Source organism: Xenopus laevis, chromosome 5L (genome assembly GCF_017654675.1).
Source record: "Xenopus laevis strain J_2021 chromosome 5L, Xenopus_laevis_v10.1, whole genome shotgun sequence".
Taxonomy (NCBI): Eukaryota; Metazoa; Chordata; class Amphibia; order Anura; family Pipidae; genus Xenopus; species Xenopus laevis.
In genome coordinates this window covers 103,577,660-103,649,748 of record NC_054379.1, presented here as the reverse complement: position 1 = coordinate 103,649,748, position 72,089 = coordinate 103,577,660, and the positions used below count along the sequence as shown (strand labels likewise).

The window sequence follows — 72,089 nt, the reverse complement described above, 5'->3', positions numbered from 1 at the left end:
TGAAAACATAATTTTGCCTCTTTATAGGTCCATGGTAAGGCCTCACCTTGAGTATGCAGTGTAGTTTTGGCCTCCAGTCCTTCAGAAGTATATAAATAAGCTGGAGAGAGTTCAGAGATGTGCAACTAGATAAGTAATAGGAATGAAAGTTTTAAACTATTAAGAAAGACTATTGAGGTTGGGGGTGTTTTTCTTTCTGGAGAAAAGACATTTGCGAGGGAACATGATTGCTCTTTACAAGTACATAAGAGGACATTATAAACAGATAGCAGATCTCTTTTCTCAGAAAAGATAAGAGATTAAGAGGCCCCCCTTAAGACTTGAGGAACAAAACTTTCATTTAAACAAACAAATATGTTCTATACAGTGAGGACAGTGAGGTTGGGGAATGTCCTGCCAGGTGATATTGGAATAGCAGATTTTATTAATGCATTTTAAGTGTGGCTTGAATTATTTTTTAACAAGCATAATATCCAATTGCTATTGTGATCTTAAGATCCACACTTAGTTTAGTAAATGTATCGGTAAATATAGTTTATGTATATGCGTGTGTAGGGACCCGAAGGGTTCATTTCCCCTTCGGTCGGAGCCTCATGGCTGAGAGTGGGGTTTCCTAGAGTTTGCAGGGGCAGAGCTCTTGAATTGGCACACATCCATTTTGATTTGGATCTTGATTTGGATGCAGGATGGAGTGATCGTTGACTGGGATGCTGCAGTGGCAGACCTCAGGCTATGGAGACACACCATATACACCATATGGCAGCTATGCCCTGTGTGGGCTCAGGGATAACTGAACCCTGATGCTCTGGAAGATTGATGCCAGACACTGGATTTTAAAGGCTCGTGCTATAGACAGTACTGGGAGCTACAGGTCAGCAAATGGATTAAGCAAGTGATGTGCTCAACTGGCAGAGTCTACAGCCTATAAAGATTTCATCGCTGTGGATGCCTGTCAGCTCTGTGTGAGGCTACCCATCTGTGTGACTTCTTTGGGGTGAGTGTTACCTGAGGTAAGGGGTAGGAAAGGATGAGGATCCAGCGATCTCCTGTTTGGAGAAACAGGCTGTTTGTGTGCCTGCCATGTGGGAGCAAATACTTTCCATCGGTAAAGTATGTGGGCAGGTAGCGCTACTGGCACTCTTTTGGGGACAAGGGATTGAGACTCTTGGGCTGCCAAAATGGAGTAGTGCGGGACTTTTCCTGGCAGGGAAATACCAGGACTGGACTGCTACAGGTTCTTAGGGTAGTGGGCATTTTTATAAATTAAAATTTAAAGTTTTACTTCCCCTTTAAATTTGCATAAAAGTTATATTTGTTATATAATAAAGTGTGTGATTGATTTGTTGTCCTAATGGGGCCACCGCAGGTGTATTCCCGGATCCCATTAGGTGGTGGCACTGCCAGAGAAGCAGTACCTTTCACCTCGCAAAAGGGGACTCAGGACTGGAGTTGGTAAGCAGGTACGACCTTGGCACCAGGGGGGGGGGGTTGGCCAAGTGGGCGTTACAAGTGTATAGATAGGTCTATTTATGTATGCAATACAAATGCACTAGGGTTCAGAACCTTGATAGGCTTTAGTCTTCTGTTCAACCCAAATTAACTATACATGTAAAAATGTAAAAGGCATAAACCTTGCTGGGGTGCAGTAACCCATAGTAATCAAAACATATTTGCAGATTGGTTAGATTGGTTAATAGACAAACTTTGTACCTTTTGGTATATAACCCCCTAATACTCTTGTGAGTTCACACATTCACACATACAGGGGTCAGTTCCATCAAAGCAAAACAACCTATAAGTATATTTTTTAGACTATAAGTGGAAAACCACAAAGGAGGCAGAATACATGACCCCTAAATTGTGCCTGATCAGAACTGAAAAGATACCCATATGTCCCACTCACTATCCAGGACTACTTTTCTTTGTTCTAATCCCCACCACCATTACTTGCTATAACATGTGTCTGTGTATAATGGCACTGGGTGTTCACATGACTCCTTAGTAGGGGCAGGACACAGCACTTAGTAAGGATATCAAGAAAAAAAGTAAGCAAGTGAGTTATAGGAAAACTAGAAAGGCATGTGAGCAATCTGCAAATCATATTTGGGCTCTTCATAAAATGTTCTGCTGCCCTATGCACATCCTGTACAAAAATGTCCCAACAAAAATTCTCACATGGACTTTACTCTTCTTTCAAGCAAAATAAATAAATCTCCTTTCCCGTTCTCCTCTTCCCCCTTTTTTTTACATGATTTGATAATGGTACAAACCTGCAGCCAGTTTAAAGTGGTGTGACACTGTACAGAGTAATTATTCAAGTTCTATAAACAACACAATGTGTCACATACTGAGTCATCCTGCTCCACTTACTCAAGGAAATCAAGCAGATACAATAGATACAACAAACAGATCTTCAGCAAAGAATAATAAAATATGCAGATAAACAGTATTTAATTTTTTTCAAGTGTGCATTTTTACAATCACATTTCATCTATTCAATTTTTGATGGCAAGATTACATTTACATCCCCTCAAATTGGCACACCTAGCATAGTCTCTCCAATGCTGGAGCAGAGAAGCAATGTACAGATGTAATGCCGTATTGATTGAAACCTGGTACCTGCAATCAACCGCTATTTAGCCAAAACTGTAAATTAAAATGGGGTCTTTAAACTTCTTTGTGGGTTGAATTGTAAAATATATATCACAGCTGTTGTTAACTGACTGCAACTCACAGTTTTCTGTTGTATTGTTAGCACTTTCACCTGTTTATTAGTAAGGAGTAACTGTGAACATGAAGTAGGAATCACAGCAGTAATAAAGCCCATACATATTCAAGCTGTTCACTCATACATGTTTTCCATCTTAAGAAATGTTACTTGTAGAGTATAAATGCAAAATCAGGTGTTACGAAAATGTATGTCTATATAAACTTGGTCACCAATATAATAAAGCAGCCATTACATATTTTGTATTCATATAAACAGCAAGTTAGAAACAAATTCTAATCATCAGAATTATGTTCATGGCCCGTGTGATACCAGCACTACAAATTTTTGTATTCATAATAATGCACAGATTGTCTGACCCTGAGCTGTCTCCTGGTGACCTGCTTACTTGTTATATTTGCCAAAGAGTTATGTAGATATGTTATTGAAAAATAAGGAATTATATTTATTTTTTATATTTTTACTTACTCAATAGGAGTGAAACAAAGCATCTTAAAAAGACATAATTTAAATGTATAATAACCACCATATTATTCTTTATACAACAAATGCTGTGTTCCAGGGCCAAACATCTCTTTTTTTTATAATGGAAGAGGAAATGCTTGGGAAAATCTGCTTACTATTTCAAAAGGCATATTAGCATGGAGACTTGAATAGGAAATATACAATAGCCTTATCCATGATCAAAGTATCTGCTTAGACATGCTGAGAAACATCACAGAACTTTGATTTACTGTATATATAATGCTTGATAGATGAAAAGAATGATAGAACAATTCTGGCAAGGTCCAAATATAAACATATAAAAAGATAATGTCCCCTCCCACTGCACTGAATTTGTTTAATAACATAATATATCGTATATGTTATAGAATGGCCTAATCTAAGCAATGGTTTTCACACTTTATTTTGTATAGCTTTAAAATAATTTTCCTTCTTGTTTCCAAAGTACCAAATTATAAAAGAACCAACCTTATACTGTATGAAGACAACAGCAGAGGGGGCCCGTATTCTTTAGAAATAAGCATGGGGCCTGTATTTTGAATAGAGTATACTGAACCCCCCCCCCCCGGGATAGTGTTAATCTACCAGTAATGGGTATAATTTCATACTAAGTATGCTGCATGAAAGAATAGAATAAAAGGATTTGGTTTATTTGTAAAGGTGTTCAAAAAAACTTGCTCAGTATCTTCTTTTAATGCTTTTACATGACAAATAATCCTCAAACGTCATTTATAATTAGTAATTTAACACATTAAAGTACGTCATTGCTTAGTAGCGATATTTGCCGCTTGGATAACGGTTACATAAATAATGTTACCATAATAACACCTTACTCTAGAATTCAAGTTTAGGCTTAATGGTGGCAGTATGCATTTCTAATTATCAGATACATCTATACAATATTTTTTACGGTTTAATGAACTGTAAATAAAGCACAGCATATCTAGCAGTATTAGCATGAACAGAACTGTACTGTATTATTTCAAAAGAATTCTTCAGCACAGCAAAACCGCATGAATGTTAAATCCATATTCAGAGATAAAAATAGAACAGCTCAGAAACAGCTAACATCACTGGTGGCTTTGGGCATAAACAAATGATGTGATTCCTGAGGTCCCAAGGCACTCCCAGAACTTCCTTGCGTTCTTGTTTTTTTTAATGCAATAATCTAAATTACTCAAAGTAGAAATTGGCACCAATGTTCAAAGTAAGCCCAACAAACAGTTCATGTATTGGAAATCTAATCCTTTTACATTTTTAACATGAGCGGAAAAACCTCTACATAATCCCTTAGGGATCAGGTCAAACACAGGTGTCCATAATGTAAAATGATAAGTAGGCTAATATAATTGTACATTTACTTAATACAGGTATGGGACCTATTTTCCAGGATGCTCAGGATGTGGGGATTTCCAGACAATGGATTTTTCTTGTCTACTAAAAATGAATTGTTTTGCCTGCAGTAAGGATTAATTGTACCTTCGTTGGGATCAAGTACATGGTAATGTTTTATTATCGCAGAGAAAAAGGAAAACATTTAAAAAATGCTTTGAATTAATTGAATTAAAATGGAGTATGGGAGATGGCCTTCCCATAATTCAGAGCTTTCTGGATAATGAGTCCTATACCTGTACCTTCATTTTCATTCTATACGCAACATTCATAGGCTGTATTTAGATGGGTCCTTAGTCTTTGTAACTATTTTACAAAGCCAAAAATTAAAAGCTACCCAAGGACAACAAGCAGAGATTCTGGACATACTTTGTGCATGCTAATATGTTTTTCCTGTAAATGGCTAAAAATCCCAAAAAGCTCTGTGTTACCAGGGCAGACAATATTACACTTAAAACAAATCTACAATAATATATCAAATGCAGGTTTCATACAATTTTACAGTCACTGAAGGGTTAGTATTTTTAGCCAGGTCATGGAATATAACATACATTGAATAGTCATACATTAAGCAATCACTTACCTGTGTTTCTGTCTGGTAAAATGCAGCAGTGTTTCTGAAGAATCCCAGGCAAAACCTGTGTAAAATAATCAGGATACAAAAGAAATTGTCATATGGCTTGTGTTCATGTAGTCCTTTTATTAAAAATATTGCTAATAATATAATTTCCGCTTCCTTTGAGTATTTACAGTGGCTATTAAGTGTGCAAATATTATTTACAAATTGAATGTATTATTAAGTAAAATTAATATTATATTACTAAGAATGAAGGACAATAAGCGCCATGTATAGGGTTAGATTTGAATGTCTGTTGAAAAATTAACACAATTTTTTGCCTAACCAAATGTATCACTGTGGGTTTATCACTATCCCAGGAAAGTTTGCTTGAGTTTGTCCCAAAGCAACCAACCATAAGCACTGTATATGTACAATAATATATAGCTATTGCAAAAGAAATAGATAGCAGATTGAGGTGTCTAGGGCTTATAGAAAGGATGGCAGAATGCGATGGAGGAATTAAGGAATATTGGTTCATAAAATGGAGAACCAGAATGGCAAACAGAAAGACTGGGTTGGCATTGTTCAGGAGACCAACACCTCATGGCGGCTTGTACAATCAAGTAATGCAGTAAAGCAGAAAACAAACCTTAAGAAACAGAAACAAGCAGGGTCTCCAAGGACAATACTTGACAATCCCTTGGTAACATAAATGTTAACCAGGACAAATGATTTCATGAATGACTGCCTTTAAATAATTGAAAAGGAATGTCTTAATTATCAACCTGGACCTGTGCAACTGATGCTATATCTATGTTATAGATTAGAGCTCAAACCAAAATGTTTATAACCTTCCTCATATACTATATTCCCATGCAAATGTATTCTGAATATTGGTTAATTGCTGCAGTATGTTAATATTTGTTAGTGGCTTGGCATGAAGGCTGACTGATCACTGTATAACAGGACACAATGACCTGAAATAACATTTTGGCCAGCACAGACATCAGTGTGGCTTTGCTGCAACTTGCAATTAAATGGCCAAAAAGAATGGGGTGAGAGAGGAGCAGACTTAAACTCATAATTAGACTGCTATCACCCTTTATCCAAGCAATGTATTTTGGGTTTAAAGCATTAAAAATGGCACAGGAAGCCCAGGACACAATACTGTTTCCTTTATTTTGGCAGTCACCAGTAAAACATAACTGTTTTAAATCATCCAATAATTACACTAATGCATAAAAGTACTTTATTTTCTTGCTTGCTTTTCAAAGAGCATGCAGTTTCCTATTTGCAAAGCTACAAGTCAACAGCACTAAAATAATGTATGAGAGTTTGAACTCCATGGTAACCAAGAATATCCCCCGCTGTGCAATACAACCCAATTCAGCTTACAACATACAATCTCCTAACTTCTTCTCCTATAAAGTGGTTATAGGAAAATGCTAACCTTATTTTTACCCAATAACTCTGATTATACTGTGAATTCATTTTATACTTATCTGTTATTGTATGCAAAAAGACTTCTTCCTCAACATATTGCATTTACAAGAGTGGGAGCTGCCATGACGCTGCTTTATCATTGTGATTTTAAAAATAACCCCAAAAACTGAAAGTGTATCAAAGTGATTAAAATATAATGTACTGTTGCTCTGCACTGGTAAAAGCTGTGTGTTTGCTTCAGATAGACTACTATAGTTTATATAAACATGCTGCTGTGTAGCCATTGTAGCAGCCATTAAAGCTGGAAAAAAAGAGAAAAAGCACAGGTTACATAGCATGAAACAGATAAAACACCATTGTATTGGACAGATCTTATTTGTTATGTAACCTGTGCCTGTTCTCCGTTATTCCAGCTTTGAATGGCTGCCCCCATGGCTACACAGCAGCTTATTCATATAAACTATAGTATTTTTTATTAAGAAAACATAAAGCTTGGGTTACTTGAGGTGGGTGAATGAGGAGTAAGGGTACTAGCAAGCGAGAAACATTACCCATCCCAGTCATGGAAAGGTTGTTATTTTTTTTGTCCTTTTGCTAGTTGTTACTACACTGACCATAACATCAACATCTTGAGGAAAAGAGGTCGGTTGAAATTACTCTCTGAGTTTGAGTTTGGAGTAGCATGGCAAAATAGTTGGTTGACCAAACCCTCTCAGCCAGACATTTACGGCTGAAGGGGGGTCTCCACAGTGTGGATGGGCTGCTACGGAAGCAGCATGGCAAAGTGATTGGTTGGCCTTTCCTTCTGAGCTGGGCATGTACAGCTGGAGGGAGATCTTTACAAAGTGGATGGGCTGCTATGGAAGCAGTATCACAAAGTGGTTGGTTGACTTTACCATCTGAGCTGGGCCCTCTGGGATGAGCATGTACAGCTGGAGTGGGGTCTCTACAGAGTGGACTGCTAAGGAAGCAGCATGGGAAAGCAGTTCGTTGACTTTACCCTCTGAGCCAGGCATGTACAGCTGGAGAGGGTCTCTACGTAGTGGACAGGCTCACCCACAAACCCATTATTTTTAAAAGAAAAGTACGTTTGGTATCCAGGATGGAATCAAATTGCCTTTGAAAGTCTATCTAAGCATCATAGTCTACCACATGCATGACAGGCAACCTAGTGGTAAGTTTGCCCTGCTTTACCCTGTCTAACATATATACATCCACAGGAGGTTGGCTGGCTTTACACATGGGCATTTTTTTAAATGTATTTCAATAAAGGAGTGCATTTATTTATGTTTTTGCATTGTCGAGAGCCCTCCACTGTGCTTCTGCTCCCATCTGTGGCAAATCCAAGGTGGCGCGTGGGTTTGGGCACTGGCGTGTTGAAGTCACAACACCCCATTTTGGCGCCAAGTTCAAAATAAAGGGATGCCAAGGACGACGGTTCAATGCCCGATTATAGGATTTCTTTTAAGCATCCATGGGTGTTCCTATATTTGGGTTTATTGTATTCCTGGACTTTTGACCCTGCCTGAACCTTGACTTTGCTATTTATCTGCCTGCCTATTGAACTACTGCATGGATTTGACTATGCTTATTCGTGATCCCTTGTCTGTTACCGCAAACTTGGACTTTTACCCGAAGCTTCATCCTTGGTCCGGACTTCCCCCGCTGTGAGCCGATAGGCCCCTGACATCTATACATATGATATTAAAAAACATTTATATCATAGGACTAATGGCCAATTTTATTCCATCTTGTAGTACAGTATGTTTTATACAAAGAAAATGGTTTGTATATTTAGCAAATATTTAAGTTTTCATTCCTTTTCTATTTTTTATTAACTAATAATAATAATAGTAAAAAATTATAGTGGGGATGAGCCCAACTGAAGGTTTTGCAGTAACCTTGCCAGAGTATTGCACAGGAAATTTTAGAAGAGGAACAAAGGAGGTTCTCTCCTGTGACTGCACAGTGGGTTGATACAGACGCTACTACTGCTTGTGCTAGGTGACAGTCTGATTTCCCATCATCGACACACTGCAGATTCAGGACTGGCAGCAGGCTTCTGAACTTCTCTCATGCTAGGAGATGCAGCTCCTGCTGGTAGCAGAGTTTGGGGCCATCCTCTCTGTAGTAGGAGGCAGCCTAATACTCAGTGGTGGATATAATGACATAGCGCTGATCTCAAGTCTTTAGTGAGGAACGGCAGAGCACAGTAGCGGTATCATATGGAATTCTGGCTTTGAATGTTACCTTGGGTTAGGCTGGCAAGGTCCTATTTATTTAATAAAATGTGAATAAATGCTGTGGCCAATTTAGCCCATTTCTGGCTCCTGGTGTTTCATTATAGTATGTAACAATGGGGTTCAGTGGAATGGCTGACGGGTCAGTTGAGAAGTCCCCTTGTCACTTGAGTTCCCAATGCTTTTAGCAGGAACAAAGTACAGGCCCCCATAGTGGAACATGACCTCAGAAGCTGTGTGTACAAAAACTTTCTTATGCACCACACAGTGCTATATAGATTGTTTTAAGGAACCCATAAGGAAGGGGCAATCCTGGAAGCCTGGTATCTTATGAACTGTGTTAAGGTTGTTTTGAGGTTTTGCAGGAACTGTCAAATTCTAAGGAAAAAGAGGGTGACAATCAAAGACTGCTGCAGGTTGGTTCACAGGCTGTACTGTGACCTCAATATCCGCAAGAACATTGTTGAAGAAGACTATTAAAACACCCTCTCCTTCTCCCCATCCTTCTTCTTGTGTCTTTATGAGGAAAAGAAAGCTGTAGGCCAGTGAACTACACTATCCCTTCCCCACTTACCTCTCCCCACCCACTCTACAGTTGCCACTTTCCCCACTTCTAGGTACAGGCAGGGGTGAGCGGTGATGTCACTTGGGGTGATGGATGGTGGCATCATGGGGGCGGAGCCGTACTGTCACAGGGACAATGTGGTAATTGGCCAATCACTACATTAATCTTGGAAAATCCTGCAGTTTGGAAAACCAAGCAGGCAGTTTGGCAGAAAGGTGGCAACCCTATCTCCATAGTTTTATTATTGTCTAGATACTATATATTGAAAAGAGCTCAGTCAGTAAAGAGTTTTATAAAGACTTTTTTTGATATATATTTTAATAATATTAATAATAATATATAATAACGTATATGTTATATTTGGAATTGCCACTGTGGCATCCTGCTATAAGTTCAGGGGCTTTTCAATCAGTAATTTACACACCTGTAAGCGTAGTGTAGCTAGTCCAACTGTCTCTCAGGTGCTCCGTCCATGCACCTACATATACCAATGTAAATTCAAATAGGAGGACAAAAGGACAATATGCAGGATGACTGCTAATGTGCAATTTATTGCTTATCCACACGACATGTTTCGGGCGTCACAGGCCCTTTTTCAAGTGTTCAAGTTCAGGGGCTATTATATGATATTACCACTGTGCCATTCTGCTATGAATTCTGGGAGTATTTATACGTGGTATTGCCACTATACCATACTGCTATGAGTTCTAGGGGAATTTATATATGAAATTGCCACTGTGTCTTCATGCTATGAGTTCTGGGGTTATTGTCACACGTATCCGCGCTGGTGCACATGCGCCTATATGCACATGCCTATTCGGCTGCCTATGGCGTCTTGCCGGCCTGGCCCCGCACTGCTGCCTAGGATCTCATTTAGTCTTAATCTGGCTCTGGAGAGTACAGAGAACAGTACAGAGAAGATATATCTACTCATACTACTTACATTGAGACTTACATTGAGGCTGACCTTCTAGGACAGACTTTCTCAAACTGTGGTGACTGGCTCTTGGGAAACAACTAGGAAGGGAGTTGATATTCAAGCTGATTTGGTCTTGTAGATATTCTTAGTACAGGTATAGGAGCTATCATCCAGAAAGCTTGAGACCTGGGGTTTTCCAGATAAGGTATAAGGTAATTTGGATCCCCATAACATCACAGAGAAAAAGGAAATCATTTTTAACATTTAGAATTATTTGGTAAGGTGGACTCTATGGGAGATGGTCTTCACATAATTTGGAGCTTTCTATGTAATGGCTTTCCAGATAAAATCCTGTATTAAAGTGATACTGCTTTATTAGGCAATATTATAATAGATGTAAAAAAGAGTTTAATTTCTGGTGTCAGTATCTCTTTAATGTAGGGCTGCTGTGTTTACTGAATATATATCATTTATGTAGCATTGTTATTATCTAATGGAACAGAAGCAACATTTGTGTATAATCAAGGGGTGTCTGAAGTCAGAAATGTTTAAATCATCCGCTGTGGAAGGTAAGGGACTTTTGCCTCATTCAGCTACTAATACAAATGATCAATGTCTTAAAACAGAAAACTAAAGTGCCTGAACACAAGAACAACTTTGCCCAAAAAACCCTTCATGTAAGGATCTTAGCTGAAGCTTGGCTATAACACCAATGCTTATTCACTTTTACTGTTCTTCTTTCTGTTATAGTTTCTGTTGTTCTGTTTTTTCTATATTGTTTCTTTGATGGTGTTGTGCTACTGAACAAGATTAGAAGTAGACGGTTCAGAAGTACAGTATGAAACAAGGTTAGTTGCTTCCAAGTAAAAGTACAGACATAAAGAGCGGTAGATGAAAAGAGCTGATGGCAACAGTGTAAACATTGGCTTAAGACTTTACTGATTCTACAAATGCTTTGTAACATACATCTGTAAATATCCAGACGTCTGTTTATGAATTAAATATTTGCATCTGTTACAATACAAACAGTATAAAATGTTTATTGGAAACAATACAACTAATCGAATTCCTACGTCTACTTCCAGTTCTCTGTTTTTACTGATAAAGCAACCATTTAGACACAATGGTGATACATTCCTCTCAAGTTGCTGCATTTAAACATCACATAAAGGGCACTGAAATGAATTAATATAGGGTGCCTTAAAGGAACAAAACTATTTGGAACACTGCTGAAATCCGACAGAAAAGAGCAGTGGCAGAAATGCTCCTCTATGCTTCCCATAGTAGTCTGCTTTAAATGCAGTTCCTGAAGCACATGTAGGATGCATATGCCTTTCCTGTAGTATCTAGTAGAAGTAAATCTAGAGCAACTTGAACTGCTGATTAATCATTAAAGACATTTCACTACTCATCAAAGCAGCTTCTTCAGTTAAACTGGTATGGGAAATCCTCTGCATATAAACTCTTCCAATAGTCCAATCACAATTAGGGTTGCCACCTGGCCGGTATTTTACCAGCATGGCCGGTAAAAACAACAACTACTCAGTACTCTCTTTAAATAAACTGGTAGAAAAATTTCCGTTTACCCACACCCACTTATATCTAAGTCTACAGATCATTCACTTTTCAAACGCAACAATAACACTCCTAACGAATCCTGACAAAAATAACTTGTTCAATCAACTCTGGAAGAACAAAAATAAGAAACTCACAACTTCACACATTTATCAAACCATCAAACCACTTCTAGTCATAGATAACGATGATAAACTTAATTTTAAGTGGATTCAGGAGATACCTAATACTACAGAATCAGACATCTTGAAACAACACACTAAAATTATGACATTACTTCCGGCGAGCAGGTTTCAGGAAATGTCATTGCAAATTCTCCACAACTCGTATCTTACCCCACTCAGAAGATTTAAGATGGGTAACCTCTCCTCGGATGTGTGTTTAAAATGCCACGCTCCTGGAACAAATTTAATCCATACCATGTGGTCTTGTCCTCTAATGCAATCTTTTTGGGAAGAAGTCGTTTCATATGGTGCACGGATGATAGGGAAACCCCTCCAATTACATATAACATGGGCTCTGTTCAGTACTCTTGATTCATATCCACAAATCTCGAAAACTGAAAAACATCTCATGGGCAGATTGGCAGCAGCTGCCAGGAAAACGATACTGCAACAATGGCTACACACTGACTCCCCACCAATGACATTGGTGAAACAAAAGCTGCACCATATTTTCCATATGGACTGGTTGGAAACTATAACCAGAAAGGAACACAACACATCAAAATTCTTTAACACCTGGTCTACCTACATAGCACACCTCCCACAACAAATCAAATGCCTCACAATCTATACCTTAAGACATACGTCTTGGTATGACATGGAACTTCTCAAGGATCATCCTTTGGTCGTGGAATCATCCCAATATCTAGCAACATTACAACAAGAGCTATCAAGCCCCGATACCGCGCCTCCCAGAAGCCATCTAACCAACAGACTACTAACCTCCTATCAGGACTAATCCCCACAGATCCTACCCCCCAATGCTATAAGCCATGACTGAGCTGAATGTTTCTAATGTTATTAAAATGTTATTGAAATGCTACGTATTCGAAATCACAATTACTATACTCTCCGCTTTATGGAACCATGTATAAAAATCCGTTGTGACTGTACCTTGTCATTTACAATAAAAAACAAGTTATAAAAAAAAAAAAAAAAAATGATGGTTGATCTCAATGTTATTAATAGGGAAAAAAGATAAATACATAGGTCGGTATTTTTTTCCAGAAAAGGTGGTAACCCTAATCACAATGGAGCAGTGTAACTAACCAATGAGGTGACAAGTGAAAGCCACAGCAATTGTGAATTGACGCTCAATTAACTTGCAACATTTTTTCACTATGACTTTTTCAAGAGAAACGATTGATAAATATGGGTTCAATTCGTGAAAGGGAGTTTGGTCAACTTTGTTTAATACATTTTTTTTTTTTATTATTTGGTTTAACTGAATGGCAGGGCTGACTTTTTTTTTTTTTAAGACACTTAACGGGTCTTTTACTATTTCCAATGCAGGGTGTGAAATGTAAAAACATGGACAATAAATCCTTTTTTTTCCACTTAGCACTTAGACTTTACTCAAGAACTGCCACAGGTCTCAACACCTGCTTTTACTTGCTCGGGTGCTATTCTCATGTCTACCACTATATGGGAGCATGAGTTGGGTCATATTGAAGTACAATGAGAAGGACATTAACTTGAGGATAGAAATGAGCTGGAGTGGGTGCAGAGATGTGCAACTAAACCGGTTAAAGGGATGAAAGATTTAAACTATGAGGAAGACTATCAAGTTATGGGTTGTTTCATTGTAGAAAAGGCACCAATGAGGGGACATGATTACTCTTTATAAATACCTCGGCGGAGATTCAGGCATTGGAGTTCCACGCATCTTCTGGGTCTTCGGTAAGCAGAGACGGAGACCAACGAAGCAGCACATGCGCAGTTGGAGCAATTTATCGGTTTGCGACAACTGCGCATGCACCAAAATGGCCGGAAATTGCCAAAGTGCCAGAAGAAGACACGAAGACCTGGAAGATGGCTGCCGTGAACTCTTATGCCTTAATCTGCACCGAGGGGTAAGAAAAAAATTAGGGGCAATTCCCCTGGGGCGGGGCAGTTAGGCTGGTGGAAGGGGGGTCTACGTGGGGTGGGGAGGTACGGTTTTTTTTTGCTAAAGGGTTGAATTCTCCTTTAAGAGTGACTTGGATGAGTTACAGTTATCTCAAAGTTACAGTAAGTATAGTTTGTTGTATATACGCAATTGATTAATTGTATGGCTTTGCGTATACAGTATTTATGTATGTACACTATAGGTTGAACTTTTTTCAGCCTAGGTAAGTATGCTAGAATTCTGGGGGAACACTCAGGACCAATTCTAAGGCAGAAGTCTCCTGAGGTGGCTCCTGCAATGTCGTCCCCTGCACTTAATTTTCCTTTGCTTGAAGCGATCTAGGGAGGGCCACATTGCTAGTGCAGATAGCATAATTGCCCTAGAAAAGCTGAATTTCTTGTTTAAAAACTGGAGATTTTGCTCTTAAAGTTACCAACCGTGGTAACATGCTCAGCACTGGCACCTGAGGCCTCATTGGTTCAGTGCCCCTGGAAACACTGAATTTTGGGAAAAGAACTGCAATGATTGTTTGCACTGCTTAGTAGATGTTCATAGTGAGTTTAATTGTTTAAATGATTCCAGCGTGAATCCGTTTGGTAATGTTTCCTTACCTTATTTCAAAGCAGTAAAGAGACTGTAACAAACAAATTTAGAAAGCAGATTGCAATGGAAACACTTGAACACTGAATGTTCAATGACCTAGATTATTTGCTATTATAAAGCAAAACATTCCCAGCGTATTATGTATGTTATAGTTAGTGCTTGTTTTTATAGTCTTTCAGTTACTATTTGTCAGGGAGGTGAGAAATGTGTCTGCAGAATTTTGCTATTTAGGTTTATTCAACATCCATATTATCACCTTTTTATACTTTCTCTAGATCTATCCATCTCAGAGAGAGAGAGGGAGAATTTCTCAGATGTGTGACTATACTGCAGAGCAAGACAAAGCAGAATGCCCTATAGTCAGTCTACTGGTGTTGTGATGATATGGGCCTAGTCATAACCAATTCAGAATGCCACTATGCACATGTTAGTGCTATTATATTGATACATAGTCAGTGTCAGTGGAAGAGAAAAGGAATTTGTGCATCATGAGAAAATCTTTACAGAATACCTGAATATGCTAAAGAAACAAAAAATCCCAGTGCTAAGTCTTGCTAACTGTGCTGAAAGGGGGGGAGGCTGTCCTTATTTATAGGCAACTAAAATGCTGCAATAACTGAATACCTGAAACTTGTCATTAGTATGCTAGATTCTGTACAGTTCTGAACAGCAGCATCACCACTTTCCTTCTGGCTCAGCTCATATACCCCTTCCCTGTGACAACCAGATAACTGGTGTACTGTTAAGGCAATCTGAGTACAATCGCTTTGTGTATGAATATAAAATAAAAACCTTCTATGCCTCTACATTATTACATCATTTTCCTGCTCCTACATTGAATAAGTATTTGCAGAATAATTTATATTATCTACTTTAAGGGGGTATTTACTAAACCTCAAATTTTTATGGTCAGGCTTTTTGAGGAAAAAACTTAAATGTTTAGTGGAAAAAAACTTTTGAAGATTTATGATATGCCAATGCTGCAAAACGCCAGAATACGAAAATATGCCATCTCAGACCTGTAAAGGTCATGTATAAGTAAATGGGAGATGCCCCTATCCCCATTTGAAGATATTGTTGTTAGCGCTGGGCTTAGCCTGATAATCTAAAAATACGGGGTTTTCAGGCAAAAACCCGAAAACATCATACGATTTGAGTTTTCACTCGACTTTCTTAAGTTTTTTACCTATCTGATGTATTTGAGTTATTTTAGTAATAAATAAGGCAAAATCGGGGGTTGGGAGTTTGGTCGAGCTTTTTTAATTGAAACAATGAGATAAAGTTTTAGTAAATTACCCCCTGAAAGAAGACTTATTTTATTATCCTTTTTCCAGGTATATGTCTTCATGGGTGTTTTCCCATGACAGAGAGGAAGTCATATATATTACATATATATATATATATAATAACACTTACACATATATTGTAGCATATCTGTTTAATAATAAAAAATAAATGGTTCATAGTGCTTTCAAAATTGTTCCCACCAGTATGGCAAGAGGTTTTGTTCACAGATTAATAATAACAGTTTGACTGCCAGTAACCTTACATTTGTCAATCATTTCTTGAAAATATCTACTGTATTGCCTTGTTCCCAGTTAGTAGGAACAACCATTCCCACACCTGGACAGGAATACCTGGATACCAAAGTTTACTCTGGGAAGATCAGTTGCACCCTAGACATGAGCCTATTCTGCATACCCCTATTTCTGGCCCTGTTCTTTAATTCCATGGTGATTAATACGTGTAATGAATACCAGAACTACAATGCATATTTTAGAAGGGGTCACATTATGAAGAGGCAGGATTCTGATCTTTACCCATGAGCACATGACAAAAGTGTGTATAGTTGTGCCAAGCACAACACACAATTATGCTGATACAGAAAAAAGATACATAAAAAGTAGTTAAGCTAAGAATACAACTTCAGGACATTGGTTTTATTTATGAGTCAAAATAATTATGGGTTCATGTGCACAGTTGCATTAATAAAAGGGTAGGTGTCTCTCAGCACTCACAGTGCCTCAGTAGAATAGGTGTCAGCTCAAACTAACATACTGTATTCATTGTAATCCTGCCACATTTCTTCCAACATTTATTGACTAAAGAAAATATGAGCTTACTGCATTTGTTTTTCTCTTGATACTTGCACTTGACTATATTATGTCTTGCTGAGAGAGATTAGTAAAATGATTGTGTTACTGTTCAATGGGGATATTGCATTTTTCACAGCAATAAAACAATCTACTATTTACTTACAATGGATACCATAGTCACTTAGTGATTGTGAAGCTGTAAGGCATATTAACATCTATTTAACTCGTTTTTATTATTGTCATTGCTGGAAGATTTAAATCATTTACTTCTTAAATATGGTAATGTTTTATATAGAGAGAGAACTCATTATATAATGTTGAACAATTCCATTGCTGTTACACTTGCACTATAAAGTATTTAAAGCCCTGTCTAAGTAATTCAAGTAAATATGAAAGTGCATGTAATTTTAAAAAACAGGTTTTTTTGTTACAAAGTTATGATCATAAAGTTGATAAGCCACCATACCACGTCACGGTAAACCCCACACGGTGGTCCCTAACTTGTTTACCTCTAATCATAGTATAAAAGGTATTTTACCTCTCTGCTTAATAGCATTACTTTGTATGAACATCTCCTGTGCCTTGGTTTCAAACTATGAGCTAAATCCTCCCCCGCCGACTGCTGATGCGGCTTTTAAGAGGGAGAGACTGCCCTTTTATACTATGATTAGAGGTAAACAAGTTAGGGATCACCGTGTGGGGTTTACCTTGACGTGGTATGGTGGCTTATTAATTTTATGATCATAACTTTGTAACAAAAAAGCCCTGTTTTTAAAATTACATGCACTTGCATATTTACTTGAGTTACTTAGACTGGGCTTTAAATATTTTGAAATTTGCCTTAGGTGTGCACCCACAACCCCCCCTTTTTTGTATATGTCATACCCAGTCCGAAGATGCCATGATTAATGATGGGTAAATTTATTCGCCAGACGCAAAGTCGCGGCAAATTTCTGTGTTTCGGAATTTTTATTGACCCTGGCGACAATTCCGACACAGGCGACAATTAATAGGCGCCCATTGACTTCAATAAATGGCAGAATAATATCGCCGGTGTCAAAAACTATTTTGGCTAAAGAAACAAGAGATATTTGCCCATCACTAGCCATGATTTTCTTTTATGACCAGTTTTTACATCCTCTGATTGAGTTTTTCCTCATTTTACACTGGTTTTTACACTAATATATATACTGTATAATGCATAATACTTTCCCTGATTTTACACCATTTTTTTCTAGTCCGCTGAAAAATGGAGGTTCTACTGATGTTGTATGAACACAACCCTCCCCTGCCACATTTGGTATTGCTAGGCAAACACATGTACAGTAAGCATGGTTAAGAAAGCCCAGGTGACTCTGGAAGGAAACGATTGGAAGGGGCAAAAAAGGGATAAAACTGCAAAGGCAGTGCTCAAGCAACTCAAGATAAAGCTGGATGTAGTAGAGTATAAGTGATTGCCATTTTGGGCACACAAAAGCATTTACTTTTGTAATAAGGTGTACATTGTACAGGTATGGGACCTGTTATCCAGAATGCTCGAGAGCTGGGGGTTTTCAGATAAGTGGTCTTTGAAAAAAAATAAACATTAAGGGGCCAATTCATTAACTTCGAGTGAAGGAATAGAAGAAAAAAAACTTTGAATTTTGAGGTGTTTTTTTGGCTACTTCGACCATCGAATGGGCTACTTCGACCTTCGGCTACAACTTCGAATCGAAGTATTCGAACTAAAAATCGTTTGACTATTCGACCATTCGATAGTCAAAGTACTGTCTCTTTAAGAAAAAACTTCGACCCCCTAGTTCGCCACCTAAAAGCTACCGAACCCCATAGGCTTGCCTAACTTTTTTTGGTCGAAGGATAATCCTTCGATCGTTGCATTAAAATCCTTCGAATCGTTCGATTCAAAGGATTTAATCGTTCAATCGAACGATTATTCCTTCGATCGAAGTATTTACGCAAAATCCTTCAACTTCGATATTCGAAGTCGAAGGATTTTCATTCCCCAGTCGAATGTCAAGGGTTAATTAACCTTCAATATTCGACCCTTGATGAATTTGCCCCTAAATAAACCCAGTAATATTGTTTTGCTTTCAGTAATGATTAATTATATCTCAGTTGGGATCAAATACAAAGTACAGGTATGGGATCCATTTTCTGGAAACCCATTATACAGAAAGCTCCGAATTACAGAATGGTTGTCTCCCATAGACTCCATTATAATCAACTAATCCAAATTTTGCTTTTTCTTTGTGATAATAAAACAGTAGCTTGTACTTGATCCCAACTAAGATATGATTTATCCTTATTGGAAGCAGAATCAACCTATTGGGTTTATTTAATGTTTACATTATTTTCTAGTAGACTTAAGGTATGAAGATCCAAATTATGCAAGGATCCCTTATCCGGAAAACCCCAAATCCCGATCATTCTGGATAACGGGTCCCATACCTGTACTGTTTTATTATTAAAGAGAAAAAGCAAAACATTTAAAAAAAATGAATTATTTGTTTAAAATGGAGTCTGTGGGAGACGGCCTTCCTGCAATTTGGAGCTTTCTGGATAACGGATTTCCAGATAATGGGTTTCAGGATAACTGATCCCAAACCTGTACTTTTTAAATAATTCGGTAATGTAGAAATAAGCAATTCATTTGGTTACCAGATGCCATCTGTTTGGATGGGCTCATGCGGCAAGATGTGTCTCTGCCCTCAGCACTTGCATTTTGATGCAAATCTTTGTAAGGTGCATGTAGCATTTTCAGGGTAAAGGTTGTGGTACTTTGAATATCGGGCTGCCATGCAAAATGGAACTTTAGTGGTGCATATAAAAGAAAAACACCAATTTTTGGGGTTATTGTTTTAAAAATATGAGTAATTGGAGCACTTAGAAGATTTATTTGTGGACAGTGTTTTCCCTGCTTTGATGTACTGGTCACCAGCTCATGTTCTACTGGCAGTTCATAGCCTAACTTTTGGGTACCTGTCCTGTGCTAAATGACTGTCAGTGCAGTAACCAATACCAACCAAATGTTTGACTTACATTTTGTCTATGACAGATAAGGGCTGACTAGTTGCTATGGGATCCATCAAATATCACTTGTAAAAAAAGAAAGATATAAAAATGCCAGCATTGACCAGGCTCCATTGATCATATATGTGTAGGGCCCTATAGGGATACAGGCCCTATAGAGTTAATCTTTTCACCATTTCCTTGGGTTATTGGGTAGAATCCCTGTTACAAAATAACCTTTACAGTGATAGGCTGAGAGATTTGATGACACTGCTCTGACACACTCCTATATAGTGTGTGCAGGGAGTGGCCTCTTCCTCTTTTGCCTCTGGATGTGATTCCAGCTGGATGTGCTCAGGGGGACTGAGTGCAATAGGCCCAGAAGAAGGCATGTGTCCAAGTCGGGGACCAGGAAACCCCGTGAATGAGGAACAGATACACAAGGGCAGACTTGTCATGGTCTCTAGGAGAGAAAGGCAGATAGGATAGAGAGAAAGAGCAGCTGAAGCTCCAACAAGGATTTGCAGAAAGGGAGTAGCTTCCCAGAGGCTCTGTGTGTTGCCTCCAGTCAGGGACCTCAGTGAAGAGGGACTGTAGGGTAGAAGCTGCTTTCCTGACAACTTCCAGGAGGGAAAGGTTGTACTGCATCTGCCTGTGTACTCTCTGTGTGAGCCTGCCTTTGTTCTGTGTGAACTCTCAATATGCTGTTTTCCTCAAGCTCCTGCGTGAGTACTGAAACCTGTGGTCATTTGCCTCGTGCATAGTAAATAAACCGTTCCTGATTGTTAAGAACCTCCTGGCGCCCAAGTTGTTTTTGTGTGCACAGTAGCCTGGGGGGGATGTAGTTGCACTACACCATAGAGGGAACACTTCCACTTAGCGAAGGCCCTGCCCTGGGTGTAAGTCGCGTGTAACCCATGCTCTAGTGTTCTAGATGGTGAATTAACCCCAAGTGGCCCAAATAGGTGTTACATATGTATAACAATCATCATCCAAAAAAATAATAATATAAAAATGTAAAGCTGTAACAGACAATGTGATGGCAGGGCATGGAAAGCTGCTTAGCAAAATCAACGGAACAGTACCTGAGTAGTCCCCATTACGCCTGAGCCTGATACTGGATGCTGACATTCGCAGGCCCCAATGAAGGGAGACGTGTGACTACAATCCAGCTTCAGATGATGACAGTGCCTAAGACGAGCAGTAGACAGAAATGGCAAAATGTAATACAAATGTACAATTCCTGCTGCCAAAAACTATAATCTATAAACACCACGTGTAACAATGCAAACACGCAAGCAAAGCAGCGAAAACACATAACAAAGACCTACATACAGAGGTACAATATTTCACTTTTAAATATCCTTTATTAAACAGCAGTTAAAATCCAAATGTTAAAGACTAATTTAAAAGAAAGTCTTATGTTTGGCTAAATAAGTATGTGAACATTATCATTTTAAGCAAATAATTCTAATTTTTAAGAATGATTTCTCTGTAATAATAAAGCTGTGCCTTGTATTTAATGTTAATCGAGCTGCATGAATCCATATCGATGGCTAAAGAGTCCTATTTGGTTTATTTAATATTTAAATGATTTTTATAAGACTCAAGAGCTGAACACTGGCTTGTATTTTCATCGAAAGTTACCAAACAATTTTACATTTTTCACATATTTCATATTACCAAATGGTATTCATGTAAGACAGGGGTCCCCAGCTAGGAATGGAACATTATAACATACTAAAAGTTAACTTAAAGGTGAATAACCTCTTTAAGTTATCATGCCCTGCATTCATGGATATGTGTGCAGACTTTAAAGGAGAAACAAACCCTCTACCAAAAAAAAAATCCTACCCCCCACCCCACATAGACCCTCTGCCCCCCAGCCTAGCTGCCCCCCCTTGGGAAATGCCTCTAACTTTTTACTTACCCCTCGGAGCAGAGTCACAGCATCAGAGGACACCACAGCCATCTTCCGGGTCTTCTTCCGGCACTTTGGCAATTTTCGTCCATTTTGGCACATGCGCAGTTGTCGCAAACCAGTAAGTTGCTCCAACTGCGCATGCAGCGCTGCGGTGAACTACGATGCTGTGACTCTGCTCCAAAGGGTAAGTAAAAAGTTAGGGGAATTTCCCCAGGGGGGCAGCTAGGCGGGGGGAAGGAGCGGGTCTTGGGGTGGGGGGTAGGGTTTTTTTTTTGGTAAAGGGGTTGTTTCTCCTTTAACAGCTATCCTTACAGAGTGTTAATTTCTACCCTGTGACTCCTTATTCTGTATGCAGCTGATCTTAGAGCCTGGTACTCAAACCACTGGCACTAACATTAGTAATATCAAACTCCATTACACCCACGGTAACTTCATTGTGATAAACATTCAAAAAAAATATATATTACCCCAATCAGATTAGGTGGGAAAAGCACAAAACTAGCCACATCTTTAAAATCAATTATATTCAGCTGAAGAGTCAGCACAGAAAGGTAACGTTTTTCTCATCCATTTCATGAGATGAAAAATGATGATGATGATTTAAAGGGGATATATTGTATCACGAAGACCTCTAACAATAGAAAGAATCTGCCTTTAAAAGCTACTTTTTTTTACTTTGCCAGCTGTTCCGCTTCATGCTGGCTGCTTTCCTAGACTGTGTAGGCGAGCAGGAAATTGTCAGCACTTTGTGCTGTAGCATGGCAGCTAATAATCAGTAGCTAGGCGGACCTGGCAGGGAACTGCAGTTACCTTTCCCTGTGTGAAGACAGACCTCTAATTGGCTACCCACATTTTACTTTGCTTCTGGCAAAGGACAGTTAGGACATGCCAACCACTCATTTGTGATAAAGAAACAGACTAGGATCTACGGGAAGCTCCAATGAAGGTGTAATTTTAGTTCAAATTAATAATCATTTTTAGCCCAAATTAAAATCAGGCACCATATTTTTTCATATTGTCAAAAATGCTATAATTCCTCATTATCACTTCATTATAATAAAAGTCATACATGGGTGAAAAAGGTAACAAAAATAAATCAAAAATTGTATTTCTCACTGTAATATCCTTCATTAAACAGTTATTACATTTCAACTGCATTGCACAGGTGGCCTATATTTTTAATGCAAAATAAAGCCCAACTACTTCAGTAAGAAGTTTTATTATGTACACTGAGCACATCAAATTCACAATATTTCTTCCACTGGCAGAGAGGGTCACTCAGTACTTTTCAGGTTCCCAAAAGACATATTAATTAGAGCACAGAAAACAGCTGTGGCACAAATAAATGTTTTTTTGCATTGCACATTGTGCTTCCATTAACGACTTTTATTACATTCCCTCCAAATTGTTTGACTCAGTTGTATGGTGCTGTGAGCATCATCTCCATCACCAAAGAAGATAAAAACCACCAAAGAATAAAACCTATATTGTACATTAAAAAAAGCTTATACATAATAAACATATAAAGAATGGGTCTCAGAATGAGTGAACTGCTGAATTGTCTTTTAGAAATTACATTTCTTTGATCCACACCTGACCTGCAAACTTGGTGCACTTAGGAATTAAAAACTATTTTACCAACTAATAGGCACATAATGGGGAAGTTAGTAAGGGATTAATTCTTTCTAGAACCATGGCTAACAGTTCCTGCAGTAATCAAATGCTAATGGTATAGGACTAATCAAACCCAAGTGTTTTCTGTGGTGATGTTAACTTGTAGTTCCAGAACTGCATGAGAACGAATTTAATGTGCCTATTATTTGTGTCTGCTCAATTATATGGTGCTTCTTCCTCTGAAATAAAGTAGCTCAGTTTAACCTTTAGTAGCTGTTTTTATTTCATTTAATTAAAGTCAATGAAAATGAAACAAAAGTGTCCTTGAAATGAGTTGCTGTTGTTCAGAGGGTGATTAATATTGTTCAGCTACTAAATAGCTAGTAATTCCATAGGTAATTAAAAATCTTGTTTTCCTCTTTTTCGAGCAGTGAATAAGTGACGTTAATTTGATGTATAATACTTTTAACTGTAATGAGATTCATGTTATTAGGCAGCATAAAATGAAAACCAAAATAAACATAAATATTGTGTGCTGCTTGTAGGGCATTCATTTGTGGGATTTGAAAAAGTGCAGCAGTTAAGGCAAATGGTGGGAGAACCAACAACTCGATTTCAAATTTTCTGAATTTCTGGAATTCCTCTTGTTCTACTGCTCACTGTAAAACACTGCCCTTTGACATGGCGTGGCCTAGGGATGTACCATAAATTTTGGATGCAACCTGAATGCAGACTCCTACATAAAAATGGATTAAACCTGAATGCAGACTCCTACAAAAGAATGGATTAAACCTGAATGCAGACTCCTACATAAAAATGGATTAAACCTGAATGCAGACTCCTACATAAAAATGGATTAAACCCGAATACAGACTCCTACATAAAAATGGATTAAATCTGAATGCAGACTCCTACATAAAAATGGATTAAATCTGAATGCAGACTTCTACATAAAAATGGATTAAACCTGAATGCAGACTCCTACATAAAAATGGATTCGGGCTCTTACTCACGAGCAGTTGTAGCTGCGCTCCCCTGCGTTCCGTTTTTTTTTGCGTTCAGCCGCAGGGGAGCGCAGGAATAGACGCACTTAATTTTTTCCAATGGGGCTGTACTCACACAAGCGCGTGTAGGCGCCGAACGCAGGAAAAATGCAGCATGTTGCGTCTCAACCTGCACGCGCCTGTGTGAGTACAGCCCCATTGGAAAAAATGTAATGCGTCTATTCCCGCGCTCCTCTGCGGCTGAACGCAGAAAACGGAACTACAACTGCTCATGAGTAAGAGCCCTTAAACCCGAATGCAGACTCCTACATTAAAATGGATCAAACCTGAATGCAGACTCCTACATTAAAATGGATTAAACCTGAATGCAGACTCCTACATTAAAATGGATTAAACCTGAATGCAGAATCCTAAATAAAAATGGATTAAACCTGAATGCAGACTCCTACATAAAAATGGATTAAACCTGAATGCAGACTCCTACATAAAAATGGATTAAACTTGAATGCAGACTCCTACATAAAATGGATTAAACCCGAATGCAGACTCCCACATAAAAATGGATTAAACCCGAATGCAGAATCCTACATAAAAATGGATTAAATCTGAATGCAGGCTCCTATATAAAAATGGATTAAATCTGAATACAGAATCCTACATTAAAATGGATTAAATCGGAATGCAGACTTCTACATTAAAATGGATTTAATTTGAATGCAGACTCCTATATATAATAAGATATTGAATTCCAAACAACATCTGAAAACTAAAGGTGGCCATACATGGAGAGATCCGCTCCTTTGGCGATGTCGCCAAACGAGCGGATCTCCCTCCGATATGCCCACCTTGAGGTGGGCAATATCGGGTTGATACGATCGTGGGCCCTAGGGCCCAACGATCGGATCCTAACGATGCCTAATGGTGGCCATACACGGGCAGATAAAGCTGCCGATATCGGTCGTTTGGACCAATTTGACAGCTTATCTGCTCGTGTATGGGGGCTTCCGACGGGTCTTCCCGATCGATATCTGGCCAGGATATCGATCGGGAAGGTTGGATTTTTACCCGACCGACCCATCGGAGCCGATTGGCGCATCGTAATATGATCGTTCGGCCATACGGCCGAACGCTCGAATTACCCCCGATATAGCTACGCAGTTTAGTGGCATATCGGGGAAAGATCCGCTCGTTTGGCGATGTCTATTGTTTGGCTCGTTTGGCTTTGAGTCTATGGCCACCTTAACGGGAGGTCGGATCGTGGGACCGCAACGAATAGATGCGGCCGCGATCCGACGGGATTTTCTGTCCCATCCCATCGAGATCTGGCTGACTTTCGGCCAGATCTCAATCGGTGAAGCCCGTCGGGGAGCCCCATACACGGGCCAATAAGCTGCCGACACGGTCTGTGGGCAGCTTTTATCGGCCCGTGTATGGCCACCTTAAATTGTGTATCTAAAGGGGTGGTTCACCACTTGTTACTTTTTATTAGTCATCTTTCTATTCAGGCCCTTTCCTATTCCTATTCCAGTCTCTTATTCATATGAATGCATAGTTGCTAGGGTAATTTGGACCTGGCAAAACCCTGATTCTGCAGTTTGAGTCCCACAACCAAATTAAAAAAAAACTTGAATCGCTGGTATCATTCTAGTTTTCAGCCAAACCCCTCTGAAAAATGCTCTAGCATCAAACGGGCTATTAACATCCTCAAATGATTCAAGGTACCTCTGCTTTTGACTCCTACATGACCTTGACAGGTTTTAGATGGTGTATATTCAGATTTGCGCTATTTCCAGGGTCGGGGTATAATAAATCTCGAATATTCAAGTTTATTTTTTAACCCAAAAATGTGAGTTTTGACCAAAAAATTTAACTCAAAAACTCAAATTTTTATGGAGAAACAACTCGAACCTTAATAAATCTGTCCCCTAATGTTTAAATGTTTTAGCAGACTTAAGGTATGACCATCAAATTACAAACAAATACTTATCCAAAAATCATCAGAAACCCAAGCATTCCAGATAATAGATCACATACCCGTATTACTATATAGCCCCAAGTTTTTCTTTCCTAAATCAATGAATCAGCTGTTGCGACAAAATTCGAAATGGCTTTAACCACTTTAAAGCAGCATTCATTTTGCCAAGATGTTTCTGCATCTCGGCAAAATGCATGTAATTTTGCATGAAGTCATACTAACAATACACAGTCAGATCCTACCCAAACAAATGTTCTTCCTGCAACATAATTGCTAAGGCACGGCAGCTCTTTATATGCCAACAAAAATGAACAATAATATCTGATTATGAAGGAACTAAAATAAAATTCTAGCAGACTTGCTGTTTGCAAACACAAAGTATTGCTCTTTTACAAAGTCAGATGAAGGAATTTGTGCATTTGCACTGCTTGTATTCTATAGACAGGTAGGTATCTTTTCTGTTGTAAACTATAATCCTTCCCCCCAGTAAATAACTCCCCAGTATGTAACAAACTATCTTTAGCTAAATATGTTTAGTGAAAATGGAAAATTCTGTTGTATATTGAAAATAGCCCAGTAAGTCCTATGAATTACAAAAGAAAAAGTAAAAAACATTCATTCTGAATACTCAGATGAGCATAATACTGTAGATTGGTAGGCACAGATCAGAAGGTACTGTATATAATATTATTATATATATATATATATATATATATATATATATATATATATATATATATATATATATATATATATATATATATATATATATATATATATATGTTAGTAAAAGCTGCCTATCTTCCATAGAATGCAATGGGAATTTTCTCAAGTCACTTTATTGTATTTATTCACTCAAGATGTTTAGTCTTACCATAAATGAATGCAACGATATGGATTTTGTTTGTGTGTGACTTTCCTCCCCTGTTATTAATTACGCTAATGAGTGAAAATAAAAGTTGTTTTGTCCCATTTTTTTTTCGTCATCACATTTTTTTTTAACCTGAACAGTATCTCGGAAGTTGATAAATCCACCTATAAGTGTACAGAAGTTCAAAGACATAAAGTGATAACTCACCTTATGGCTTTGAAGTTGAGGAGCAGGATTAGATAGTGACTAGATCTGTTATATAACACACTTTAGGAATAGCAGATAGTTAGGGCTAGTTAGCAAAGATAGTTCTGCTCTCCATCAAGGAGAAATATATGCGGTTAGTAATCCCCAGTTGACATATGTCTTTTGCAGTGATAAAGTATAAAGGGATCCAGGCTGGTTTTCACCTCTGTGCAAGACACCACTTAGGATACTGTATCTCATGTGCTGAGGTGACATCATACCTGTTGGTAATCACTTAACACTATTTAGAATGACAGGGTACCTCCACTCTGTATTTCCTTCTGATGGATTTCCTTGGACTTGGCAGGACAAGTCCCAACTTCCTGCAACTCCCAGTAGAACACCTGTTACATGGGACTCAGTTGAGCCCTCACTATACTTGTGAATCACACACATTACTTGGTCTCACAATAACTGGGTGCCAGTGGTTCCTAAAACAAAATGAAAACTCTTGGGTGTTACACAATCTCTTTGGTGGTACTTCTCAGATGGTACACCATCACTTCACAGGTACTCCAGACAATGGCATTTACTTAATGACATTACACAGGTATAGCAGACACCCAGGGGCAGCGCTCACAAAGTAAATTAATCCCCAGTTCTAGCAGATGCTCACAGCGGTGCCTTACTCCAGAAATGTATGTAATCTATGCCTGAGCCTAACTGCTTGAGGGGTACTAGCCCTTCTGGCCTCCTCAATGGATCCTCAGGCTTCTCAACTAGGTACCCTAATGTTGTCTTTCTCAACAAGTTATCACAAATCTGCCTTCTACTGAGGCCTACCTCTACCTCAGGTTCTTCTGGCACCAATCTTTCTTGGGATCCACAGAAAGAGGCAGATCAATGGTGACTTTTCAGGGAAAACTGACAACCCTGTAAACTATAGAACTACTGGGTAAATACTTTGGCCTGGATCAGGAAGCACGTTTTACTCCCAGCTGTAAAGCAGGACCAGCACTTAGCGGTCCTAACACTTATGGGGACTTTACTCTCCTACAATCAGATGGGTAATTGTATACTGAGTCCACCTGTTACCATTTTTGTTTTTAAATGTTTAATCAAACCACAATTCATTGTTTAGAAGCATTTAGAGCACCAACAGAGATTTTACTTGTCACTTAAATCAATGTAAAACATCACAAGTTTTTCTGCACTAACAAATAATACCAGAAAACTTGTACAGTGCATTTTTCCATGATAACTGTAGGTTAAGGGCAACATATGGGCCTTTCCATTGTTTCAAAGAAGTTCACCAATCAGTACTATTTGTACCATACCCTGTTGATAGCAATAAACACAAATCAGCTTCTAATATAAGAAGAGGAAGACTGAGCAAAAGTATTTTGTGTGCAAAACAATTACGTTAAAATCCTAAAATAGCGAGACCCAAATCATGAATGGCAGTATAATATAATTCATCATATTTCTTATTTGAGAAACAGAGCCAGTGATTAAGGCAAAGCAACAAGGCAGCTTTGCCAGTAACAATGTTGGAAATATGAGTGTGCTAAAGAATAGGCAATTTTGAAATTAGCTTGGATCAGACATCAAATATGGGGTAGATGCCAAATGGAAGTACAAAGGCAGGGGGAGACATTCACCATAAATTTAATCCCAAGATTTGAATTAATGCCTGCTGTAAATGCAAATTGCTGGTAACAGATTCATTATTTTAAAAATACATCTGTTATAAACATTGGTGTTTTCTTCAACAATTTTTTTATCCGATTTTACCAAATAAATGCAGCTAATCATTTGCTTTGAAGGTCAGTGTTTATGTTTAGTTCTTCCGTTTTCTTTTCCGGCCTCAGCTGGTAAGAAACACAAACATTTGAGCCGTGCAATTCAACATATTTCTCAAATGCTATTCTCTGACCTTTATATTGAGATAATGAACAATTTCAGTGTGCGGCTCTGCCAGAAAATACAAGCAGCAAAATAAAAGTGTGTGTGTTCACTATGCGGTCAGTCCAAAGTGAAAATAATATTTACTGAGAAACATAGAGCCACATACCCAAGTGAAAAAATACTGTATATGTTTGAAAAACACCCAAGAGCTAAATGGAAATGAGGGATGAAGGACAATATAATAATGATGGAAGTTACAGCTTGATAAAACTGTTTGCCTACAATGAATTATTTAGCTACAAAATCAGAAAGATCACTGCTGCCCAATTGTTGCAAAAAAAAAAACCCCAATAAAATTGAAACAACATTTCTGCTATGGAAAAGGCATCACCATTTACATCCTAAGCAAAATGAAAGTGTGCCTCCGTTTACAGCAGTGATTCTCAGCACATTTATCAGAGCAGGCAGATAGGGAGCATTGACAATAGAAGCATGTATAGATACAAGTAGTTTGTGTTTGTGAATTAGCCCAAATATATTTATTTGGCTAGCTGGATATTTAAATTTATTGCATCACCACTTTTGAAAAAAAAGCACAATATATTATTAAATGCACATTCTATATCTAAAAGGGGCTTTGAGAGGCAAGGGACTGTGCTAACATATCAGTCTAGGAATATACTGGTGGCCACTGTATATATATTGTTTTTAATTATGTATGTTCTACATTGAGGTTAATTATTATTAACTAATTATATATATTAATAAACCTATGGAGCCTGGACCCTTTATATAGACAAGGAACACCTCTGTGACTCCTAGGGGGTTATTTATTAGTTGTGTTTTCCACAAAAATTTGAGTTTTTCAGGTTTCGCAACTCGAACTCGCTGCATCAAGTTTTTTCCATTTGAGTTTTTTCTTAAATAAGATACCATTCAAGTTATGAGTTCATTTGAGGTATAAAAAAACCTCTAACATTCGACCTTTGATAAATAACCCTCCTAAAATGTTTATATTATATTTACTGGGAGCCAGAATTCCATATGAACATAGGAGGCCAGTGGGGTTAAAATAAGGAATTTGCCATTGGGGTAATAACAAAGATTTTTCTGTTGCACATAATTTATACCTCATACTGTTTTTCTTTTATTACTTTTTATGAATTGCAGTAATGAACAATAATCACATTTAACTGAACAATTATTCTACATTGATTCTCAACACATTTCTTAGTTTGAATTGTTAATTAAATGTTTACTGATTTATCATAATATTTATAATATCATAATGTATAATGTTTGTAAAGTCTGGAGTAATATCAGCGTGCTACCAAATAAGAGTATATTTTATTACTCATTACTTATTAATATTTTCCACTGGTGCATCTGCTTAGGCAAGACTAGACTGGCCAGCTGATCTTCTAATACCTTCACAGAAACTTGGAGAAATAAATCAAATGCAAAATATACTTTCAGCTTTTACTGTCTCCTTTTGACAAATCTATAACTGACAAAGAAGGAAATGCAGCCCTTTAAAGATATATATATTGACTTTGCATGGGCAACCAACACTCAGTTCTGCGGCACCCACTTTGATGCTATGAAGTAGGATGTTTCTTATATTCTGTATTTTATTTGATACATTCATGTTTAGTTGTAAAGAGGCATATAACATATATTTTAAATCAGGTATAACCAGGACATTCCCTTGCTTTGTTTTTAAAGAGAACTTTTAGCATCCCCATATAACCTTTGGAGATATACACCCCTTTTCATTGAAAATCATGCAAACTGAGTAGCATCCTGGCAAATATAAGATACTCACTGTGAATTTCTATAGCTCATGAATTACTGCAGCATAACTTTTCTCCAGCACAAAGAGAAAAAAAATCCCTGACTGCCATTCAATAGCTAATCAGTAAGAATGACAAATCACATTGCCATTGCTGATTGCATCTGTCCCAAAAAGACATGCTGTACATGGAAAAGCACCAAAGGACAAAAGGAGTGATGGAGGAAGTGATAAAGATTAGGTTTCAAATGGAAAGTGTTACTCTAAATTAACATGTATTTTTTTACTTCACTGGTCTAGTATAGATGATGTTGCCTTGAAGGAGTAACACACTCAGACATGAAGAGTTTTATTTTGCCACCCAAAGGAAGCCTACGCAGTGTGTCTTTGTGGTGCCTATTAGATAAGAGGTTTTATTCTGTGTACTGCATTCACTTCATCCTCAAATTATTACAGCATGTCAAGAACTGCAGCACAGCATTAACCATGGGGCACAGAATCTCCAGAAGATCCAATGGCCTAAAGATTTGCTAACACATTAAGAGGAATAAAAGGGTCCAAACTGTTGCTCAGAGAGGACATTTGCAATGGGTCCTGTAGTACCAATGTCCTTTATGACCAAACTAAATGCACACAAAGTTACACAGGAACTATCCTAGGAAAATATATCAGGGAAGTCCACTCTACAGGTCTCCAGCTGTTGTCAAATACACTTCCCAGCATCCCCCTAGAGCAGAAGGTACAGTTACCACCATATCTGGCAAAATATGGTCCATTCTCATCTCAAAAACAGTCCTTCTCATAGTGACTGACATTTTTCTCTTTGAATAACAAGTAACATCTTTATTACTAGGAGACTTTCAGGGGTATGAGGGCGCTGCAGTTCAATAAATGCTGGAAGGCTTAAGGCTGGACATCACTGATGGATAAAACTTAACCCATCAGATAGGACACCAACTTTTAGGTTGCATCTTTTATAGTTATATTTTCTTCCCAGATAGTTTCCTGCATTGTTGTCTAAATCAAAAATAATTAAATACCTACAAATAAATAAACGCTTGCATACAGTATTTTTGCCTTCCTCTGGATCAACTAGCGGTTAGGCAGGTTATATATAGGCATAAAAGGTTGCACTTGATGGATGTGTGTTTTTTTCAACCTATGTTACTATGTTACATTAACAAAAAATGTGTTGATTAAAGTTACAACTCATATCACCATTGGATCCACATTTACAATTTTATGAAGCAGTTCATTTCTTTTGTTCTGCTATCCTTCTGTAGCACAATCCTTTTACCTTGTAGCTCCCTCTACTCTGCCCAGAGGTGATCAGACATGTGTGTGTATATATATATATATATATATATATATATATATATATATATATATATATATATATATATATATATATATATATATATGTGTGTGTGTGTTCTTAGCTCAGGTTTGAAGGGAGAAACAACCTTTGACTTACTCCCCATCTTGAAGCCCATAAAGGAAGCAGATAAAATTGAAATTAAGATTCAGCAATTTCCTTGCTAATAATCAAGAATTTCTATGCTGAAGAAGAAAGGACTTGTGCTTCTTTGTAAATATCATTTGTCAGTTTTATTATATATATATATATATATATATATATATATATCAGCCAAGCAGATCCGCACTCTCTTAGTTAACCCTTATGTGGTCCGCCCGGGTGCCGCTCCTGGGATCCAGATATATAGAGAAGAACGGTAGCGCACTCCTGGGACTTGAATAAAAATATACTTTATTTCGACATGGTACAAAATCGACATTTCGGCTCCCCTCTAGAGCCTTTATCAAGACAAACCACCATTGCCATTACACCCCTTAAATAACCCACATAAAAGCCGCTCCTCCCCTTGTGCAAAGTTCCACCCACACATCAAACGCTTTCCCACTAGCACTTTACATAAAATGTATCCCAAGTAAATTTTTTTTAAAAATTTTCTATAAATACTACACAGGTAAAATCTTATCACTGACCCAAAGGACACCCTGAAGCTCTAGCGTGTATTTAAAAAACAATTGAAAAAACATTCCCACACACTATCACTGGGTGAAACATCACTGCTTAGTAAAGGACTATCGTACGTTCCAACAGTGTCCTTCGATGCATTTCAATTTGAAATTGAACTTTTTAAGTTTACAAGGTTATTGGATCTTAAGGATCTTTTCAAGGATCATGAGGAACCCACTAGAGGTGGCGATGGACTTCGCCTAAAAAGTACATTTTGTCCAAAAACAGTGAATCCGTCCATTAAATTATTTAAAACAGCGATTGAGAACGGTGTTGCTGAACTTGAAAAAGATACCAAGAGTCATTTTTTGAATCTAACAAAGGAGGAGAGAGGAGCTATACGGTCGTTATGTGATGATACTAACATTGTCATACGCCCCGCCGATAAGGGCGGAGGCATAGTACTTTTGAATTACATTGATTATCAGAAAGAAATACTAATACAATTACATGACGTTAATGTATATGAATGTTTAACCTTTGATCCCACCGTAGGTTTTAAACGACAGGTGGATTCACTTATTAATGAGGCTGGTATCAATGGGTGGATCACCGAGAAAGAAAAAGCGTTCTTATTACAACCATTTCCGAAATGTCCAATCTTTTACACTTTGCCGAAGATATACAAGGGCCTCAATCCCCCTCCGGGGAGGCCCATTGTGTCAGCTAGAGATAGTTTGTTACATCCACTGGGAATGTATCTGGATCGACTGCTGCAACCAGTGGTCCAGGTAGGATTAATGAAATGTGGGAAAAATTTAAAGCACGAGGCTATGAGGCTAATGTGTTGCACAAAGCATTACACCGTGCTAAAATGAATGTGGAAGCATCACGAGTTGAGTCATCCAATACTAGGATGATGTTTGCCACCAGATATAATACTTCCTTGTGCCAAATAGGCCAGTTAGTGAGAGATAATTGGTCGATTATCAAGGCGGACAAGGATAAAATCTGTCCGGATCCTCCAATAATGTCATATACTCGCGGACAAAATCTCCGTGATCTACTAGTGGCGACGGACCCGGTGAAATATTACTAGCGTCAACAGTCAACTTGGCTGCCATCTGGTAAGCCGGGGAGTTTCCGATGTCCTAGCTGTATTTCATGTAGATATATGTCTCCAGGAGAAGTATTTTGTCACCCCCATACAGGACAGAAAATTGAGATCAAGCACCATATAGTTTGTACGACTACACATGTGATATATATTATTACCTGCCCGTGTGGCTTAGCCTATATTGGCAAAACAGACTTGACGCTTAGAATCCGGATGGATGGACATAGGTCGGCGATCAGCCCGGCGTTCAGGGATGGGAAGTCAGTTAAACCGGTGGCCAAGCATTTTCTTGAAAAAGGCCATAGATTACCTACTTTTAAGTATATTGGAATAGACCATGTACCTGAACCCAGGAGAGGTGGTAATAGATCACAATTGCTTTTGCAGCGTGAAACCTATTGGATTAGAAGATTAAACACCATGGCACCGAAGGGCCTTAATGAACAATGTTTTTTCAATTGTTTTTTAAATACACACTAGAGCTTCAGGGTGTCCTTTGGGTCAGTTATAAGATTTTACCTGTGTAGTATTTATAGAAAATTTTTTAAATTTTTTTACTTGGGATACATTTTATGTAAAGTGCTAGTGGGAAAGCGTTTGATGTGTGGGTGGAACTTTGCACAAGGGGAGGAGCGGCTTTTATGTGGGTTATTTAAGGGGTGTAATGGCAATGGTGGTTTGTCTTGATAAAGGCTCTAGAGGGGAGCCGAAACGTCAATTTTGTACCATGTCGAAATAAAGTATATTTTTATTCATGTCCCAGTAGTGCACTACCGTTCTTCTCTCTCTCTATAAATTATATATATATATATATATATATATATATATATATATATATATATATATATATATATATATATATATATATATATACAATTTTCAAAAAAGGTCCGCACACACAGGACTTAGGTAAAAAAGAGAAAATATCTTTTATTCAACGTTTCGGCTCGGACACTTGAGCCGTCCTCAGGAAGTGAAGGTGCACCAAAAAACATACAGGTATTTATACACATTAGTAGCAAAAGGGCGCCAAATATGCAGATAAAACAGGTAAGTGAGGAAACGTGGGAGTGGTGGGCTCGTGGGGATGACATCATCCACTGGTCGGATTCGCCAGGTAAGTGCAGAGCATCCACATTATTGGGGAGAGGGACCCACAAAACCAGACCCTGTGCATAAGTCATTTGTGATGCCAAACATCAAGCTTCAAAGATAATATAGGTGAGACACAAATTAAAAAATTAAAAGACACGGAGGGAGCCTCCGTCGTTAGATTGAGTCAAACCTGCAGTGTTCACGAAGCATGAGCAATAGGTATAAATGTCGCCACCAGTATCAGGTACGGGTATAGACGTATGGAGTATGGTAGCTACTGCATTATACTCGCTTGCTATTTCAGCCGTTACCCGGAAGGCCGATAAGTGTAGCACGATACACTAAGGAGCGTCAAAGTAATAATACCGGTTGATTCTGCCGGTGCGCACATTCTGCCGGTGCGTACATCTATCCTGCCATCAAACACTGACCACACGATTGGGGGTCTGCCAACGAGGAGTCTCATAAGCCGTATGCACGGTCAAGGTGGCGGTGCCTGTGTATCTGGCTAGCGGGCCGATTTAACGGCTCACTTACCATATCTGCACAAATAAAGCACACGCTTAACACCAAAAGCTGAGGCTCCCGAACATCGGGTATGATAGTGTCAGGCATAGGATTAGTATAGCACTTCAAGAAAATATATATATATATAAATGTACCTTTCCAAATCATTTACAAAGATAGAGTTATATGCTATAGGAGATGACCTTCCCATAATTTTTATATGTATAAGCTATAAGCCTGACACATTCTCCCTTCTACTTTCAGTGATGTGATTGTGTAACTTGAAAAATCCCATCAAGTCAAAAAAATAAATCCACTCATCATGGATAAAGGTGGATCCAGGTGCATATGCCCCAAACCTTCAGCTGAGGAGCGTAATCACGTATCCATGTTCAAAAATGGCTGGCACAAACCGGATCACGGTCAAAAAAAGCCACTTAAAACAATTTTATTCGTGAAAATGACATCTTATTGTGTTATAAACAACACAATGAGACACTTGTCTTAATCATAGGCTACCACTTTTTCACTGTGATCCGGTTTGTGCCATGTTGTTGTTAAGCCATAGAAGACGGCATTAGTTTTGACAAACAGCAGGCATTGCTATACAAAGAAATGCTTTCTGTCAATCAAGTCTGAGTACCATTCATAATCGTTGTGCAGCTGAAAGCCATTTTCCTCACTCATCCAAATATTCTTTAAAGAGCAGAGAAATAGCAAGGTCTCTGATGGACTTAACACGAATTCTAAACGGGGGGGGGGGACTAGTATACCTTTGGTTTAACTTTTTTACTATTGTGTTTATATTAATTATATTTTTTATAATTATTTTATACACAGTATGTGTATGTGTATATATATATATATATATATATATATATATATATATATATATATATATATATACTGTATATATATATAATGCATAATTGTTTAATATATAAGTTATATTTTATAATAATTATAATTAATTAGTTTGCCCTCAAGTGTTTATACATGGGACAACACAGAATGTTGCCCTTTTGAAACCAGTCAGGAGGTTTTGAACACGACAGCCCCTAAATAGTGATGGGCGAATCTAGGGGGTTATGCTTCCCCTGAAAATTCGCAAATTTCCCGTGAAATTCGCGAAACGGTCAAAAATTCGCAAAATGGCGCCGGCCTCTAGTTTTTGACGCCAACAAATTCGCTGACAAAAATTCGTTGGCATCCAAAAAAACAGACGCCCGCGTCCAATTTTTTTTGATCCCGGCAAATTTTCGTGGCGGTTTTGCAAATTCATTCGCTGGCGTCGAATCGTGGGAATTTGCGTAAATTCGCGCCTGCCGAATAAATTTGCCCATCACTACCCCTAAACAGAAGTACCCCAAAGAGCAATTGGAAGGCCTTAGCAAAGCTCTGGAAGTTATTATCTTCAAACTAAATTCAACTTATTATTCGAAAAATATGGAATACATATGTAAAACAAATCTCACACCTAATCGCATGCATGCATTTTAAACTATCATTCAAGTAGTATATAGCTGCATTACAGAACAATCCGTAGTTTCCAAGTGTTTATTGGAAATAAAAGCTCCATTGGTTATTCTGACAGAAATCCAATACACTGAAAGTGCTGTTTGCGTGTATACTGCTGTGCCATAGCCAACATACTACTACAGAGTTCTGGCATCACTGGAACTCTAAATGACCGTATATTATATGTGAATGAGAACAGTAACACTGCCTGTGAGAGTCTTTGATGTGACTGACAGCATTTTGTTTCCAACATTTCCTATAGGACTACATGATCTGAAGTGCACATAAATGTTTGTATTGAATGAATGAGCGTGCATTATTTAACTATAAGCTTTCAGTCTAGATGTAATATGACTGTGTATAAGCATTTGATGTTTTAACATCTACCTACAATATATTAACTAATCAAAATAAATGTAAATTGATGAGAGTGGAGGGTGGAACACCTGCTTCTCTCCTCTTGCTGGCCCCTCATGAATAAAGCATTGTCAAAACAGCGAGCAGTGGGAAAAGCACAGGTCTTTGGGCTTTATTCTGCCAAAAATGTAGTTTGTACCTCTTTTTTGCACCCTGTTCCACTTTGCCCATTTTATAATGATCACAACTACTAGTAATGGGCGAATTTGTTCTGTTTTACTTCATAGAAAAATTTGTGAATTTCCTGTGAAATTCGTGAAACAGCGGAAAATCCGTGAAAACGTGAATTTCGACGCCCGTGCAAATTTTGACGCCCACTAAATTCCTACAGGCGTCCAAAATCTTTTGAACTTTCACAGCAGGATTTGTGAATTTATTCGCTGGCGGCAAAATTCGGAAATCCGCCGCGAATTCGCACCTGGCGAATTTTTTCACCCATCATTAACAACTGCAAACAAAGTAGAAACAATGTCTCAGAAAGGCTTATTCATATTTACTATACTGCTTCCTGAAATTACAGTACTATGGCTGCTTTAAAGGGACAGTAACTGCAGGTAAGGTTTTCTATATGCATTTAAATATAATGTACTGTAGACCTGCATTTCTTATAGTAGCATGTTTGCTTCAGAAACACTATATAAATTAGAATTTATTCTAATCTCACGCACTGCCTTAAAAGGCTAAGTAAACTTCAATTATGCAATGTAATACTATATAAATAAGCTACTACATAGACATGGAGGCAGCCATTAAAGCTGAATAGGGAAAACAGCTCTTGTTTACAGCGCAGATAACAGTAAGTTCTGCACATTACAAAGGTTTTTAGTTCTTACACAGAAGATAAATAGAGTCAAAAGCTGTTCATAGCTCTCTATAGGACTAAAGAACGAAAACTTCTTTCATAGAAAACAGGGTATTTATTGCCAAGAAATAGCTTTTTTGTAGATAAATATTTTCACCTTTTGAAGTGATCCATTAACAGCTGTGAAAATGTCAACATAAACCTTATGTAAATCATTTGAAGCAGTGAACCTGTATGATATAAATGTAATCTAATCCTCTATTGTACAGACCTTGACACCTTCTAAATTCACCCCCTTCACAGTCCAACATTTCATCAAACCATTACCCTAAACATATAAGAAAGTACTTGATATATAACATCATGAATATGACAGTTTACAGTACAATCGACACATTAGGAAAGCATAAAACCTAAATTTTTACCTTAATTGTCCTTTAATTTTGGGCTTCTTACTAATGCTTGAGGTTACCAGACTATTAGTTTGAAACCAGAGGCAACCTTAAAGCTTATGTAAATTACCAAGCGTTGTACTAAAAGGGGGACAATTATGTTATGTGTAAGTCTTTAGTTAAAAATAATTGCATTTAGATACATTTCAGTGCAGCATATTTCCCACTGAATCATATACTGACATACAGTATTTCTATGGTACTTACAAGGCCATATAATAATTGCTTTGGAAGCATTAAGCATTACATGTGAAACAATTTAATGTATCCACTGCATAGGCGTACTCGGCACCCTCTCGCCACACTACAGAATGTTGGACGGCAGCCAATGCCAGCAAACTGCTTCGAACTGAATTATACAGAGAAAAATGAAGAAATAATCTGGGATATACCAAATTTAAATAGCCGTTAAAATAATATTTTGATATTTACAATGAAAATGGTTAAAAATGTATTTTATTCACATAATCTATTGAAACCATTAGCCATGTTTAATAAATATTTAGATAGACATAGTTAAAAATTATTTTTTAAAAGATATTTTGAGCAATGAACATGAGTGGATTACATTTTCTCTTGCTTCCCTGCTTAATTTTCTGCAAACGAACACAATCTCCATTCAAAATGAATATTTACCCAACACAAATACAGTAAAACACACACACATCTATGCAGCTATTCCCACTTTTTGGTAACGTTACCCCCCAAATAAACCATGACTCATCCTTTCTCCACAAATTGTAGAACATAAAATATTGAGACTGGTCTGTACTATGGAGATTTTAGCTTTGGTCTTTTGCTCCTTTAGTATAATTTTTTAATGGTAACATTCCGTACTATGCTTGACTACATAAACACCAAATGGTATGTCCTAATGTATCAAATGTACTTGTAAGGGATGTTTCAGCTACAGACATTCAGCAAATCAATCAGTTATTGTGCAGGCTATATGAGATCAGCATGCATAATATACTGTGCATTGGATCTGCAATGAGGAAGAAAAAGTTACTACTGAGTTACCTCTGCCCACCTCCTACAAAATGAACATCTGTCAGCGCTGCTTCCCCTCAGACTTGTATTGTCTACCTCTGGGACGTTTAAATTATCCCTCAGGCTGAGGCACCTGCAAAGAGGGGGTGGGTTTATTTTAGGAAAAATGACAGTTAAGGGAACTCAGCAGCTCCAAGTGAATGTGACTCACTGACACTGTTCTGTATCCATTGCTAGTCCCTGTCGTTGAGTCACCCTGCTGTGCATGTGTATTGTATGTACTGTAGGGACAATCTGTGTTCAGCACCATGGACAGCGCTTGTCAGAGATGCTCACCAATGTCTTGGGATTTCAGATTGCGCAGCATGGCTGCAGACTCTTCTTAGCACCTGAATGAAGCCAAAAAGGGGTGTCAGATTGCACCCTTTGAGTGCATGGCATGGTGGGAGCTAATGGTTCACTCCATGGTTAGACGTCAGGATATCCAAGTTTTTAGGCAGAGTTAGAGGTTCTCATAGGTGATTGTCGTATCTGTTCTGTGGCAGGAAAGTTAGGGGTAAAAATTAGAGACTATTTAAGAGGTTCACACCAGTACCTCAGCCTGTCACCCCGGAGCAGTTTTTCAGTGGTTCCAGTAATGAAGACTAGAGAAAGCAGACCGAGCAAGAGATCCTGCAAGGTGGAGTGGAAGGAGCAGAGATGCCAGCGCAAGAACTTCTTTCCCTTCAGAGCATCCTGCAGTGGCTGGAGAAGGCAGCTGACGAGAGCAGCTAGTGAGGAGGCCAGCTCCCCTCCCTCAGAAAAAGCAGCGAGCCCGGTTGCTAGGCAGCGTGGCAAGAGGCGTGCACCCCTTGTTAGCACTGCCCCTGATAAGAAGTCAGCAAAGGCTCTTAAAGCGGCAGCAGCAGTGAAGAAAGCCATGCCTGCCAAGAGCCTTCAGAAAAGATGCCTGCCTATCAATATCCCTGGACTTCCTCATCACCCCAAACTTTCAGCAGCAACGAGATCCTGACAAGACAGCCAGCAACTTGTGAGACTGCTACTGTAAGTGGGTCTCATGAGAACAGAGCCTGTAGCATTCCTCCTCTTCCCCTCCCATCTGTGCTTTCTCAACAGACACTCACAGAAAGGCCTGGCTAAGTACAAGTGGGTTGGACCAGCACATCACTCAGGAGTTAGGTAATGTATGTCTTGATTTCCTCAAGAATGTATTTAATTCTTTGCTCAATGGTGTGGTACCAGCACAGATGTACCTGAAAAATTCTTAAAAGATGCCACTGTATGCCAAGCTATACCTCTAAGATTACACTTGTCTAGTTCTATTAAGGAGAAAATAGGCAGGGGTAAATATGTAGGTATTTTGTCACCTGCTGCAAGAGATTTGGAAGTGGAAACATATGGGAGGGGGACTCTGAGGAGGATAGAAGGTGGCCAATTGTTGGACATTCATCAATTGATTCCAAATGTTTTGCATTCTGAGTAATATCCTATCAACAAAATCTCTACAGTTGGTACCTCAACTTTATAAGCACATAGATATTGTAACTGAGTCTTATAAGAGCTATGGCGGCCTTTGCCAGCTTATATATGATTTTTTTTTTTAAATGGCAGTGCATAGGGAGGTGTGTTGAGAGTCAGAAATCATATATTTGTAGTTAGGGATGATGACCCCAAGAACTACATACTAATACAACAGCAGGGGACAGAGGCCTCCCTGGACGAAACCCATGCTGTGCATTTAATGAGGCTTACTGCAAATGACAAAAAAGAGAAGGTTGCTCTTACTGTTCAATTTTAAACCATTAAGCAGGGTGCAATAAGGCTGTGACCACAAAATTCCTACAAAGAGGTCCTCACCCATTATCAATATATACAAGACACTAAGGGGGGTATTTATCAAAGGTTAGGTTTGCAAGGTTTTTTGCTACCTCAAATAAACTCTCCAAGTTCCCCCAGTGATGTGACTTGTGCTCTGATAAACTTCAGTCACTCTTTACTGCTGCATTGCAAGTTAGAGTGATATCACCCCCTCCCCCCCCTCCAGCAGCCCATCAGCAGAACAATGCAATGTATTGAACAATGGAATGTAATAAGATAACGGCTCCCTGGTAGAAATGGGAACAGTACTCAATAGCAAAAATCCAAATCTCACTGTGGCTCATTCAGTACATTGAGTAGGGGAACATTATTTTATCAGAAAGCAGTTAGGTTTTTAGTTACGGGTGCTGTCTTAGCTAAGGGCGATGTAAAATCAGCTTTTACGCATCTGCCCATTTCTCCCAGTTGTTTTAAGTTATTAGGTTTTCATTTTCAGGGCCATTTTTATTTTTGTTTTGCAACTTTCATTGAATGATTAGTCAAATTTGAAACAAGTCCCCACTTGATAATTCAATATTTGGATAGTTTCTTATTTGTTGTCCCTCCCAACTACAAGGCGTGCTTAGCTTTGATTGACTCAATCATCTGGATTGCTGTTAAGTTTGGAGTCTCTTTGGCTAGGGCAAACACAGTAAGCACAAATAGCACAATACAAGGCACTGAAATCGACAGTTTGAGGTCAGTTTCCCCTAGGACAAATTAGCAAAACTGAAATAGCTGGTCACATTGGCTATTAGGAACAACAGAACTATCCTTTAATAGATGCTTTAATTGGCATCTTAGTTTTGCCACAAGAGTAATCGCTGTGGGAATAGTTTTGATAAAACCCTCTTTAGCATTTGAGAATGAACACCTCCTCCTTATTTTTAAATTGTTAAAATATTTTGTGCTGAAGGCTCTAGAAAATGCTATTTGGTTTAGGGCTAAGCATGTCCCCCATTGTACAAACAAAATAGCTGACAGTTTATCTCATTCAAAGTTCAGCTCATTGTGGTAGTCATCAGGTAAAGTAGAAGTATAAGGAACTGAATGCCCACAGCACATTTGACTCACATAAGCAATTTAGAAGAATCGCACAACTTTAGAGAGATCAGCCCAGTGCACAATATTAGAGGATCAGCAACCTCACAATTGGTCTGGGGAAATAGAAACGTTGCATCTCCGCACAATAAACGAGCAGGGTGCTCCCTGCAACGCTAATGCCTCATGTGCAGATATCCTTTTTCCCACAGCACATTTTAGACATTGTTTGGCAGAGCTACGTGAAATTCTGAACAATTCCAACAATTGCGAATCCTTGGAAAATTCCAGAATTTCTAGAAAAGTGAAATATAAAGAAAAGTGTGAAGTTAGTGATATATTTACTAGAGCTTTCCCATTAACAAATAACGGTGGCCTATATAAAAAGAAAATTAGCGGGTATTGCATTTTCTCAGAGGTTATTAAACAAAATATCAGTTAGTTAAGCAGTTAGTAAAAGACTTGTCCAGGGGCAGAAAAACTTGTTTATGAGAAAACCATTTACTGCAAAAGTTAATTCAGGTATTGCACATGGTTGTTTTAGTAAATATGAAGTCTGCGTGTTACAATACTGATTTGCCGTGACTTTCTTTGGGGCATTTAGGATTAATGCTAATTGGAGGGGAAATGACAATCTTGTTGGAAAGATCTAAAGCAGACCAGGGAGCAAGAGCAAAGTAATTAGATTGGGTTCTATCTCTTATAAATAGATCTGCCTGATGAGACCTGATGTCCCTGGCCTATTATTTATGCACAGGGATAAGAGGGTGGTTACTAAGTTTCAATTTAAAAAAGTGTTGGCCAAAAGTAAAAATATATTGGGTTTAAAACAGGATTATACTTGTTTAGGATTTGGGCTGCCACTCAGGTACTTTACTTGGTTTTCCCAAGGAAAATGGCTAAAAAGATACTGAAGTCAGAGCTCTGGATAGTTTAGTTAAAGTTATGGCAGCCTTAGAGGAACCGTAGCAACCGTCCTAGAGGCTGGCTGATTGACATGAATTTATGTGTCAGGTTCAGTGATAGATTTACAATCTGTAATGAATTTTCAATAAACAAGCTCTGAACTTTGCTCCAGCAAAACGTTCTGTGTGTATTGTGTCTTTATTGTATCGGGTTTAGGCAACCTATTCAGCCCATGTGATTGTGGTGGGGATAGGGGATAACACACATCCAAAAACTTTTGAAAAAACCCAGTAAAAAGTTGGCCACCCAACATCACACTGGCTGCTATTCTACCAATGCACAGTCTGTTACCTGTCCATGAAATCACTAGGTTAAACAGTTGCCACAATTGTTTTTTCCACAACAAATCTCAACTCTAGGCTGAAAACAATAGAATGTTGATAAATACATCCAAATGATGCAGACTTGATTCACACTCTAGAAATCCACACTGACCCATTTGCTGTATGCTGATCAAATCATTACCGTGAAAACTGTGTTTACGTTTATCTTCATTGTTTCTTTTGTATGGTTTCTAAATTATAACACTTCCTATTTTTATTTTATCTACCCTGCAGCTGAAAATACTGTCTGGATGTTATTTTTCAGCAGCTCTACTCTATTATATTTATTAACTTAGGGGGCTTTCACCCATAGGGTGCCAGTTTAGTCCATTAGAGTTTATTCCATAATTTAGGTTAGCAATGTTCATAATCCACAGTAATAGCAAATGCCAGCAGTAATAATAAACCATAGTAAAATACTATCCACAGGTATGATCATAATTCCCAGTAAGTGTACCAGCTCCAGATTCCTCAGAGACTTAGCCTCCATTCTCTGTAGCTGGGTTTTAAGAGACAACATTATCTGGCTCTTCCAGTCAATTCACACATTGCCACAAGCTGGTTGTGTATGGAAGATGAGCTCCTGCAGTGATTCCAATTTCAAAATCAATATTTGGGTTCGGGCAGCATGTTTTGAGCAATGCTCTTTATCAGGTTGTGCCCCTTCCGTTAAAATTATGGAAGCTATAAAATGCAAACGTTGTGTGGCATGCACAGCATTTCAGGTGGCCCCGGCTCTCGAAACAAACTGTTTGCACTTTATTACTTCCAGCAAATGATTTTAATGGAAGGGGTGTAATTCCCTGTCAAAATATCAGAGCTTTCCTCTACTCTGTTAGCTTAGTCTAACTCAGAATGCAAAACATTTGGAATCAATTGATGAATGTCCAACAATTGGCCACCTTCCCCCTCCCATATGTTTCCACTTCCAAATCTCTTGCAGCAGGTGACAAAATACCTACATATTTACCCCTGCCTATTTTCTCCTTAATAGAACTAGACAAGTGTAATCTTAGAGGTGTATCATCCATTTACTTTCCACTAGCGCAAGATTAATTATTGGGAGAAGGACCCCACTATTTTCCATCATCATCCCCTAACCTTCAATTAGTGTCTCACTAAATTCTCTCAGATTTCCACCACAATATTTTTTTATCATCTTGCCTCTGCTATTTTCCCTCATCACCCCATCCTTCTACTAGAAACATCACTATTTTCTCTCATTATCCCCTAACCTTAGACTTGGACCACACTATTTTCCATCAACACCCTAACCTTCCATCACCCTAGTATTTCAACCATCCATTATTTTAATCACCCCCTAACTTTCCACTGGCACCCTACTATTTTAAACCCTTATCTACAGACAACACTATTTTCCATTATGGCCCCCTAACGTGACTGAAAAATTAATTAGGCAGAGGGAAATGTATGTTCAAGGAAAAAATAGCTTTACCCTCAATGTTCTTTTCTGTAGGAAAGTCTAAATGGGTGGAACATATATGTAAAAGCCAGCTGGACTGAAAGAGTGGCTTGGTTCTGCTATTCACAAAAAGTATACCATTCATCAAATTTGGAATGGACAAAATATAACATTGAATACATTTTAATATTCCATCCATAAACACAATGCACCATCAAGCTTTATTTCAGACTAGAAAGTATTCCCATTTATAGATCTGATCAACTGTATAGCGTTCCTCCATCGTACAGCGACTCATCAGCTAATTGCTAGAGCAAACTTGAGGGGAATCATGCCCAGTTCTCATTTTTCATGGTGAAGTACCATTATCTAAGACTGGAATAGTGCCACTCATCAGACCTGGAATATCCTGCTGTGTCTATTCTTTGATTCATTAATAGCCATTATGGCATGGATGTGTTCTAATTTTTCCTTTCACAGAAGAAGAGCACTTTGAGCTAGATCTTTGCCATAAAAAAAGAGCAGCAATATCACATTTTTTATTTTGGAGAAAACAAATATTTTAGAAATAAATAATCCTGGTTATAGAGAGAGAATGTAGTTTACCTGTATGTTAGTCATTTTTGCTGGCAAGTCCCAGCTGAACAGCTAATAGAAATCTGTTTAATGTCAGGAGAATAAATACATGTCGCATGATTAAGCCTAATTCTTGTTAGTTTTATTAAAGGGGAATTATCGCGAAAATGAAAATTGAATATAAGCTTCATCATACTGAAATAAGAAATGTTCTAAATACAATCAATTAAATATTCTGTACTGTTTCTGAAAAAAAAATCAAGTTTATATCCACTATCCCTCTCTCAGCATCTGTTTCTCATCATTCTGTCTTCTTGCAGCAGTTGGGTGTCACATATTCATTGACATTTAGATCCAATGTATCTTATGGGGGGGGGCTTCCTTTCCTAGCAGATTAATTCACTCAAATAACTGATTGCAGTACAAACAAAATCTAACAAATCTTTTTGCACAAATCCTGCATGTAGAGAGAAATGATGTCTGGTGATTTCAATAGCGTGAGCTCTAATACATCTTCTAGGCAAAAGGAACCCCCCCTAAAGATATATTGGATCTAACTGTCAATGAATATCTGACACCAAACTCCTGCATGAAGACAGAATGTAGAGAAACAGATGCTGAGAGAGGAATAGTGAAGATGAACTTGATTATTTCAGAAATGATGCAGAATGTTTTTTTTTATTCAAAGTTTTTTTTTATTGTTTTAACATTTTCATAAACAACATCAGATTGGACATCAGTTAAGTTCTTGCATAAAGAAAAAATATAGCCTCACAGTTCTTGAGCTATTTATCCGGTGTCCAATAACATATAGAATAGAAAGATAGAGTATGAAGAAAAAGTTAGAGGGGGAAAGGTTGGGGCCTTCTTGAAAGTTAATGAGGGTTAGGAGATTGTAGGGGTTATGTCAGATTTTAAAGTTCTGTTCTCTTTACTGACCGGGTTTTGGTTCTGTGTCTTTCATCTGTTTTCGCTATGTGGCTAGAGGAGTGTTTCTCAGGTCTGTCTGGGTAAGTGGTATTCCTTTTTCCACTGCTTCCACCGTTGCATTGATGTTGAACTTAAGTTCATTTGTTGGTTGGAACCAAGTGCCATTTGTTTGTGAGTGAGGTTAGAGTGTTATAAGCTCCCTTTTACTGGGTACTTCAGTTGTTTTCCAATATCTTGGGATTAGGAGCCAAGTTGCTGTCATTACTTGGAAGATCAGATGTTGTGTTTGTTTTGGATAGTCGTTGCGTTCGTAGTTAAGCAAAGCACGCAATGGTGTGAGCTTTATTAGATTAGCGTTTCTCCAGTGTGTTAGGTTGAGGTTTGGGATGCTTGTTTCTAGCATTTCCACCCCTGCCTGGTGAGCTGGGTAGTTTAATAGTAGTTTCTTTTTGTTGATCTTCAGGATTAGTGGCTACTTGAGTTGTATGGTTGGCCCATATCAGGCCTTTAAGCTTGAGAGGAGTTTTGTTCTATTTGGAGCCAATGTAGCTCCTTAGTTGCAAGATTCCATGCTTTAATGTGGTCCAATGTCGCTTGATAGCATTTTTCTAGGCAAGGTACTCCGAAGACCCTTCTTGTGTTCCACGTTGAATGTATTTCTGCTTAATTCTAGGTTTTCATTTGGCCCAGATGAAGTCTTGAATGAGCTTTTGGGCTTTGCAGAAATAGGATTGCGGGATGGCTATTCGTAGAGTTCTGTATAGATAGAGAAATTTGGCCAATATCATCATCTTAATCGTGGCAATTCTGCCCAACCAGGAGGTGTAAAGAGGAGTCCATTTTTGCAAGAGTTCCTGAACTTCCGTTAATAGCTTGGGGTAGTTTGCCTCATAAGTGTTAGTGATGGTATTGGTTAATTCCACCCCTAAATAATTTATGGAGTGGGGTTGCCATTTGTATGTATATTTTGCTTGAAGTTTTCGTATTTCTTCTTGTGCCATTCCCAGCAGTAAAATCTGTAATTTTGATTAGTTAAGTTTGTAGTAGGAGACTTTACTGAAATTCTTGAGGATCTGTGTTACTGCTTCTAATGATGTTTCTGGCGTTGTTAATGTCAGTATAATGTCATCTGCGAACATGGCAAGTTTGTGCTGCATCTTTGCCACTTGTATCCCCTTTACAGATCCTGAGTCTCTTATTGTCTTGGCTAAGGGTTCCAGTGTGAGGTTGAAAATGAGGGGTGAGAGTGGGCAGCCTTGTCTTGTTCCATTAGTTATCTGGAATGGTTTAGAAAGGAATCCCATGTTATTCACTCTCGCAAATGGTTTTGTGTATAAGGATAGTATGGCATGTCTGATCGGGCCTTGCAGTCCATAAGATTGTATTGTAAAGTCAAGATATATCCACTCAACTCTGTTGAAAGCCTTTTTGGCATCTAAGCTGAGCAGTATTGTTGGGTCTTTCCTCCTTCCCGTTTCTTCCATGAGTGCTAGCATCTTTCTGGTGTTATCAGGACCTTGCCTGACTTTTGTGAATCCAGTTTGGTCTAGATGTAGCAATGAGGGCAAAATTGTCGCTACTCTATTGGCTATTACTTTAGCGTACAGTTTTAGGTCTGTGTTAAGTAAGGAGATAGGTCTGTAAATCCCACAAGCTGTTGGGTTTTTTCCTGATTTAGGGATTGTGGTTATTGTGGCTGGGAAGGGGCCTCCGTTTAACATATGGTTGAATAGCTTTGTGAGATGTGGTGTTAGTATATTTATAGTACGCAGTTGTGAATCCATCCGGTCTAGGTGCTTTCCCTATGGGGGTGTTTTTTTATAGCTACTTTAACTTCTTTTGTTGAAATGTTAGTATTGAGCTGATTGAGTTGTTGTAGTAGATTTGCTGCTGTAAGGAATAGGATGCAGAATTTTAATTGATTATATTTAGAGAATTTCTTCTATCAGTATGATGAAGCTTATATTAAATTTTGTGATAGTTCCCCTTTTAAGAGATGTTTTACTCCTGTTCTTAAATACTGCCAGTTGTGAAGTTATTTTGCTGTACAAGACTTATTCAACATCTGTGAAAAAGAAATGCTAAGAAGATCTCTATACATTTGTACTTCAAATGCTTTGCATCATCCAAAATCTTTGTTTATGCACCAGAATGGGGGACCTGATGCCCATGCCCATCAAAGGTCAACACAATTAGATGGTGAGGAGGTTGAGGGTGGAATTTGAAGTGGGCAGTGACATCTAGGAAATGCAGACTGGAAAGTACAAGTAATTTAAAGTCTCTGTCCAATTTGGATTCCATTCCCTTCCCTTCCACCAAACCAAAATATCCAAAACCCAACCACCTCCCTAACCCCATCCCCTCCCAAAAGATAAAGAAGACCCCAAAAACAAGGCCTCCGCCATAATAATAAATGCAGAGGCTTGAAATCCATCAAAAATGCCTAAAAACAAACAAAACGGCAGAATCATTTTCTTGAAATAAAAATATGACAAACAGAAATACTAAAAGAAACTCCCTATAGAAATAAAACTGCCATGGCCCGAAGGCTACAGAGTAAATCTCCTCCATAATGCAGCAGTGTAAGATCTTATATACCATAACTCTTCTGTGATAGATTTATCAATGCTCTCAGGAGTCACAGCCGAACCAAAAGTATAACGACATTGCCCGTGCCATAGATGGTACTTCTTTACTGTGATCACCAGGTACAGCGTCTCGTGGTCGTGGCTGCCTGGTCTGGCTGACACTCCATAGGCCCGTTCAGCATGGCCCAGGGTGTTCAGGAGCGGAGCATGTAGAGTTTGGGAGACCTGACCAATCATAGCACTTATGTGGCACACCTAGGAACCTTTTTGATGCTTGTGTTGTTCCCCAACTCTTTTTACATTTGATACAGTATGTATATCAAATTTGATATGCATAAAGGTATAAAAGGGACCCCCATCTTAGGGGCTGGATTTGTTATATGCAGCTAACATATGGATGCTTATGCATGTATTGATACATACATTTTTGTGCCGGAAATGATGCTATCCACACTGTAAAGAATTTGCATCGCAACTTGGGTATGATTTGTCAAAACAATTGTCATGCTGAAATTTTGGGGGGGGGAAACTGCATTGTGGGTAAAATAATATGGCGATTTGCATCTTAATTTTGCACTTTGCACGTTTCACTGCATTTCTAAATGAGACCTAAGTCAAGTAAAACTAGAGGGAAGATGAGAGAGATTTCCTTGACTTACAAAAAACAAATAGCTGAAGCCCTTGACATTTCAAAGGTTGTATGTCTCTGAAATACATAAACAATATAGATTGCATTGATTTGATTTTTGAATTTTAGTTAAATTACTGAGAGCATTGCAGTGATTCAGTATGGCTCTTTGCAAAGACTATGAATTGTGTTTGACAGACAATGTGCATTAAGTTATGCCTGCTGTATACAATAGGCAAATTCTGTACCTTATACATCTATCATATTCTCTTCTAAACTGTCAATATAGCTCTTAGATCACATGTTACAGATTTGCGCTACTTTTTTTCTGCTGCCATATTTGTTGTTCTCAAGCACTAGCCTATTTAAGCAAAAAACTCATCGAATCTCACTTCTGGAATTAAAAGCACACACAAATGAAAACCATATTGTTTCATTCGTCTTAAATGAAGCTGAAGATCTTGAAGATTTTAATAAACTGGGGAAAAAAATAACTAAAGTAGGTGAGACAATTCCCAATGATTTCTATTAAAACTTGTAAAAAGTTGAGAGAAACATTACCGGTGATGTTGCCCATAACAACCAATCAGCAATTAAATTGCAACATTTAGAAAACAAAAGCAAAGACCTGATTGGTTGCTATGAGCAACATCACTGGTAATGTTTCTATCCACTTTTTACGCAGCATGATAAATAGACCCTCAAGTGTTAATATTGACAAGAATGCATAAACCTATGAAAATGCATCAGTCTGCAAATGCAATTGACAATTTCAATGGAAAGTGGTAGGTGCGTAGTAATTAAGTGGCAGATTTATCAAAGGTCAAGGTGAATTTTCGAATGAAAAAAATTTGAATTTTGAGCTATTTTTTTGTGTACTTCGACTAGGGAATAGTCCAAATTTGATCCGAATTTGAAAAAAATGCGAACATTCGAAATTTATCATGTAATATCTCTTTAAAAATTCGACTTCGACCATTTTCCATCTAAAACCTGCTGAATTGCTGTTTTAGCCTATGGGGGACCTCCTAGAACCTATTTGGAATCAATTGGTTGGTGGACTTTGAAAAAACTTTGAAAAAACGATTCTATCAAATGCTCTATTCCTTCGATTTGTTCAATTCGAATTCAGGCGAATATGGACCTATTCGATTGAAAACGGACCTACAGTATTTGACCAAAAAAAAAACTTTGACTTCGACAAGGTACAAAAGATTTACAGCAAACGGAATGCTGTTTGTAGGCACAAAGTCACCTATAAAACTGACTGGATCACTGACCAGAATATCAGGAGTAGGCCAAGGCATACACAATAAACAGAGATTTCCTAAATGCAGCACAGATGTGGCAGACAAGTAACGGTATCCAAGTGCCACGAACAAGGTGTAGAAAGAACACAGAAGCCAAGACTCGATAACCAAGCTAGGAAACTGGGGTGGGGCTGGTCTATTTATAGAAGAAGAGCTGGAAACAAGCTGTGGACCAGATAAAGGATAACAGGAGAATTAACTCCAAAAAAAAACTAAGAAAAAAATTCGATTAAAATTTCTGTTAAAAAGATTGAACTTTGTTGCATTACAAAACAGAAAGTCTTGCATTTAAAGTCCTTAGTGTAAACATATCTGAATAACAAGAAGTATCCAGAAAGATCTGATCTTGCTATGTGTGCACAATGCTCTGTTGGTCACCATGTCTTAATCTATTGGTAAAACATTATATACTGTATCTCTAAGGCACGCCTCTTCTAATGGGAAACAGTAGGTGTGTGTCACTGAGCTTATTTAACAGAACAAAACTACACTGGGATATTCTATTTTTGCTTGTAATTATTTGTGTGTGGCGAAGCAAGGAAATGAAGGGGAGCTGAGAAGAAATAATATGGAATTGCTGAAGTGTGACTTAGATTTTCTTTTTTGCAATGATATCTGCAAGAACTTTCTAAGAAGTTTCCAGCTATTTTACCTGCAGTTTAAATTAGTGTAACATACATCAGGGTTACTAAATCACTTAAAAATTCAGGGACATTACAAATGCATGGTGCAGGGCTGTCCCTGAATCTTCACGTTATATAAATGCTGCAGATTTTGACATTTCCTTTGCTACTTCTCTTTCTTCTCTTTGCTGCATTGCTGTAAACATTTTATGAAACAATACAAATGTGAGAAATGGAGAAATCGAGTTTTGATTGAAGATTAGCAGCTATATTTATCCTTCTTACTCAACATGCATTTTGCAACACTGATAAATAAAGGCAGATTTTGAATCCAAGGAAGGAAATGTCATTTTCTACCAGAAGGAATCAGAAATGGTGCTGCTTAAAGGACAACTAAAACCCTAAAATGAATAGGGCTTAAATGCCATGTTTTATATACTGAACTTAGTGCACCAGCCTAAATTTTTAGCTTCCAAATATCAGCAATGATCCAGGACTTCAAATTTGTCACAGGGGGTCACCATCTTAGACACTCACATGCTCAGTGGGCTCTGAGCAGCTGCTGAGAAGCTAAGCTTAGGCGTCGTTGCAAATTATCAAGCAGAAAATGAGGTTTGTCTGTAATATACTGTAAGCTGATATGACAGGGCTGATTATTAAATTCTGATGCTAATTGCACTGATTTCTGTGCTGCCATGTTGTAATTATCTGTATTAATCACTAATCAGCCTTATATTGTGACAGTTATATTCTATGTGTACTGTATATTGTGAGTGGGTCCCTAAGCTCAGTAAGTGACAGCAGCACAGAGTATGTGCAGTGAATCTGCAGAAAAGAAGATGGGGAGCTACTGGGGCATCTTTGGAGACACAGATCTTTACTGCTAAAGGGCTTTGGTTGCCTTGGGTTGGTACAGAAGTCCAAAACATAATGTACAACATTTCTAGCCATATTTTTTTAGTTTAACTTTTCTTGTCCTTTAAAGGAATAGTTCAGTGTGAAAATAAAAACTGCGTAAATAGATAGGCTGTTAAAAATAAAAAAATGTTTCTAATATAGTTCGTTAGCCAAAAATTTAATATATAAAGACTGGAGTGAACAGATGTCTAATAAAACAGCCAGAAACCAACTTCCTGCTTTTCATCTCTATAACTCTGAGTTAGTCAGCGACTTGAAGGGGGGGCCACATGGGACATTTCTGTTCAGTGAGTTTGTAATTTGTCCTCAGCATTCAGCTCAGATTCAAAAGCAACAGATATGACCCATGTGGCCCCCCCCACAAGTCTCTGATTGGTTACTCCCTGGTAGCCACAGTAACCAATCAGCGTAAACCAAGAGAGCTGAAAAGCAGGAAGTAGTGTTCTGACTGACATGTTATATATTCAAATCACTCCAGCCTTTATACATTACATTTTTGGCTAACTAACTATATTAGAAACATTTTATATTTTGCACAGCCTATATATTTACCCTGTTTTTATTTTCACACTGAACAATTGAACACATTGGAGCACACACTAAAGGACAGCCCTGACATTTCTAAGAACTATATGGCCGTTGCACCACTTTATGTGGTCGGCAGCCCTATTCCATTAAGTAAAAGCCTCTCAACTCCAACCATACAATTTCTGCATGATGATAGGGTGATACTCTTCTCTCTTCTTTTGCCAGCTCTTTTTAACTGGTCAAGCAGCACCTTGACATGGTCACCATATGATGCCACCAGAAAGTGGGAAGGGTAAATACAATGATATTATAAAAACAGCCATCATAAGCAATGTCTATCTCCCCATAGTATTTACTGCTATATTGGGCATTTGGTGCTCCAGTGTTAGGAGAAACCCCCTTCCAAACATACGGGTTCCTCTGAAATGGAAAAATCCAGTGCACTTAAAAACAGTATCAAAATGTCTGCGGTCTAAAGGTGTTGGCTGCAGGGTACATGGGATCTATTTAACAAACCTTTTCTTTTTACATCATTCCAGCTGCATTTGATATCCATTCATTAATTTCTTGTACAATCTCTAGGCTTCTATTTAGATAGGACAGTAGTACTTTTCTGTTATTTGTTTGAAAGCTACTTTCTCCTTTCTCCATCATTGGATGCGCACCTGAGCCCTTTAAGTTCAATGGGGCCTGTCAAAACTGACCATTTTTTTCAGTTATGTTATTCTTTAGAGAAGAATTTTAACATTTATGTTTTTTTACTTGACATTGCAGCACATAATTAGAAAAGAGGTGTTATGATAGAACTTCTTAATAATAATGTGATAGAAGGGACTGAATATTAATATTATTCAAAATACAGTAGATGCCTATTAATATTGATATTGACATATCAGTAAAAAGCAGATGGGGAAACAGTGACTGTAGGCTTCGATTGAAACAAAGTCAATTTCTGTGCATTGCAGGTATTTAGATTTCCTAAAGCAGCCAATAAATGAAAGGCTTGTCTGCTAACAGAAGTTTATTTAACTAATGTAGACTTTTACCTGCTTCTGATGTTCTTATTTACAGTTGTGCACCTTATGCCAAAATATTTCGATACATAGTTTATGGTAAAACCAGCATGGTGATTTTGATTTGGCTTGATACATGTATGTATATATTTTATTTATAAAGCACTCTTTGTGCATGCAGCGCAATATAGTAGTTGAGCACCAAGTAGTTGATGACCTTGCTTCCGAGGAGATTTCTGGGGAGATATGGGAGAATCCTCTTCAGTGCCTGTTTGAAATTGCTTAGAATAAGATACAGGATAAGAAACTGCATCATATTTAATTCATGATCCATAGGGAATAAAGCACAGGGCCGGAATTAAAGGCAGCAGAGGTACTTGCCTAGGGTCCCAGTGCTGTGCCCTAGGCACATGCCTCTTTTGCCTATCCTAAGTTCTCGAGCACAGGAGAAGATGCTGGATCAGTTAAAATTCATGCTTTATTGTTCATATTAAAAACAAATCTGTTAGCTGGTAGCTTGCCCCTATAATCTTGTGTTCTATCCTTAGCTCTGGTCCTGCAATAGATTTTCTGATGCAAACACATTATATTTAATAGTGCAGGCTGCCAGTATACTATATTTAAATGCATTTTTTAATGTTAGTGGTCCTTTAAGCTCTATGTCTATTATCTAGAAGCTTTTAGCCAAGCTTTTATTGAAATAGTCTTGTTTTGATTTCCTATGTATATGTTTGTTTTTCATATAGTCAGGCCAGATCGAGTACACAGATTCCGCTGTGTCCATTAAAGTTACCCTTGAAATTCTGCCTGGGCGAGTTTTCTTCTTCAGATGTACCGCTCTTACATCATATTAAGTCTCTCCTGCTTCTACAGGATATTGAAAGATTAAAAGATGCTTTGGACAACTTCAAAGAACATTCCGCTCTGTCTGCTGGAATGCATGTTACATTCATCTTATAATTCAAGGCAGGTGTAGAACTGTTGTTATCAGTTATTGCCAGGGGAAAGGCTGCATGTAAAGCTTGGGGATGCAAGCTGCCAAATAATATTGGGAATGGATGTTTTTATAGTGTATGATAAACAGCTGGGACTGGGATTTTTAGGATTTATTATGTTTATGCATGGAATAAAATATGCTTTAGCATTCAGATGTTATATGTGTAATACTATGACAAAGAATAAATGATGAAAGATTTTCTTTTAAGCTCGTGTGTGTGTGATTGGTTTTAGAAGGATAATGCCCAAACCAGCAAACTATAGAAACGAGTCAGAAATGCCTCTTGGTGAATGTTCTGGATGAACTTTACTATTTTTTTTAATATTTACTCACTGTTTTAAAGCAAACACCTTATTGGCTGCTATGCGTTACTGCATAGTCTAGTATTCTATAATAACTAGCTATGTTACCATACCTGGTGCAAATGTTCTTACTTTTATTACATGACCCCATTTCAGTGTAACGTGTATAACTGTGAGGGCTTGCGAAATAATGAAATGCAGTGTATGCAAAATGGCAGTGTGTAAAATCTGCATGTAGTAGGATAAAGGTAATGAGTTAATGTATGGAAACAATCACATAGATGGGTTTAGCAGCTGGAGGGGGGATGCATTGAAGGGCCGGTAGTGGTATGCTGTGTCAGTCTCTGTTGATTTAAACCCATTACTCTTTAGAGAAGATTAAAGCAAGAAAGCCTGCTGCCAAGAGATGTGGGAAAAGAACCAGTCAGAAAGTACAGGATGTTCAGTGCTGGATGTGCATCGGACATTTTGGCTTCTCCCCAAAACAGCACATAAAGACGGAAATTTAGGGACATGTCTTGTTAATGGATCTTCTCTGAAACACTGCATTGCTCACTTCAGCCAACAAAACACAGGGAGTTAGGCATCATCTGTGTGCAAGACACAATGTTATCAGCTTCTGGCATGCAGGCCTACGGATTGATCTGCAGTTAAATGCAGGATAAATGAAGCTATTCGGCTCTCACCTAACAGTTGGTTTTAAAGACCACGGTTTCCTTAGATTAATTTTATTGCTTTTGAACGTCTAGGAGCTAATATAGCCACTGCTGTGTAACTGCTTAAGTCAGATGTAATGAGCAATATAATTGCTTCATTAACGTGTTCTTGCAATTAGTTACTGAACACTTGTTATCAGAGATCTATGTGCAATAGTCCATCCTTCTGCAAGAAAGAGTATAAATTATGTTCTCATTGACCATTAAAATGGTAGTGTTGATAGCGGGGGGGGGGGCTCATTTGGTAACTGCACCTGCAATCCAAGATTTTGGGATTGTATTATTATTATTAGTGATGGGGAATCTGTCACGTTTCACTTTGCAGAGAAATTCATGAAAATTTGCAAAAAGTCAATGGGTGTCAAAATTATTTTGACGTGTGACAATTTATATATACGCAACAATTTTTACATGTGCAACTCTTTTGTCCAAATGCATTAAAGTCAATGGGCGTCCGAATTATTTTGATGTGCGATCATTTTTTTCTTGCAGCAAATTTTTCCACGGCGAGTTTCTGCAGCAGTTTCGCAAACAACAGAAATTTGCTGTGAATCCATGCCTGGCGAATAAATTCACCCATCACTAATTATTATTAACGTGTTTTTAGAGAGCCAACATATTGCACCTTCATATTGGATCCTGGTGAGATGTACCCACACCAGGATCCAGTCATTAGGGTATATTTATCAAAGAGTGAAGTTAGAGATCTCCGCAGAGTGAAATACCGCTTCTCTCCATTCATTTCTATGGGTTTGTTTAAAGACTTATTTATGATGAATGAACTTGCATCCTTTGGTAAATACGCCTTTAAAAATCCCATAGAAATGAATGGAGAGAAGCGGTATTTCACTCTGCGGACTGTGGAGATCTCTAACTTCAGTCTTTGATCAATCTACCCCAAACACTCAACAGCTGAAGGCAACTACTGTAAGTTTATATAAGATATATTGTAATTGTTTAAAACATTTGTGGTCAAATTATAATTCACACATTTCTGTTGTTTTGCTGAATTAAAAAATGATGGATTGATGCGTCCCTGGTTCTACTAAAGAATTCTGATTATCATGAATTATCAAGGTGAAGTCCTGTAGAGGGGAATCACTGTATAAAGCACAGTTCATCTTATCTCTCTTATTAATATGCACCTTGGCAGTAACCCATGGCAACAAATCACATTTTACCCGTATTATTCTACCTGCAGATGGATAAAAAAAAAAGCTTGGCTGCTATAGGTTACTGCCCAGCGTTGACAACTGAGCCCAAATAATTGACTGCAGTATATTTGCATTGTTTATAATATAATAGGGGTCACTGACAAAAGCAAGTGCATTTTTGGACGCAAATTGCCATGTTTTTTTTTTTTTACCATAATGTAAAATCTTTCCCCATAATTCCTTGCTCCAAGCAATTATGCTTGCATTTTGATATAAACGAGGAGCAAGTTGCATCCAGCAATGCAGTGAGGGTTGTGCCAGTCAGTGGCATAATGAGAATTTGGGAGGAACTCTCTCTCTCTCAGGACTAATGAAACACAAGCTGAAAAACATTTTGCCACAACTATTTTGTGGTCACATACCCAAATACCATGAGTATTATACAAAAACACCCCCTTTTCCATTTTGGAATGGCAGCATCAGAAGCACAAAGTACACCAGAAGGCATTGCCCTCCATCATTTCATGATATACTGTATTGTGGCACCTGCATTTCATGACATTAAGATCACTGCAGAAATTACCAATGAGTGCTCCATTAACCCCAAATATGCCAGTAAGATCCTTGAAGAAATACTAAACACTAAATTAACCCCATACTTGCCAATAAGATCACTGCAGAAATGGCCAATAAGCAATAACACCAGACCTGTCTGTAAGGGCACTGTATAAATGGTTCGATTGAAAGCATTACCAAACCAAGCAGAACACCACACATTTTTCTTCTTTCCCACTGCTGCTTGTTTCTCTCTGGCTCCTCTGCCTATCTGAAACTTTAGTAAGAAAAAATTAAAGATGGCTGTGCCCAGGACACAAGGACAACCTATAGTGCAGTTTTTCAGGAATCATTTACACCACTGGCACCAGTTCTGTGGCTGTTTAAAACAGCATTTGCATGTAATCTACTCTACAAGTCTGGGGCACCTATTGATGCAAGTGGCTGCTGGAAGCATGGCACTACTACTAGATACAGAGTTCCCTGGCATCAAAAGGTGCAGTTGCACACTATGCATTAGACGGAAAGGAAGGATGGATGCTGTCAGGTATCAAGGCGAGTCTGAAGGTATGAGCCTCCCCCACGCTTCCCACTGAGCTGCGCCCTGAAAGTTGGTACAGGACGGTCCCAGATAAGGAATAGCAGGAGTACTAAGTGAGCCCGCAGAATAACAGTTCGTAATAAGGACTCAGCACTTATCTGCAGTTGAAGAGATGAAGTCAGGAACAGGCCGGGTCATACACAGAGAACGATCAGGAAGCAGGTGCCAATTGAGGAAAATCCAGCAGAGTAGTCAGGGAAGCCAAGGTCGAGATCAGGAATAACAAACACAGGAATCCAGGGATTCCTGGAATCAGAAGAATAGTCAGGAACAAGCCGTAGTCGTAATCAGAATAATCATCAGTAGTAAATACGCTTAGTGTCAGTAGAGACGATCACCTCGCATTGAGCCTAGGCCTGAGTGACCTTTTAACCCCAGGGCGCATGTTTGCGTCGGAACACGCGCCTGTGTCAGAACGCGCGCCTGCGTCTGGCCGCGCGCGTGCATGTGAATATGCGCCTGCATCAGAACGCGCACCTGCGTCTGGACGCGCGCGCACATGTGAACGTGTGCCCGGGGTAAAACGCGTGCGCGCATTACAACATGCGCCTGCGCTAGTAACAGGCGCTGGCGTGGGGACGTTGGCCAGAGGAGACGTCGGTTCAAACCGAACCTGACCTGCTGGGACCTGACAGATGCATTGTGCAACCAAGTGGAAGTGGGGGACACAAGTAACTTAATGAGTTGCATCTTTGCATTCTCTATTGTGGTAGCCTTTTACTTTTATGCGGATTCATAGATGGGCACTCACAGGGCAGAGGTTCTACATTGAAACATTACAGTTACCCACAGCAACTAATCAAATGTTTGCTTTCAGTTTCTAGCCTCCAAGCGAGTTGATAAAAGGTTTGTTGCTTTTGGCAACTGTACTTGTCCTATTTAGTACCCATGTTACTAAATGAGCCCTATGATGTTTACCTGTCACCTCTCTGTCCATAACAATCTTCTATGAGAGACACTGAAACCCTTTATTAACAAGGCTTCCTATTAACCATGTTGCGACTTTTTTTCTTTTGCTCACAAGAACAAACAGCAAATGATACTTGACCTTGATGCTTTTTATTGTTTTCACTTTAGAACGTCTCCAGAGAAATAAAAGGATGGAAGTAAGAGAATAACGCCAAATCGAAGGAAATAACAACAGTACAGTATCTCTTTCTGTTCATGATTTTCTGCACACTATCACAGTTACTATAACTGGTTTCATTACTACAATGCTGCAGTAGTGTTTAATACTGGCAAAGTCCATTTATCAAAATGAAGATAATACCAATGGTAGCTCAGAAAAATGAATTATCAAAATGTTGCTAACCCTTTCATAGTTCAGGTAGTGAAAACTGTATTTGTTTTGATTTACTCTGTAAACCCTCGTTTGTTATCCACCATTTATTCCCTATTTGTTAACTAAGGTAAAGCACTGCACTATATAAATAAATAATGATGATGATGATTTAGCAAGTGACCCAGAGAGCTTCCAAATTGTTTTTCTTCTTCTTACCCTAGATGCTTTGAGATATATTACTCACTGCCACATTAAACTAGGTCACACTATTTCAGAGGCAGAATGCTGGCTAACCAAGACAACCTATTATGAACTGTTATTTACAACTAAATGTAATTGGCTTTGCATGTTAAGGTTGACTTTAATGTATTAAATACAGTAGAACCATATTGGGTTATGTATATCATCTTATATTTGAGTTTATAGTACATGATACAAAAAATGTAATTACATCTACTTGAAAACCTCACTATTTATGTTAATATAAGTTAGAGCTGCCATATTAATCTCTATAAGGGAATGCACCGTAATATATATGGGTTAAATAAAATGGCACACTAGTCCTTTGATTGTTCAGCCAACTGGATTCTCCACACCCCGTTGTTGACCATGAACAGCGCCGATCCGCGCCTTTATGCCGCCTGAGGCGGCCTTCCGTTGCCGCCCCGACCCCTCCTCACGGCGCTCACATTTTCTGCGCAGGAGGGGGTCGGGGCGCTGCACGACGCTAGTGCAGAGAGCGCAATTGCGCTCTCTGCACTAGAAGAGCCGAATTTCCGGGTTGAAAACCGGAAATTCGGCTCTTAGTTACCAGGAGCGGCATTTTTGCCGCCCCTGGTAACCAGGGGGGCGCTGCCGCCTGAGGCGAGTGTCTCAACTCGCCTCATTGGTGGAGCGCCCCTGACCATGAAATACGAGCAGTATAAATATATGCTGTAGAACTGCATTAGAGATACTCACCCTGGAAATAAGGGGGTCACTAACTGTTCAACAGAAAAGGGAAGGGTTGCCTTTTACACCCTCCACAACTCATAATTGTGTTGTTTTACAGGGTATATTATATTATATAAGTCACTGCTCCATAGGACCAGATTTGTGGAAAAGAGCGGTCAGAAAGCCCAGTGTCCTTTTCTCAGAAACCAACGAATATTAATAAACACTTGTTTTCAACAAGGTTGTGTTTCAAATGTCCAGAAACAAGCTGCCCTCTACACTCATCGTTTTGTGACCCATGCCTTGTAATTTGCTCTGTGATATGTGCAGTATTATCATAATAAACTGTGTAACTGATATGGGGGTTAAATTGTACTGAACATAAGTGTATATATTCTCTTGATAAAAACTATTAACTAGATTGCTAGACTGTTACATTAGGATCAAGCATAGACAATAACAGTATCACTAATCTGCTCTCATTAGACAAAGTAAATAAACACTATAACAACTTGAAGAATGCCTAGGACACTGCATTTTGGTGTGCTCCATCTGAAGGGGGTCCAAAGTGTTTCTTTGGGATTGTTTGCCAAGGGGTGAAAACAAATATGTATAGGACTTCAGATTCTAAAAACATAAACATGTTGTTCTTGGTTAGACTTCATTTGTCCCAAACGCTGTAAATTCAAGTAACAACTCTCTCTATCTTGCTATAAAAACATGTCTTGAAACAATTCACAATGAACTGGCACACTTTTCCTCTTATTGAATAGGTCCTCGCACCTGGGGTCTCACTCTTTCCCTTGGACCATGGGCTCCTGGACTTAAAGGGGACCCGTCACCCAAACAAATTATTCATAATCCTATTTTATCACATCAGTCAAGCAAAATGAACTTTAATTACACTATATAAATTATTTGAATCTTGTTTCCTTCAGTCTGGGAATTCATAATTATAGCAAGCAGACGGGAGCCATTTTGTGGGCACTATTATTAAGACAAGCCTTGCATCATCTCAGAATCTTGTTTGTGCACCAGAATGGGGGACCTTGTTTCCATCCCCATGCCCTGGCTACACAATTAAATGGTTAAGAGAACTGGGGAATGTGGGGAGAGCAGCGATTTCTAGGAAGTGCTGATTGGAAAGTGAAAGTAATTGTCTGCACCGCATCTATTCCCAGGGCATAGAGGAGGGGCAGATAATATTTGATTGACAGCTGAGATTTTAAATGAGCTGACAACAGCTATGAATTTTTTAATAAAAAATAGAAATTGGATTTCATTGGATTCATTGGATTAATTTGAAAAGGACTTTTATTATACAGCTTTTTGTGTCTGGGTGACAGGTCCACTTTAACGTTTTTCTAAAAGAACCGCTGTCCCTGATATAGCAAGTGTGGTCAAAGCTTCTTCCTTATTTTTAATTAGAATCGTGCAACAAAAACTGTGAGCAACAAACAACAGTACTGGCAGAAAAATAAAATAAATAGTGCAACTTCAAAATAATAATAACCAGAAGCAGAGACTCTTATAGTCTAGTAAAAGTGACAAAGGTTACAGTCCTTTCCCTTACATGTAGTCCTTTGGGTATAGCATTAGGTCTCATTAGCACTGCTTTCCAGCCAGCCTGGGATGGTATATTTAATCACATTCTTTTAAACATGTCTCCTTACTAAAGCTGTCCATACATATAAAGATCTACCCCAAATATGGGTATCTTGCACCACTTTATCCACCTACTCTAGAATCCATCTGGGGTCCTTAACTGTGGAGCAAGGACTTTGCTTATTCCTCTGCCTTATAACACTTATGCTCTTTCATTGTGTTGTTCTACCCAGTAAACCTGTAGCAAATAAATATTAAAAATATTTCTCCATTGGGTTGTTGTGCCCAGTAAACCTGCAGAAAATAAATATTACAAATATATTTTATCTGCACTTGCTTCGTTTCTGTAGCAACCATTCAAGCATTGCCAGATAGCTAGCCTATAGGTCCAGCTGTGCTTTTATATTACTTTCTTTCCTTTCTTACTAAATCATCAGCATATCTGCAGAGAATTTCTATGCCCTCACTCACCTTTCTCCTAGCTGCTTGGTTTGCTATTGTCAAATTCCCCTTCCTAATCTCTACTATTTTTATCTTCATTCAAGTTAGCATAAATAATACAGACAGTTCTGCAAAATAATAGACACTGACATATTTCTGTTATGTAACTGTGACATTCTATTCCAAATATCTCTTGGATTTTGGTCCGTAGAACTTTTACACTACCTTCTATTTGACATACCCTTAGTATTTAAATGATACACTTAACTCCAGCTCTCTCAGATGCATGACCCTAGAGCAGCAATGTTCCAAAACTATCAGTATTGCAAGAATTTACTCTTAAAACACCTTCTTCTCCCAAATACAAGGGTAAACTATTAAGACATGGTATAAAAAGTTAAATATTAAAATTCTTAGCATTAATTCCAACCACCCATTTCTCTGCTGCACTTGTACTTTCCCAAAACCTGCAATTGAAAACACTTATTAACTTTATAGTGCAACTAGATTTTTAAGTATTTTGCTAGTCCTACCGATGTAAATATATTCAGAAAGTTACAGATCAGAAACATTTAAAATACTGAATTTCTGTGCTTTACCTTGTGAACATCTATGACTTTACTGTTTTTTATTTTGATTATACTCATCGCACATGATACAGATTTTTACGAAATAGAAATGCATACAGTAGACCAATGAAGATATTCTTGCCAACAAGCAGTAAGATCTATTTTTTATTAAAGGCACAGCTAACAAGTGCTACCAATACAGCAAATTGTGAATTCTGCAAAGACTCACTATTTAACCCCAATTCCATAATGCAATGTCCTTAATGCTTTCATTGGAAATGGTCTGCATACAGTATTATACTTTCTACTGTTGTAGAAAGTTATTCAAATACTTACTAATGTAAACTGTGAAAGGTAAAAAATTTAGGTAATTCCTTTGTTATTGCACATAAAATATTAAAATTGATCTAAAATGACTTTTGGAAAAGTGACAGAAATGTTCCATTTCCTAAAGTGTAACATTTTTTTTAATAAATAAAGTGAAAAACAAAAAAATGCTTGAACGTTTGTTGGGAATTTCTGTCTCCCAGATTAAAACCTCTGTTAGAATTATTTGTACAGAAGGCTGTTACTCAATACACTAATAAATGAAAACAAAGGTTGCAAAGTCATTAATATGCAAAACACTCTAATTTGTTTATGGTGTATAGTAGTGGGGTCACTGGGTGATGGTAGTTTTAGAGAAAATATCTGCTTTCTATTATTAAGCATAAGGTACTAGTTTAGAAACAGAGCTGTTCTGTCCAACCCAGTATCAACCAATGATAGCATGCTGATAACCTTTTGGCTGTAGTTCAGCTGCTCCACAGGCTCTTGCCTTCACTTTGATCTTTATCACACAGACTGATGTAAAATGAAGACATTGGAAGAGCTCACTGATGGGCTTAACAGAGAGCTGGAATATGATAATAATGAGCCTTTTAGTCTCTGATTCTGCCTGTTGTTCAGGTTGTATAGACCGTTGGCCATTAATGTGTAATAAAAGACTAAATCACTCATTGGAAAGGCTTTGGTGTCTTCCATTTTGAAGCTATTGTTAAGTATTTGACTTCTGATGGACATGTTTCTGTTTTGTTCAGTAATTTGTACTGCAGTTTAAAAATCAATCATTATTACACCCAATATACACTTCCCAGATTAAAACAAAAATGATGGAACTGAATACATCTTGGCATATGTTTTATTAAGCTGGATCTCACTGTAAAGGGACTTATTTACACAACTAGTGAGTGCCCAGATATTAAGGAGATTCTTCTAGTGCGGATGTTGAAGCCCACTTTCCTTCAGGTTTTGTTGCTGTTACTTGTCATCTGCTGAACAAGTTGGCTTCTGTCCATTCATTGTTAGAGAGGAAACCCTTTACAGCAAGATAGCCCCACAATGTGAGAAACTCTGCTCTGCCAGGCCTTTACTGCTGTGACTTTCAGTTGCTGTTTGTTTGTGGGCCTTTCAGTTTAGTGTTCAACAAGTGAAATACATGCTCATTAGGTGACTAACTTGGCCGTTCAAGAATATTCCACTTCTTTTCTTTAATAAACTCCTGGGTTGCTTTGGCTGTATTTGGGTCATTGTACATCTGTATTATGAATCAATTTGACTGCATTTAGCTGGATTTGAGCAGACCGTGTCTCTGAACACCTCAGAATTCATTTTGCTGCTTCTGTCCTGTGTCACATCATGGATAAACACTAGTGTCCCAGTGCCACTGGCAGCCATGCAAGCCCAAGCCATCACACTGCCTCCGCCATGTTTTATAGAGATGTGGTATGCTTTGGATCATTAGCTGTTCCACGCCTTCTCCTTATTTTTTTCTTGCAATCATTCTGGTTTAGGTTGATTTTGGTTTCATCTGTCCAAAGAATGTTTTTCCAGAACTGTGCTGGCTTTTTTAGATGTTTTTTTTTTTTAGCAAAGTCCAATCTAGCCTTTTTATTCTTGATGCTTATGGGTGGCTTGCACCTTGCAGTGCACCCTCTGTATTTACTTTCATGCAGTCTTCTCTTTATGGTAGACTTGGATATCGATACACCTACCTCCTGGAGGGTGTTGACTTGTTTGGCTGTTGAAATGATTCTGCAATCATCCACCACTGTTGTCTTCTGTGGATGTCCAGGTCTTTTTAAGTTGCTGAGTTCACCAGTGCTTTCTTTCCTTTTCAGGATATACCAAACTGTAGATTTTGCCACTCCTGATATTGTAGCAATTTCTCGCATGGGTTTTTTCTGTTTTTGCAGCTTAAGGATGGCTTGTTTCACCTGCATGTTGTCTGTTCCCAGCAAAATCTTCCACATACAAGCACCCCCCCCCCTCAAATCAACTCCACGGTTTTATCTGCTTCATTGATAATGACATAACAAAGGAATTGCCCACACCTGCCCATGAAATAGCCTTTGCCTCAATTGTCCAATTACTTTTGAGCCCCTGAAATGAAGTGATTGTGTTAGAAAAATCTTTATAAATTTCAGTCGGAGGTATATTATGCATTATAATCTACATTTTGTGTGAAATGTTGGGAGGGGGTGACTGCGTTGGAGGGGTTGGCGTCCAATTTTGGTCGCCGGCATCCAAATCGGGCGCGCCAGCATTCAATTTGAATGTGGCAGCTTCAAGTTCGGACGTGCAGTGTCAAATTTGGACGCGCTCCATCAAATTCGGCGGCCAGGGACCCCTGTTATAAACGGCGCGCTCTGACGTCAGAACGTGCAATTTATAAGAATATCATTTACAGTCTGGTCCCATAGGGAAATGACTAAACTGTAGATCCAAGCAAGAGGACTTTTGGGATGTCTTGAGAAATGTCCTCTTGCTGGGACCGGAACATTGATAACCACCACTAAATAACTTCACTTAATTACAATTGAGTGCTCCAGTTTTATTTGTTTATATTATATATATATATATATATATATATATATATATATATATATATATATATATATATATATATATATATATATATAGTATATGTTGAAAAAAGATGTCCATCATGTTCAGCCTGTAAACTTTTCAGTTTTCCAGCTGTCAGTTCAGCATCATGGAGTTGAGCATATTCCTCAGACTGTTCCCTCTGTAATTTAAATTAACATTAAAGACATATACATTTCTATATGTTGATCATATTCAATGTACTGTACCTCTTTTGCTAGGGAAAACAACCTCGACCTGTTTTTTCTAAAGTGGATGACCCATTCCCTATAATATAATCTGGTTTCCCTGCTCAGTTTTATATATATTATTTGATGACATGTGCATAATAATTCTGGTGCGTATATATAGATATATATATATATATATCCTGTATATATGCTGCACAAATTCATGTAAAGATGACCACATGGAATAGAACATACCTTTTAGAGACAGTCATCAGTGGTAATGAAGTGACTAGTTTACAGGTATCTAAATGAGCATATAGTTTATTCTGTAAACTTCCAGATGGTTGTTGGGTACTGGAATATCACCAGTATATAAGAGAGAGCTCAGGTTAATTGTACAGAGCCGACAGCATAGGAAGCACATACTCTGTAATATGACAGAGCAAGTACTGAATGAGAATCATGGCAGGCCAGTAAAATAAAGTTTTTTTATTGTGATCATATGTGCAGACAATAAAACCAATCTCATCAAGTATTCCTTATGAAGCAGAACATAAGCAATCACATTTTTAAGGAAAGTAAAAAAGATTGGAGATAAAAATACAAAGAGCAGAAACTTTGGTGTACACTTCAAGCATTCCCATTTGTGACTGACAAATGCTGGGAACCGAGGAAGAGTAGGGTATAATGATAAAGAAATACTTTCGGCAACTGAGTGAATAAAATATTCCAACTTTTTATTTCCTTTGCTTCTTTGCTATGTAAAGCAGTTCTAAAATATCATGGGCAGTTTTGCCCTAGGCATAATATTTGAAGTGTCCTGCCAGCATGTAATCCACTCTTATTGATAACATGTGACAGCTTATGCAATTTGGTTCAGCATATGCTTTATATATTAGTGAGGCACTGAGACACAAAGGGCTTAGGCGCAGGCTAGGTGAAGGTCAGCAGTACTAGAAATACTTGCTAGTCAACACTGTGTTCTGCATTGTCTTGTTAGATTTTACCATTCTAAGGTATAGCTGATAAAACAATATTTTCTTTCTACTTTTATGAAACCCTCACAGCTTGGCTAAGAAGTTTCAGTGATCATGGTTCTGTTTTTCAGAAGGATAACTCCAGGATATATCCGACTATTGCAGGTACGTACCTCCCTTTTAATTGGAGAAAACTTTTAATCATTTCAGGGAGCAGTTTAGGACACTTGCAATGTACCTTTCCTTTCCTATTTAATCATTCCATTTGAGCATTTTCTTGGCAGGAGGGAAGCCATTCTCAATTTTACAGATTGTTGTAATGAAGACAATTTATTGCGGCATGATAAAACACAAAATGAATTCTGTCAGATGGGGACAATTCAGGCATCCAAAGGCAATGACTCATTTTAGCAGTAGAAATAATAGGTTTGACTCTGTAAAACCTCAAAATCCTGCCGGTTCGTCAAGTAGGGACAGCTTGCTTTTCTCTAAATAAGACTGGTTAAAGTCAAGTGCCTTACATCAATTTACAGTAGCCATTTATTCACTGAAATACATTGCTAACAAAATTTTCTCACGTCAGGCTGATGTTGCTAAGGAACCACTTGCTGCTGGATTTAGGGAGTCTCACCTAGCAATAATATGTCTGGCTCATCCCATAGTTGACTATTGCTCGCTTTTCCTGTTACATTTCCAGGGTTTTTACATTTCCCAATAGTAGTCTGTCTGTATGTGTGTGTGTGCGGAGTGTATATCAGATTATTGATCTAGGCAATTAATAGTTTGGTGTCAGAAGAAATTATTATACTTAATATAAGAATCTTATATTATGTTACTAACTGTACTAATTTGTCACATTACACTTTGTCATAATATCATCTTCATATACTTACATAGTAGCAGAAAGTTACACAGGATTTAAAACAATTGAACAAGAGGCAGCAAATCGATATGCTGGGGCTAAAGAATTAGAGGGGAAAATCGAATTGTCCTTGGAGCTTAAAATCGTATAGTTTGAAAAAAATCAAAATTGAAGAGAATAAATATATTTAAGTGTCTTAGCTAAAAAGAATAGAGAGACATGTGTTAAAGACAGATTTGACATTTAAAAAAAAAAAAAAGAAGACAATAAGGGTAACCAATATATAAGCACCCCCATTCTAACTTCCAAACAACATCCCAGTTATATGAAATAACCACAAACAAAATGTATTAGATTGCCTCTCCCTGTAAAACACAGAAAAGAAATCAAATACAAAATACATTTGATACAATCAATCTTGATGAAGGTTAGGAAAAACAAATCCATATTTTGCATTGTATGAGCACTGAAAAATAAGGAATTGTCTGGTAATTTCCCTGCTTTTATCATTCTTTCCTATTATTTTTTTCCCTGGGTGAAAAGATATGCAAAATATTTTATTGGATTGGAGGACATTCCAGAGAGGCAAACTTTTCCAAAGTCAAATTGTTTTCCATGTAACATTTGAGGGGGGGTTGCACTTTTTGTATTTTTTTTTTCACATTTAAAACATCTTTCCTGAAGTTCTAAAAACCTTTCAAGACTTTTCTGCAGATTCACAAATGTTTTGCTATAGCAAAGTTCGGAATCTCTTTCCTGTTCCTTTTATGCCTTTTTCACAACTTTTTCTCAGAATTATACATATAGAAAAACTATCCTGACTATTTCATTTTTTTTTCACTGGTAATAAAATGTTACAAATAAAGGCTTTTTTCCCAGCCTTTGATAAATTTGACCCATAGAGGGTGTTATATCAATTATACTGTACAATAATAATTACCTGTGTTCCAAGTAGAGCAACACAAGATTTGCAATCACGTCTCACACTTGTCTCAATGATTATGAGCCAGTGCAGTCTCAGACTGGTGATCTCAGACAAAACCTCAAGGCATTCTGACAGAAACAAAGATGTGATAAAACAAATTTATAACAATGATCAGACAGCTAAGAGTTAAACCTAGAAACAGCAGTGGCACGGAGGCCAATAGAATGCAGACTATCTAGGAAGACGAGGTTATTGGCAATGTCAGAGGCTGTTGGGAAATTTAAAAGGATGACTTGGAACGAGTCAATGTTACAAATTGCTAGTCAGGGTGCTTTATACAATATGAATAGGTCTATGCCACTATTAGAATATATCTGATAAAAACTATACATGTACCAATCGGTCTAGACAGTCAGCTTAGTGGATTCCAGACATGTTCTCAGACTGCAGCATGATGCCTTTGCAGGTAGATTAATTTACATTCTCTAAATCGTGGTTTCTCTAAATCTTGATTTAAATACATGTATGTGTGCGTTTAAGCAATGTCAGGTTACTATTTTCAGCCAAATAAAACACATTTTTCATGTTTTATCATGAAATGCATTGTTTTCAAGCACCATGCATAGAAAGTACTTTTCATTTTAAATGCAAATGCTCATTTAAGGGGTTGTTCGCCTTCCATTTGTTACGATACCTAGTGGTCTTGTGGGGTGTTGGGAACACACTATTTTCACAGCGAGTGCCGCAAGTTTCTGGTGTGTGTGCCGACGCACATGGTAGTGAACAGATTTTCTGGACCTGCACTCGACCCTAACACACCCTTAACCAACCCGCACTCAGCCCGTCCCGCATTGACATCACGAAAGGGGCAGAGCGGGGAAAGTGCAAATCTATAAATGTAGGAGCTGGAAGGCAGAAGTCTTAGGCCATGGGCAGGGAGAGCAGAAGGAACCGCTCAACCCAATCCCGCCCGTGACCTGAAGACTAACTAGTGCAACACTAGTGCACGGACTTTAACATGGTCTGGTGCAGTGCAACAATATTGTGGCTCCATGATGTCATCGCGCAAGGCAGATAATGTATATATTTAAAGTTGATACATTTCTCAGCAGTATTTGTAGAATATTAGACTATTGTAATATTCTTTAATATGCCTTTAATGAAACCCAGAGATTCTGCTCAGCAGGGACAAAGATAAGAAACGTATCAACTAATTTATCAATTAAGAACAGTTGGTGATCCCCCTTCCCAGAGCTGCTTCAGAAAGACTTGAGAATGTGAATAATTAAATTTTAACCTTCAGTATTACAAAAACAGTTATAAATGAAAAATAAAAATTCATTGAAAAAAGTATTTATTTCTGATGAACTATATGAAAACAACTGAATATGGATCAACACTGGATACATAGACAGATACAAATGTGCCATACTCCTTTTAAGAAATGGTAAAATGATCAAATAAATAAAAATGTAACTTTACATTTTTTTTCACTTACTATGTAGAAATTGGTACACAATTTCATTGTATGATATGTTTGTTTCTCGCAGATCCAAGCTTCTGGCAAGTTACCCATCAGTGAAAACAGCAGAATAATGGACCGTTCAGCCATTTTACTAGGAATGAGTGGGATCTGGATTTCCAGCTACAGCATATGCCATATGATTAAATGGAACTAATCAGTTGGATATAAGATATAGATGGCAAAAGCCAACTTCACTGTAAAAAAAAAGATCACAATGATTAACATTGTATTTGTCATGTCATTTGCTTACTTAGTAGAGGAAAAGCAGTAGCATGTTTAAATATATATTATTATTAGCTTATCATGACATTTTCCAAATAACATGCATTTTCAGCAACATATAGCATGATTGTATGTGATATACAGTATGTCATCAATTCCAAAATGGTATTTAAGCTGGTTGAACTATGTTTAATTATATTTATAATATTAATGTGGTTGTTAAATCAAATATCAAATTAAAATAAACTGAATTCAAAGCAACTTCCCAATATATGTTAATTTCAAATGATCAATGAATTTAAAGTTATTGTTTAGAGAATTGGTTGAGAACTTTAGCAAATTCTGCCCAACTGTCTGAACACCAATGCATCTGCGGGCACCTCAGAAAGTAGACAATCCCGCCCATAGCACTGTGTTTTTAGTTTATATTTTTTGCTTATGGCATATTATGTACTGCTACCTTTGAATTCAGTTTTTTTATTGCTACACCTTTTTCATTGATTGCTGAATTCTCTGCTGCTTCACATCAGCTGTATTCCTTGCAACATTCCCATTAAAAGAGAAAGAGATTAAATAAATGTAACTGATCCTGGGCTTCAGAGATTTCAGTGCTTGATGCACAGTTTATTTTATAAAAGGGTACATGTTCAGAAGGGATTTCCCAGGATGCCTGTTAAATCTGCAATTGCACAATTTCAGCAGATAT

At 38.0% G+C, this 72,089-nt stretch overlaps 1 long non-coding RNA gene across 1 annotated transcript; it reads left to right on the top strand.

The window, feature by feature from the left end:
* Nucleotides 1–40,380: 40,380 nt before the first annotated feature.
* Nucleotides 40,381–71,644, top strand: LOC121393768. Its single transcript, XR_005961328.1, has 4 exons — nucleotides 40,381–41,077; nucleotides 60,025–60,090; nucleotides 67,940–68,014; nucleotides 71,187–71,644. It is a non-coding gene; the product is annotated as an uncharacterized LOC121393768 (long non-coding RNA).
* The last annotated feature ends 445 nt before the right edge of the window (nucleotides 71,645–72,089 follow it).